This window comes from Saccopteryx bilineata, chromosome 4 (assembly GCF_036850765.1).
Source record: "Saccopteryx bilineata isolate mSacBil1 chromosome 4, mSacBil1_pri_phased_curated, whole genome shotgun sequence".
NCBI classification, from domain to species: Eukaryota; Metazoa; Chordata; class Mammalia; order Chiroptera; family Emballonuridae; genus Saccopteryx; species Saccopteryx bilineata.
This window is the reverse complement of record NC_089493.1, coordinates 256,014,560-256,086,648: the sequence shown is the minus strand read 5'-3', so window position 1 is coordinate 256,086,648 and position 72,089 is coordinate 256,014,560. Positions and strand designations below refer to the sequence as shown.

At 39.8% G+C, this 72,089-nt stretch overlaps 1 long non-coding RNA gene and 1 pseudogene across 1 annotated transcript; both read right to left on the bottom strand.

Moving 5' to 3' along the window:
• Window positions 1-10,873: 10,873 nt before the first annotated feature.
• Window positions 10,874-12,765, bottom strand: LOC136336361 (importin subunit alpha-8-like; annotated as a pseudogene).
• A 12,854-nt stretch (window positions 12,766-25,619) lies between these two features.
• LOC136335183 (uncharacterized) lies at window positions 25,620-44,545 on the bottom strand. The gene is made up of 3 exons (XR_010731278.1): window positions 44,434-44,545; window positions 27,481-27,617; window positions 25,620-25,730 (listed from the first exon to the last, which is right to left on the bottom strand). It is a non-coding gene; the product is annotated as an uncharacterized lncRNA (long non-coding RNA).
• Between the last annotated feature and the right edge of the window lie 27,544 nt (window positions 44,546-72,089).

The window sequence follows — 72,089 nt, the reverse complement described above, 5'->3', positions numbered from 1 at the left end:
CACAAGCCTGTATCCAATCTAAGAGTAAATTTTTTAGGCTCTTTGAAAACATACCTAAAATTTAACTGCTTCTCTCCTTCTTTGATGCCAACACTGTCGTCCAAAACACTCTCATCTCTTCTCTAGGTAATTGCAATAGTCCCCTCACTATTCTTTCTGTTTCCACTCCTTTTCCCTTAGTCTGTTCAGCACACTGCAGACAAGGTCATTTTCTAAAAGTCTTTGTACTTTTAGAAAATCACAGTACTACTCTGTTCATTGCGCTCAAAGTACTTACAGTGGCCTTCAAGGTACTGCATGATGTGCCCCAAGCACACCCACAGATCATCCTCAGCCCACCACCACCTTTCTGCCTTCATCCCTTCCACCTTTCCCCTAACCCAGCCACACTGGCATGCCTTCTCTTTGAGCACTCACCCCAGGGCCTTTTTTTAAATAAATATTTATTAATTTTAATGGGGTGACATCAATAAATCAGGGTACATATATTCAAAGAAAACATGTCCAGGTTATTTTATCATTCAATTATGTTGCATACCCATCACCCAAAGTCAGATTGTCCTCCATCACCTTCTTTCTAGTTTTCTTTGTGCCCCTCCCCCTCCCCCTTCCCCTCTCCCTCCTTCCCTCCCCCCGCCTCATAACCACCACACTCTTGTCCATGTCTCTTAGTCTCGTTTTTATGTCCCACCAATGTATGGAATCATGCAGTTCTTGTTTTTTTCTGATTTACTTATTTAACTCTGTATAATGTTATCAAGATCCCACCATTTTGTTGTAAATGATCCGATGTCATCATTTGGCTGAGTAGTATTCCATAGTGTATATGTGCCACATCTTCTTTATCCAGTCTTCTATATATATATTTTTTACAGTGATTAAAGCCTTTAAGCAAACTCTTGGCCAATACAACAAGAATCCATAAAAGAGTAGTGTCCTTAGTATGTTCACCAAGTCCAAGTTGGCACCAACACCATTCCAGATCTCTGCAAATGCAACCCAACCCCAGTTCAGTCTGTTAGGAGCTATCACAGGGAGCAGGAGTCCAGGAAAAGTCCACATCCAGGAAAAGTTTGCATGGCACTGGAATTGTCACAATTCTATACTTTGCAGTTCACATCCAAGTCCCAATGACTGCTGCTTCTAGCTGGTAATGATTCAGGTAGACTGGAAAAGCCATCTGCAGCATGTGTGAATATGGAGCCTCTGTTCTCCTCTGCCTGGAGAGATGAGACCAGGGTGCTTTTCCCTGGAGCTCTGCAACTCTGGCATAGTAAAGAGAACCTTGGGATACACTAAGCTGGGTGGCAAAGGTAAATTCAGAATAGAAGTTGGCAAAAGGGGGAGAGAGAGCTCTAAATTAGGAGTAGGTCCCAGCCTGAAATATGAGTGAGGCATTGGGGTAGGAGGAATAAAGGAAACACTATATTAAACAAAGCAGCAGAAAATAGGACTATCAACACCCACAACAGAGATCTTTGAGGGAAGAATAAAAAACCTGACTATTCAGGCAAAACATAGTTAAGTGGCCCTTGTGCAAATGAGATCAGTTTACCTGCATCTTGGAAGAAATACCCTAGGCTCGTCCACAGTGTCGTAGATGGGGCCGACGGCCCTGGGCACCTTCAGCCTTCAGTGGCAAACCCCAGCATTCTGGGCAAGGTTAGGTCATAGGTGGCTGGAGCAGGGCTGGAAGAGACTGAACCCTCCCTTAGAGGAGCGAGGGGGAAGCCCACCTTCCAGTGTCCCTGTTTCCTCACAGCAGAGGCGTGTAAGCCTGGCAGGCTTTAGGTCAATGACCTTCCTTTCCACTATTGAAGCAGGACCCAGATGGCATCCTATGAGACCCCTTTGGGGCGTTGGAGCCTTTAAGGGTGTATCCTAAAAGCTGGTAGTTCCCCTGATTTATATTGGGCTTTTTCTGCCTCTATGTATCTTAAAAGCCATGCTCAGAAGATCTCGCTGAGGGATTTGAGGATTCCCTTCCACCTATATAAATCTTTTCCATAAATCTGGAGCTATTTGGAAAAAGTCAAAACAGTGTTATTAGCTGGATCAAATAAAAGAAGGTAGAAGTTTGCAGGAGAAGAAGATTTGGCATCTCCTGTTCATCAGCATTCAAAAGAAATTTAAAATTTTTTAAGTAAAAAGCATGATATGGTAGACCTGTAGGAGTTTCAGGATATAACTCCCCCCTTTTAAATTTTTTTAAATTGACCTTAAAATATTTTCTCGGTATGCTTTAATAATACCTTGACTTTAAAGATTGTAAGAAATACCCATAATTCGAAAGGTTTGACAAAATACAGTAAATGCTTTTGCTACATATGCAGGAGCATTGTCAGTTTTAACCAGTTTAGGAAATCCAATAATAGAAAAATGCATACAGACAATGAGCTATAACATGCTTAGCAGCCTCTCCTGTTCTGACAGAGGTTTCTATAAATCCAGAATAGGTATCCACTGTAACGTGGACATAGGGCTGTTTGCCAAATGAAAGTATATGAGTAACCTCCATTTGCCAAAGTTGTCCTGGTAAGAGTCCTTGAGGGTTAACTCCAAATGAAGGAACAGATTGTAGTATAGGACCAGGGCCTTTATTCTTGCTATTTTCTCTGTTTCCAGTATTCTTCCCCCATGCATCCACATGGCTTTTCCCCTCAATTTCCTTCAGCTCTCTGCTCAAATGTTACCATTTTTGAGACCTTCCCTGAGCCCCTTATACAAAACAGTGCCCTCCCGCCCTTGCCAGTTAACTCTGTGAAGAGTGTCGGACGTGCATCAAAGTTGCCGTTTTGATCACCGGTCAGGGCACACACAGGAACAGCTCATTGTTCCTGACTCTCTCTCTCTCTCTCTCTCTTTCTTCTCTATTCCCCTTCCTCCTCTCTCTCACTAAAATCAATAAATCTGGTGTGAATGAGTTAACATTAGACATAATTGTTGTCAGATCTTCAAAACAGTGCCCTTCCCTACCTCCTTTTTCTCCATAGCACTAACCAACCATCCTCAGGCGCATATATATATATATATATATATATATATATATATATATATATATATATGGCAAATGGAGGTTACTCATATACTTTCATTTGGCAAACAGCCCTATGTCTACGTTACAGTGGATACCTATTCTGGATTTATAGTAACCTCTGTCAGAACAGGAGAGGCTGCTAAGCATGTTATAACTCATTGTCTATATGCATTTTTCTATTATTGGATTTCCTAAACTGGTTAAAACTGACAATGCTCCTGCATATGTAGCAAAAGCATTTACTGTATAGCTACATGTGTATCTGTCTTCTCCCACTACAATACAAGCTCTGTGAGGACTTCAACTGTGTTAATTCATATATCCCCAGGGCCTAGAACTGTGCCTGTCACAAAGTAGCCACTTAATGTGTATTTATTGAATGAATGAGTTGATGAATTTGGTGGCTTAAACATATAATACAAAGTTTCTCTCCCCTCGTCTCCTTTCCCTTGAACTATGCAGTGGTTTGCTGGTGTGTGAGGATAGGCTAGCCTCCTCCCAGTCAGATATGTCTCTGTGATTTCCCTCCTCCTCAGCTCAGAGATTTTACTGCAAATCATTGTAGACTCCTCTTATTCTGGAAACTTGGCTTTGTTTAGCTCTTAGTCATTATGGTTGTGATTTCTCTCACTAAATGTGATAAAATCAAATATAATTTCACAGTATTTATCTATAAAGTACATTTAAATGAGTTTGGTTTAAGTGGTAAAAAAAAGTGTGTGTGTGTGTGTGTGTGATATGTTTAGTGTTTTTTGTTCATTTGTTGTTGGTTTTTTTTATCAGAAAGTCTAGCTGTCTTTGGCCTTGACTAACCCTGATGTCTGAGACAATTCTTCTGTTGAGTAAAACGAATTTATATTGGATTTGCTTTCCCGTTTTATATTTGTTAAGCAAGAAGTTGTGAAACAATGGTCTTTTCAGATGCCATACTTATTCCAAATGAACAGAAAGGGTGTCACCGATTGGTCAGTACAAGATAGTATGAAGCAGTATAACTTGAAATATTATTTTGAGAAATGTGAAGACAGTGCATCTCATTAGATTTATTTTTTTTATGCAAGAATATAGGACATCCATATCCCATGTCGATTTGAGCATCACAGTGCTAGATTGATTGAAGTTCAACCTATTTACCATTTATAATGAAATGTAATTGTGGCTTTCCTTTTCATTTTCAACTGACAAGTAGTAATCTTACCTTTGACATCAATGAAATAAAAAAAACAGGGCCTCTGCGTGTCAGGGAGCATTTATGGCCATATATAATGCAGATAAGTTTGTTTGAGAATGTAGACAGCTTTCTAGACAATCACTAGAGATAGGACCTTAATTTAACCCCAAACCTGAAGCAGTTCCTCTGGGATGTGGATGACTGATAATGCAGAGGAGGCCAGGGAAGGTATAGATTTATTGAGAAATGGATGTTACAAGCAAGGGATGTTAGATTTCTTCCTCTAAATCATTGTTTAAAAGGACAAGCTTGGATTCCTGCTTCAGGATGAAACTCTTAAGTGTTGCAAGAGAGAGAAATTTTTTAAATCACAGGTAGTTGGCATTTTTGACATCTCATTTCAAACTATAAGCAATGTATCATATTTACCTCTAGCTCATCTTGCAGTAAGATGGCACGGCTATACTTGCTTTTAATATCCTCTATCTCAGTGATTTCTAATTTAAAGAAAATGAGTGGTTTTTTTTTTTACCAACAGCTTGATAATCCTTCCCATGGGAATAACAGAAAAAGGTCTCCTGTTCTTTGACACTAATGAGCATCATATAATAATAAGCAGCTTCTTTAAATGGTGGAGTAAATAGATCTTTATCAACTTACCTTTTGTGACAGCATGGATGGACCTGGAGAGTATTATACTAAGTGAGATAAGCCAGTCAGAGAAAGACAAATACCATATGATTTCACTTATATGTGAAATCCAATGAACAAAATAACAAACAAAATAGAAACAGACTCATTGATATGGAGAACAGACTGACAGCTGTTAAGAAGGGGAGGCTGGAGACTGGGTCAAAAGGTAAAAGAATTGAGAAAAAATTCATAGACACAGACAGCAGTATGGTGATTACCAGAAAGAAAGGGGATGAGGGAAGGTATGAGAAGGTGAAGAGGGGATCAATGGTGATGTAAGGAAACGACTTGGCATGGTAAACACAATACAACATATAGATGATACATTGTAGAATTGTATACCTGAAACCTATATAATTTTATTAACCAATGTTACCCTAATATATTCAATAATTTTTTAAAAAACTTTCTGAAAAAAAAATGATTCTGTTTATATGTTTCTACTGCTCATAAAAATTAGGGGGTATTTCAAAATGAACATGAAACAATAAGAAAAATAAGCATTCAATTTTTTTTAAAAATTAAACAAGAACATCAGAAAAGCAAACGACAAGTCAAAGAAAGTTGTTCAATTATGCAAATAAGATGCAAAACCAACTTTTATTTCATTGGTGAAAATGCACTATACAAAAGTACAGGAGTATCTGCATGTTCCCTAATCCCCTAATTTTGGTGAGCAGTGTATATCACAATCTTTCAGAATAACCTTTTAACAAAATGAATACATAAACCATAATAGGTTTCTTGCCTTTTATTAAGCAAAATATCAAGAGCTTCTGTGAGGGCAGAGGTTAAGTTACTCCTTTCTTTACTAATGACAAAGTTAATTGTGTGAAACCTAATTCTATTAGGTAGGAGAGTTGTTTGTTGTTTTTTTTACTAACGCTCAACCCTCACAGCGATTTTTTTAAAATATTGTAATTCTTCAAAAGAAGCTTACCTTCATTTTCTACTATAGTTTTAACTAATTCATGACTGCAAGCATTATACTGGATATATCTCATTTAAAAATGTCTAGCTAAGAACAATATATGATATAACTGATCTTTATGGGGCTGCTCAGAGTTGTAGTTTCAAGTAGCCATTAATAGTAAATATCCCTTATTATCCCTTTCATCAGATGGAACTAACCAAGTGGCACAACTCTGCAGCTAATTATAAAATAGCCTATATTATAGAAGAATTAAAAACAGCAATTGAATCATCTGGAGAGCTGCCATGGTTTTTTGCTAAAATTCTACATACACACGTGAATTTTAATGCCATTTTAATTACGCAATTCTTCCTAGTGAACTCCTCTCATTACTTAGGCAGTGTGTGTGTGTGTGTGTGTGTGTGTGTGTGTATGTGTGTGTTTCTTTTCCCTTGATTACAAAGTCAAACCATTTTAGCTGAAATGAAAAATCCCTGTGTATTTATAGAGAAAACAGAGGGTCATGTTTTGATAAAGACCCCAGAAGAGGTGGGCAACATGTAACCCTGTACGAAAGGAAGGCTGCCAGGTCCTCAGATCAGACACCAGCTAACGAAATCCTAAGAGGGTTTGTTACATGAGCCAGTGGGCTGAGGCAACCTTTAACATGCAGGAAACTGGAGTTAATTAAACTGTTATCAGGTCCTATCTGTCATCGTAGCCATGTGCTCTATCCCCGGTCCATTTACATTTTAGAATTGAAAAAATGTTCTCAGGACTGATGATAAACCATGTTTATTGTCTCTATTGATTTGCTACTTTTGCATAACTTTATGTTTTAATTATCTTATGGTATTTCTTGAAGGCTCTTCTCTAGCAGTCCTATCTGATTAGACTCTACTGGCAATTACTAAACACTAGGTGTACATCTTTTAATGGATTAATCTGCTCCAATGTTATTAGATGACTGCAGGAGTAAAACAGTTAAGAAAAAAAAAATGTTATGTTACTGAAAGGCTATTTCCAAACCACAATTATGCTTACTGGAGAGGAGACATGCTCAGATTATTGGCCAGTTTTATTCAGTGAAATGCCTAAGGGGGATTAGTTTATAGGTAGTATGTCAGTAAAAGCAAACACCACGTGGCTATCAATTGGATAATTATGATACAGATTTAACACCTGGTGAGCTTGCATTCTGGGAAAGACCTGGAGCCAGACCTTTTTCTATATAAGTATTTTTATTGAGTGAAATTCATATTATAGCATAAGTGAACATTGCACAATGTGTGCTTATTTATTCATTTTAGCTAACATCTGAGTGCTTAAAATGTATTAGGCACTGTACTGAGAGATAATTACACAGACTGTCTCATCATCATGTAGTCATATTAGCCTAGTTTACACATGGAGAGACAGAGGCACAGAGAGGTCTAGTAATTTGCTTCAGCTCACATAGCCTGCAAGTGGATTTCCAATTTAGGGTATCTCATAACCCCGGGCACTACCCTCTGGGATGTATTTTGATAATGGATTCTGAATAGCACTAAAAGAGGGGTCAGGCCATATTATTCTTTTAACATGTTAATGTCCAAGTTCTGACCCAGAGCGTTAATTTGAAGATCCAATGATGACAACTGTTTCTAAATTTCAAAATGGCTCCAACCCAATTATAATATTAAAGTTTACCTGCACATACTCTGTTTCAAAGAACCTGCCAATCATAAACAGATTTCTATCAGGAGATAAAACAAGGAAAACAGATGAAGAATCTTGTCTATTCTTCTGAAACAAACAAAAACAACAAAACCCCCACATAATCCTGAATTTACTGATTACCACTAATGCTTTAAATACAAATGCTAATGTCAAGAGACATGCAGTATTTGTCCACACAGTGTTGTTTGTTGTTGAAAGGAACCTGGCAAGACTTTCCCCAAACACTTCAAAGGCAATCCTGAATTCAACCTTCCATTCATTTATTTTGGTTGTGAATATGGGAGGAAAGGGAATCTGAAATCTTGCTAGCACAAGTAGAGGAGTCAGAGCCACTGAGTTCTGGTTTCATATGGGAGCAGACACATGAAGCTCAGTAAGTCATATAAACTGCTATTCCACCCTCCCTCTCTCCCTCCCTCCCTCCCTCCTTCCCTCCCTCCCTTTCTCTTTCTTTCCTTCCTTCCTTCTTTCCTTCCTTCCTTCCTTCCTTCCTTCCTTCCTTCCTTCCTTCCTTCCATTTTCCCCTCCTTCCCTCCTTCCCAAATTTAGTAAGCAAAGATGAATAGCATAGTATTTCTGAACATGGACTCTGAAGCCAGGCTGCCAAGATTTTCAAAAGGCTCTGCCTCATACTAACTACATGACTTTGGGCAAATTAGCCACTCTGGGCCTAGTTTCTCCATCTGTAAAATTGAAAATAATTTATGGTGAGGATTAAATGAATTACTATTGGTAAAGAACTCAGAAGAGTAGCCTTCTATGTACTTACATGTTTAGAGACTGTAGGCACATAAACAGGGATTGTTTACCTGGCCTTTAATACTAGATTACTTAAAAAGAAAAAAGAGACGTTTTTCTTTGTTTGTTTAAATCGACAGATGCCATTCTATTGCCACAGTAATGGCAAGAAGAAAATCATCTACAGTTATTCACAAATCCAGAGGAAACTAACAGGTGTATACGGGAAGACAATAATCTATTCCTCTACTCATTTCTGTTTTAGGTTCTCTGGCTATGACCTGGAAAATTAGATTAACAAAAGACTGATTAAGAAGAGAAAAACAAGTTTATTAGCATGTACGTCATATATAGCTAGGGATAAGTAAATCAAAGGGGTGGCTGACATTTGGGCTTATGTAGCAGCTTAACAAATAATAATAGTAATAACATAGTAATAATAAAGTTTAGAGAACTGACATGACAAAGGAAAAAGACTTTAAGCTTCCAAGAACAGCAAATGTGGGAAGGAAATATACTGCACATGGAGGAAACTAAAGTTAGATGAGGGCTGCTTTTAGCTAGAGTGGTTACCTAGTTCCACCAGCTGAGCTGATAAGAATTGTCTCCGATGATAAACTTCTGTTCTTCTTGGCGGTGAGGGAAAGTAGGACACCTTTACAAATCTATGTTGTGCCTTTAGGCAAATAGGAGAGAGGGCTATTTCTTTTCTTTTTTTTTTTTTAAAGTGAGAAGTGGGGAGGCAAAGAGACAGACTCCTGCATGCACCTGACCAGGATCCACCTGGCATGCCCACGAGGGGGCAATGCTCTGCCCATCTGGGGCATTGCTCTGTTGCAACCGGAGCCATTCTAGTGCCTGAAGCAGAGGCACTGGAGCCATCCTCAGTTCCCTGGGGCGAACTTTGCTCCAATGGAGCCTTGGCTGCAGGAAGGGAAGAGAGAGATAGAGAGATAGGAGAAGGGTAGGGTGGAGAAGCAGATGGGTGCTTCTCCTATGTGCCCTGACCAGAAATCAAACCCGGGACTTCCACTCGCCGGGCCGTCACTCTACCACTTAGCCAACCAGCCAGGGCCTAGAGGCTATTCTAATATCTGCTTCTTCTCAATTGTCTTCAGCTCAAAACATTCGTTACTCAGTGGTGTGTTCTTCAGTAGGCACTTTCTGCTTCCTCCTCCGAAAGCAATTCGTTCTTTCTCTACCCCCACAACAGCCCTGGCCCAGAAGGAAGAGTAGCAAGGTCAGCCCAGGGTGCCTCAGTGTGAGCTCTGCACACAGGTGGATTCAGCAATCCACCTCTTTAGCCCCCACCTTCCCTTAAGAAGTCTGATAGAAGACCACAATTCTTTCTCTTCTGCGCCCATTTGCGGCCCCAAATCCTCATTCTTGGAACTCAGTACTCAATCTTATCCCCAGGAGTTGCTGCCACCTGCAGAATACAGGCCAACCCTCCCACCTCCTTCTTCTGTGTTTAATGCCTCTTGGCCACCATAGGACATGATGTTATCTGGTGTTACCTGTTTTCTCTGTTACAGGGGTTTCACAGGATGATTCTGGTGGCAAACAGAAAAAATTTCCTTCTAGTATTTTAATAGTTGTGTACTTACCTATTTTAATATACTTAGAAACATATCAGCATATCAAACCTATAATTCTGTAGGTACTTTTCATAGAGTAAGCTCAAGAAAACAAAAATAAAATGATAAATATGAAGGTAGTACACAGGTGATGTCCGAGTCTGTGATCCTACCCTGACTGCATGATGAACTCTAAGTTATGGCTGAGAATAAGGGTATTATTTTTCCTATTTTATAACTCAAGAAAATAATTAAAGGAAGAAGTGACTTTTAATAATGCCAATGTGTGAACATTAAATATTAGTTTCTTCATTAAGAACTTTAATGAATACTAATGAAATGGTACAGATAGATGACATGTTTTCATTGATATTTCATTATGTTTTGTTGTCACTTTTAAAGGGGAATGATTTGTTGCAATGTTGGAAAAGCTCCATTAGCCCAACAAGTGTGGGTCTGTCATACAGGCCCAGTGCGACTCGACTCTGCAGTCCCGTGTTAAGGGACCACATGGTAGAACCCAGCAGGGAAATATCCTGCTAAACAGATGTGCAAACATCAGAGCATTTGCCTCAATATTTTGCTTGCAAGGCTTGCCCTGTGCCTGTGCCTACACGGAACTAAAATCTGTTCTTTCCAGTGGGATCGGAGAGGAAGATAACCTCAGTGGATGGGGTACACTTGCATTTGCAATCAATTTGTATTTTTTACTAGTGATTTGTTTGTAACTATATTTTACATACTTGGTGGGGGGGATCCTCCCAAAGGAGATGCTAAATCTCTAGCAGTTGGGCTAGGGACAGAGATTGAAGTCACCAAGTATTTTTTTTCAGTTAATGCTTTTTTTTATTTGTTTGTTTGTTTGTTTTGTTTTTTTTTAGAGATGAAAGTGTCAAAAATTTTATTAACATTCAGTTTCAAAAGTTTTATACCCATGGCATACCGAGATATAAAAGTGCTGCTTCTTAAAAAAGTTACCCTTTGCAGTTGGTCCTTGGTTTAGAAGTTGTGGAGCTTCGGTATTTTTATGTTAAGTGCTTTAAGAAGACATGATCTTGGTCCCGGGATGGTAACATTGTGTCATTTTCTTCTTCCTCAGAAAAGTGGTTCCCGAGAACGCTCAGCGCAGTCATGGCAACCTGATGGTTCTCATGAAATTGCAAAGCCTTGATCCTATCCACCCCTCTGAGTTCCTCTATCAGCAGACACAGACTCTTTCTCAGAAGGCTTCTCCGCTACCTGGAGGAGGAAAGAGATGATGTCAAGGATGACAATGACACATTTGGTGTCTGGGACAGTGAGGAGGTTCACCAGTGGCTCCAAGACTCCAGATTGAACAAGCTGGATCAACTGGTCCAAGCTGCTCCCACTTGTGAAGTTAGCCACCACCCAGATAGCCTCTTTCTGGACTTTAAAATCTCCATTTTTTTAGCAGAGACACCAAGGGGGGCAGAACGTTGCAGGTGATCAGCTGCTGGGTGTGTTGGCAGGGCCCAGCAGCCACGTTGCTCGGGGCCCAGGCTGCTTCCTTCTGGATGGAGGACTTGTGGTGCAGCAGGACCCCGGCCAGCACACTCAGGATGCCCGCATCAATGGCCACCTGGGTCTGGCAATCCACTCCTTTGACGATGTTCCCCATGGTCCAGAGAGATGGGGTCAAGACATTGAGTTCTGAGCTGGTCATGAATTCCACCAGCCTGGGCAGCACCCCCGTGTCCACCACGTGGCCAATGTGCCCATTACAGCCCTCGGTTGAGGTAGGGCAGGGCCCAGCAGGTGTCAGAGAGCACCTCGCTGGCGTGGTGGTGGAGGAGGCGGAAGACGGTGGGCAACATTGCTTCACTGCTTTCTTGCAGGGGTACGGGTTCTTGTTCCGGCACAGGTTGGACAGGGTCCATGTGATGTTCCGCAGAAATGTAATTGGTATGGTTGATGGTATCAGGGCCAGCAGATGTGGGATGGCATTGCTTGAGATGACAAAGTCTCTGAATTCTGGGCCATCACCTGCGATATTCCCAAGGGCCCACACTGCCTGTTCGCACACAGCCATCTGGGGGGAGGACAGGAGCTCCTCCAAGGGCTGGACGGCGCCCCTTCTACTACAGCCTGAGTCTGCTCCGAAGTCCCGGAAGCAACGTTGGTCAGAGCCCAGGCTGCCTCGAACTGCAAGCAGGGGTGGGGCGATGACCTCAGGAACTCCACCAGCCTGGGAATGAGCCCCGCTTCAATAATCAGTTTCAGAGGAGGGTTCTTCTCTCAGGACAGTGTTTTCCTGGCTGCCCTGGTGGCCTGGAAACACAGGTCTGGATCCGAAGCATTCACTCCATTGATTATTTCCTGTAGGGTGAGGCTGGCCCCTTTGGTCCCTTCTTCAGAAACTGGGTCAGAGGAAAGATTGATGATGTTTCTTCTCTTTAAGACCTGCTGACCTGACCAGGTGGTGGCGCAGTGGTTAGAGCATCGGACTGGGATGCAGAAGGACCCAGGTTCGAGACCCCAAGGTCACCAGCTTGAGCATGGGCTCATCTGGTTTGAGCAAAGCTCACCAGCTTGGACCCAAGGTCACTGGCTCGAGCGGGGGTGGGGGGGTGGGGGGGGTTACTCAGTCTGCTGAAGGCCCGCGGTCATGGAACATATGAGAAAGCAATCAATGAACAACTAGGGTGTCGCAACGAAAAACTGATAATTGATGCTTCTCATCTCTCTCCGTTCCTGTCTGTCTGTCCCTATCTATCCCTCTATCTGACTCTCTCTCTGTCCCTGTAAAAAAAAAAAAAAAAAAAAAAACCTGCTCATCTTTCTTGGCCTTTCGGAGCTGTAGGTTGACTGCTATCCGCTATTATCGCCTCATAGATGCATCTTTGCCTCGGTACTTAAATTTCCTCAGCCTCTCTTCTGGAGCTTCTGAAGTCTGCATGTTGACTGGAAGAAGTAAACCACCTAGCAGAGAGCTGCAGCCCCCAACACCCTGGTCGGCCTTAAATGTCCCGTATTTTTTTTTTCTGAAGCTGGAAATGGGGAGGCAGTCAGACAGACTCCCGCATGCACCCGACCAGGATCCACCTGGCATGCCCACCAGGGGGCGATGCTCTGCCCATCTGGGACGTCACTCTGCTGCAACCAGAGCCATTCTAGCATCTAAAGGAGAGGCCAAGGAGCCATCTCCAGAGCCCGGGCAAACTTTGCTCCAATGGAGCCTTGGCTGTGGGAGGGGAAGAGAGAGACAGAGAGGAAGGAAAGGGGGAGGGGTGGAGAAGCAGATGGGCGCTTCTCCTGTGTGCCCTGGCCGGGAATCGAACCCGGGACTCCCGCATGCCAGGCCAACGCTCTACCACTGAATTGATGCTTTAAAAGTAGCATTGAAGGGCTGGAAGCAGGGGTATGCTCTCCTCATATCACTTGGCCTATTTTGAGTAATTTTGAATTAGGACTGAATAAGAAAACAACAGTGAAATCTGGGCTTTTAGCAACTTGCTTTGTAACAATTATGTCAAGAACTGGCCCCAGATCCATGTTCCTCAACTTGGACGCGGCCCACGGGCAGGCAGCCAGGCACCACCATGGAGTAAGTGTGGAGGAACCCACTTCCCAAAGCTCAGATCAGCTTCTCAGTAAGTCATTTTAAGTCATTTGTAAATCAAAACAAATATACTGGAATTGAAAATAAATTACATTTTTTTAAGATTAGCCACCAAATCCGAAAGAAATATTGAACTTGAAACATGTCTCTTTAATCTCAATGCTTCCTACTTCCCCAGGGGGACACACACCCTCTTCTTCATCTCTTCCCTAACAAGGATGTGCGTGAAAAATTTTAAGGAGTCATTTGCTGATTCTGGTGCTTCCAACCACCCTCTTGCAGGCACACCTTCCAGCCCCTGTAGCCTCGTGTACTTGGCCTTGAACTGGGGTTCACAAACCTTTCAGGGGTCCCGACATCTGCAAGGCTTTATATTTAAGAAATTTCTCCTGGGAACTTCTCTCTACCCCGGAATAAAGCTCAGATATCACTTTACAGTTTATTTCTTATCACAGAATTAAAGTCTTTGGCCCAATTAAGGTGATTTTGGCTTTTGTAGGCAAGAGAAAAGACCCACTGCTTAGTGCAGGGGTCCCCAAACTACGGCCGCGGGCCTGAGGCCATTTATCCGGCCCCCACCGCACTTCCGATAGGGGCACCTCTTTCATTGGTGGTCGGCGAGAGGAGCATAGTTCCCATTGAAATACTGGTCAGTTTGTTGATTTAAATGTACTTGTTCTTTATTTTAAATATTGTATTTGTTCTCATTTTGTTTTTTTACTTTAAAATAAGATATGTGCAGTGTGCATAGGGATTTGTTCATAGTTTTTTTATAGTCCGGCCCTCCAATGGTCTGAGGGACAGTGAACTGGCCCCCTGTGTAAAATGTTTGGGGACCCCTGGCTTAGTGTATGCGCTCATACTCAAACATCTCCCCACAGGCTCCGGAACATTATTCTGTAAGAAAGCTCACCATTTGGCAGCAGGCTTCCATTTAGAATTTTGCACTGCTTTACCTAGATAAATGCAAGCTTCTTGACTATTAAACTCTCCTCTCTGCCCATCTCTCACTCCTTGGGCTGAAGTACTATCTGAATGAATTTGACTAGCTCTAGTTGGTGCCTCGGCGCAACTCATGAGGCATAGTACCATTAAATATTCATATTTTGCTCCTGGGGCGATCATTACTATTCCAGATCAGAACTGTTCTGATGCATTTAAACATCAATATTTCTCAGCCTAATGCATCATGCATCCATTCAGGTAGGTGATCCCATAGCCAGCCTGTGTGTGTGCCGTCTGCCTTCCCCCGCCAAGAAGGATGCTTCCTTAGAAATGAGGAAACTGGGACACAGTCCTTTTTATTTTTAACTGTAAACCTGAATTAGATGTTTGGCACACATTATCAGTTTTTAAGTCCTATCTCTTTGTACTGTAATCTGTCATAGTGTCTTCATCACCATGCCAACTGGAAGGCCTTTAATGTTCCCTCTGATAGGAAAGTTGAAAACAAGACTAAAAAGAAGCCATATTTATTTACATCTTGTTTCCATAACGGTGAGGAACAGGAAACGCTTTTGGGTATAGTACCTAGCAAGCTGTGAATGCAAAGATGTCAGACCTCATTATATATTTGTCTGCTCTGGTGGAGGAGTGATTACACAGAATGCTGTCCCCTTGTCTGTCTGGTACCCGAGCTCAGAGGACGCAGTGCCACACACACAACCACGTCCGTGTTCAGCATGGCCAGGAGATGCTGGTGGAGCTTGGTCACAGGTCAGCTCACCCAGGACGGAATTTAACCTATTCCTCTTCTAGGAGTTTGTCTTCTTCTTTATCCTGTTGTCACTCTTTTCCTTTGGATTGTTTTACTCTTGTCCTCTCCTTCCTGAAGAAAGTCTATCATCAGTCCCTGTCAAGTTCAGCCTTATTACAGGAACCTGACACCAGTGAGCTCTACTCCCCTCCCCCTAATAGCAGTCCTCACCCTCCCCGCTTGGAAGTCTCACTGCTGCTGCTTTTGTCACACACAGGCCGGCGGATGGAATGTCCTGCTTCTGCGTGCACGTCTGCACATCTGAGAGCGGGTGGTGTCATTCTGAGCTCTGCGACTTGGAATGCGGGAGAGCAGCCCACGGTCTGCCCTGGTCTTGATCTTCCTCCCAGCTTCGTCTTCCCCCCACCTCTCCCCTGTTCCCTAACAGAGTGCAGTGCTGGGTCTGCTGGACCTACCCCAGCCAGTGACTAAGTCAGGTTTTCGAATCCAAATGCATTACCGTTGTCAGGCAAAGGACAGGACACAGAGAAGGATGAGACCCCCGAACATTTATGCATCACCTTCAGTTTCCCACCCCTTAAAAGGCACTGCATTTTCTAACAAAGGTGATTTCTGAGAACCGGACTAGGATGGCTTTTTACATACCAATTATAGAACACAACAGATAAAATTTACATGGAGCATTTGTGTCTGTAAGTCTTGAAAAATTGGGGACATTAAGAAGGTTTTCCCCCCTCATTTCTTTCAGAAAGCATGTGAAAGCATTCTTTTCCTACTAAATGGATTTAGTCTAACTGCCTAATTCATTATGCTAAAACCATGAAGCAATTTCCTGTTCAAAGCCCAGCTCACAGGCTCTCTGTTGTCAAGTATTTGAATTTCAGATTAGAAATGTGTTCATTTGGATAGCTTGAAAGGAAAGCTTTGTTGTCAGCTTGGCTTTCTGTTCTGCTAGAAGCCAAATCCCTCCTCTTTAGCTGTCTCCAGCCACAGCCCAGACTGCAGCTCTGGACCCAGTGTCATGAAACAAACTCCCACCTCTGGCCTCTGTGCTCAAAGCAATGGTGAGTGGTTTATTCTAGTAACAGCATTCTCTTAGCCGACCATTTCTGACAGATAGAAACAAATATTTGGGGTCTCCGATCTGCCTACCCCCTTTATATCAAAAATTAAAAAAAAGAAAGAAAGAAAGAAAGATAAAGGTTCTGCCAGAATATCCCCTGGGGTAGCTTGGCTCTCTGAGTACCTGAGCCATTTGTTACTGAGCAGTGAACTAAACTGGCGGCTGCATTTTTGTCAACCATTGACTTGTCATTCACCGTCATGTACATGGCGCAGAACTGTCCCATCCACTTGCCATTACTCGTAGCGTTTTCCCATTATTGATCGTAGAAAAATACACACAGCTGCTCAGAAAGTCAGAGGTCATGCTTTTGAGCTGCAGAAATGAAGTGTAGGAAAGAAACCCTGATACACCTAGAAAGGAAAAACAAAACATACACTTGATTGGCTAATCATCATGGCAGTCCTGATAATGGGTAAGGATTCAAGCAACCATTTCTTGCACAGATTTTTGTATTTCTGAAGCTACAAGAGTCTACAACATCAAGGAGCTTTTACCCTATTTCTTTCTAGGAGTATTATGGTTTCAGGTCATACATTTTGGTCTTTTAGGAAATTTCAAGTTAATTTCTGTGAGTGGTGTAAGACAGGATTCCAGTGTTCTCAGCATCATTTATTGAAGAGACTATGTTCTCTCAATTAAGTATCAAATGTCAAATGTTACTTTTACCATGGAGGTGAGGGTTTATTTCTGGGTGCTCAATTGTGTTCCAATGGTCTATATCAGTGGTTCTCAAACGTTTTGAAGTTGGGCCACATTTAAAATCCTACAAATAATTGTAGGTGCACTATATACAAATTCCTGAGAAATATGTTATAATAATTAAGTCAAATATTAAAATTAGTAAGATTTAGTAAATTCGGCAGGTCCTGGCGCAAATGTGTTGTTTTTTTCATTCTTGTGTTTATGAGAAACATGAACCTGATGTGTCCTAGTGATTTCTTCAATGTTTGGGCATATATTTGAAAGGCAAACTCTCATTTCCTCATCAACACATTAAAGAATTCCTCTCTTTTTACTCTTAATTGTGTTGAGTGCAGAAAACCCCCACCATACATATCATCTGAACTTTACACCAAACAAAGGATAGAAGAAACTTGCCTCCAGTCTTTCTGGGGAACATGGAGGGTAGTGTAAACAATCCAGCACCACAGCTTAACAGCCTTTTACAACCTAATCGGGCAAGTGAGGTATGGGGTTGGGCAGACTGTCTGCTTACAACCAATTCCCCACACCTCTGTCCCTGAAAAATCTTAACTCCAAAAACCCTGTTGGTTTTTTGATTCCCAACAGGCACATATTTCTCTGGAATACCATAGGGTGCACCTGGAAATCTTCTAGGGTGTGCCAGTGTGCCCTGGCGCACACTTTGAGAACCACTGGTCTATATGTCTGTTTTTGTGTCATTACCATGCTGTTTTCATTATTATAGCTTTGTAATATCATTTGAAATGAGGACATATAATGACTCCAGATTTCTTCCTCCTTCACAGTATAGCTTTTTGGTTATGTGACATATTTATGGTTTCATATCAATTTTAGGATTGTGTTTTTCTAGTTCTGTAAAAAATGCAGTGGAATTTTGACAGGAATTTTAATGAATTTATAAATTGCTTGGGTTAGTATGAACATCTTAATATTAATTTTTTTTAATTCATGAACATGAGCTATATTTTTATTTATTGTGCTTGCTTCAATTCCTTTAATCAATGTGTTATAGTTTGTGTGCAGGCTTTTTAAAATCCTAGGTTAAATTTATTATTAGGCATTTTATTGGTTTTGCTATTACTGTAGTGGGGTTTTCTTTATTTCTTTTTCTGGTAGTTCACTGTTAATGTTTAGAAACACAACTTAGGCCTGACCTGTGGTGGCGCAGTGGATAAAGCGTCAACCTGAAAACACTGAGGTTGCCGGTTCAAAACCCTGGCTTGCCTGGTCAAGGCATATATGGGAGTTGATGCTTCCTGCTCCTCCCCCTTCTCTCTCTCTTTCTCTCTCTCTCTCTCTCTGTCTCTATCCCCCCTCCTCTCTAAAATGAATAAATAAATAAATAATAAATTAGAAACACACTTATTTTTGTATGTTGATTTGTATCTTGTAAATTTACTGAATTTGTTTATTAGCTCTAAGAGGTATTGGTGGAGTCTTTAAGGTTTTCTGTATGTAGAATCATGCCATCTGGAAACAGACAATTTTATTTCTTCCTTCCTAATTTGAATGACTTTAAAAAAAAAATTCTGGCCTGATTGCTCTGGCTAGGACTTCTAGTATTATCTTTAATAAGAGTGATGAAAGTGGCCATCCCTGTCTTGTTAGTAATTTTAAGAAAAATGCTTGTAGTGTGAGAGCAGGCTTTCTTATTTTGATCCTTGAAGAAAGGCTTCCAACCTTTCACCACTGAGTATTCTGTTAGCTGTGGGCTTGTCATGTATGAGGTTTATTATGTTGAGGTACATTCGTTCTATACCCAATTTGTTAAGAATTGTTATCATGGATGACTGAGATGATCATATGATTTTTACCCTTCATTTTGTTAATATGATGTATCATATTTACTGATTTACTTATGTTGAACTATTCTTGCATTCCTGGAATAAATCACACTTGAGCGTGGTGTATGATTCTTTTACTGTATTGTTGAATTTCATTTGCTGAATTTTAAAACTTCCTAGAGAAGTTTTACATCTATGTTTTATCAGGGATATTGGTAATTTTCTTTTCTTATGGCAGCCTATAGGTTTTTGGTCAGGATAATACTGGCCTCATAAAATTAGTTTGGGAATTGTTTCTCCTCTTCTATTTTTGTGGAAGAGTTTGAGGTTTGGTATTGATTTTCTAAATATTTGATAACATACAGTAAAGCCTTCTAGTCATGGACTTCTGTACATTGTGACATTTTTGATTACTGATTTGATCTTACTCTGGTCGAATTTTCTGTTTCTTCATGAATCAGTCTTGGTAGGATATATGTTTCTAGAAATTTATTTTTCTAGGTTGTCAAATTTATTGACATATTGCTAATAGTAATCTCCTATGAGCCTTTGTATTTCTGTGGTATCAGTTGTAACATCTTCTCTTTCACAATTTTTTTAGGTCTTTCTTTTTTTCTTGGTGTGTCTAGCTGAAGGTGTGTCAATTTTGTTTATCTGTTCAAAAAACCTGTTCTTAATTTCACTGATCTTTTTCATTTTTATTTCATTTATTTCCACTTATTGGGCAGATAAAATATATTATGCTCACTTTGTTAAGGATGGCACTGCCCACATGGAAGGCGGTTGCCCAGGTGATAGGCATGATTATATTAATGTGTGTTGGGGGCGGGCTGTGGACAGGCAGGATCCTTGTAGCCTGGGGCTTGGTTTTAGGTCTAAGCCTTTCCCACCCTTTTTGATGTGGGGTGGTGCAATCCCATCATGCCTCAGCTAAGTGACTTTGTATTAGAGATTTCCCTATTTTGTATATTGGATTAAAGGTTTTGATTTCTGCACTATAAAGTGGGGCAGACCGGGAGCTTGCTCTCTCTCGGTTCCTGAGATTAGCATTAGAGGAGAGAGCAGAGAGGAGAGCAGAGAGAGACCACATGGAGGAGGCCAGGAGAAGCAGCCAAGATGGCAGAGTGTTGAAGGAGAAGCCAGTTTGTGCAGAGAGGAGATGAGGAACAGAGGAGAATGAGACTGGTAAGGTTAGAAACCTTTGATTCCAGGAAACTCAGATAAGTCAGTGGCTTTGTGAGCGTTGAATGAGTGAGTTTTGGAGCCCAGTGTGTGTTTTTACTTGCCCGCCGGGTGCAACCTAGGATTAAAGGTAATAGCCCACCAGTTCTTGGCTCCGTTGTTTCATTACCATCTGTCCGAATCCAATGCGAACCTGCATGGGCCAGGCAGCTGTGATGGTGGCTGTGGATACTGGCCACACACCACTCTGATTGTTATTTCCTTTCCTTTACTACCTTTGCTTCATTTGTTCTTTTGTGGGGTTTTGAAGTATAAAGTTAGTTTATATTTAAGATTTACCTTATTTCTTGATGTAAACATTTAATGCTGTGAACTTCTCGCATAGGTCTGCTTTTGCTGTATTTCATACATTTTAGTATGTTATATTTTTATTTGTGTCAAGGCAATTTTTACTTTTGAATTCTTTTTTATCCCATTGATTGTTCAGTTGCATGGTTTTTTTTCCCATGTATTTGTGAACTTTTAAGTTGATTTCTTGTTCATTGTTTTGATGTTGGAAAAGAAACTTTATATAAGTTAATTCTTATATTAAGTTTATTAAGATTTATTTTCTAGCCTGCAATATGATCTATTCTGGGGAAAAAAATGTTCCATGTGTTCTTGAGAAGAGTTTATATTCTATTGCTTTCGGATGGAATATTCTATATATGTCTAAGACTATTCTGTCTACTGTGTCATTTGAAGGCAATGTTTCTTCATTGATTTTCTGTCTAGATGAGCTATCCCTTGGTGAAAGTGGGGTATTAAAGCTCCCTATCATTATTTTATTGCTATTTATTTTTCCCCTTAGGTCTGTTAATATTTTCTTCATATATTTAGGTACTCCTATGTTGAGGGCATAAATATGAACATATTTTATATTCTCTTTTATGATTAGTCCCATTATCATTATGTGATGTCTTTCCTTATCTCTTTTTATAGACTTTGTCTTAAAATCTATTTTGTCTGATAAAAGTATAACTATTCCAGCCTTCTTTTGGTTTTTATTTGCATGAAATACGTTTTTATGCTTTCACTTGGAGGCTCTGTGTATCCTTATTTCTGAAATGACTTTCTTGTAGTCAGTATGTAGATGGATCTCATTTTTTAAATGCATTTAGTTACTCTATCTTTTGATTGGAGAAATAGCCCCTTTACATATGAAGTAATTATTGACAGGTATGTACTTATGCCATTTTGTTAATTGTTTTATGGCTATAATTTCTTTGTTTTTTCTTCTCTTGCACTCTCCTTTGTGATTTGATGATTTTCTTTAGTGGAATACTTAGATCCTTTTATATTTGTATTTTACGTATCTACTATAGATTTTTTATTTGTGGCTTTTCTGAGGCATGTATAAAACATGTTGATAAGTCTGTTTATAGTTGATTGATAACTTAATTTTGAACACATTTTAAAATTCTACTTTTTTATTCCCTCATTTTATGTTTCTGATGTCACAATTTACATTTTTGTCTTGTGTATCCCTTAACAAATTATTGTAGTTATATATAATTACTACTTCTGCCTCTTTATCTTCATCTTAGCTTTAAATGTGATTAACCCACTACTTTTACAATATTAGGTTATTTCTAAGTTTAATGTACATTTGCCTGTACCAGTGTGTTTTATACTGGCATATATTTTCCATTTACTAATTCGTACCCTTTAATTTCAGCTTAAAGAACTTCTTTTAATATTTCCTGTGTGGCCAGTCGACTGGCGGTGAACTCCTTTAGCTTTTGCTTCTCTGAAGAACTTTCTCTCTCTCTCCTTCAATTATGAATAACATCTTTGCTGGATAGAGTATTTTCTACTTTCCCCTACAAAGTTTCTGTTGGAAAAATCTACTTATGGAGGTTCCTTTGTACATAACAAGTTGATTTTCACCTGCTTTCTTTTAAGATTTCTTCCTTATCTTTAAATTTTTACATTTAAAAAAAAGGAATCATAGACCTGACCTGTGGTGGCACAGTGGATGAAGCATTGACCTGGAAATGCTGAGATCGCCGGTTCGAAACCCTGGGCTTGCCTGGTCAAGGCACATATGGGAGTTGATGCTTCCAGCTCCTCCCCCCTTCTCTCTCCCTGTCTCTCTCTCCTCTCTCTCCCTCTCTCTCTCTCCCTCTCTCTCTCCTCTCTAAAATGAATAAATAAATTAAAAAAATTATAAAAAAAAAAAGTATCATAGTATGGGTGTCTTTGGGATATCTTACTGGAAACTCTCTGAGCTTCCAGGATGTGGATTTCTATTTCTTTCCCTAGGTTAGGGAAGTATTAATCAATTATTTCTTTCAAATATATTTTCTTTCCCTTTTGCTTTCTTCTCCTTCTGGGACCCTTATAATGTGAATATTGGTCCACTTGATGTTGTCCCCTAAGTCCCTTAAGCCACCTTCACTTGTTTTCATTCTTTATTTTCTTTTGATGCTCTAATTGCATAAGTTCTACTGTCTCTGAGTTCATTGATTTTTTTCTTCTGCTTCATTTAGTCTGATGCTGAATCCCTCTAATATATTTTTCAGCACAGTATTATATTCTTCAGCTCACTAACTTCTATTTGGTACATTTTATATTTTCTCTGCTGAAGTTCTCGCTGCATTCACCCATTCTTCCCTTGACTTTAATGAGCTACTTAAAAACCATTATTTGGAACCCTTTATTGGGTAAATCACTCATTTCCATTTCATTAAGGAATTTCTCTGAGGTTTAATTCCTTTCTTTCAGACATATTTCATAGTTTCTTCATTTTGATTGACACTCTGTTGGTTTCTACACATTAGAAGAAACCAGCCACCTCTTCCAGTCTTGAAGGAGTGCCCTTGTGTGGAAGATAAACCTTACCATTCAACGCTGCCCTAGCTCTTTGTTGTCTCTCAAACATTTGTGCACATCCACACAGCCAGTTTTATTTTTAGTAGCTTCCAGTAGTTGAGGGTGTGCCAAGATCTGTCAGTGTCCCAGCAGGGAGGATCTCAGTCAACACCTAGATACGGGCTGATCGGAAACCAGATCCTCAGGGAGAAGCTTTTAAAGTATGCAAATATGTACAGACCTGAGAGACTGCAAGTGTCAGCCCTGTGGGCCACCAGAGCCAACTGATCTAAACGTATTCCCTAGGTGACAGCCACAAAAATCGAGGTGCCCAACAAGTATAAAAGCTCCTTTCCAGGAGATATCAGTTCCCTGCAGCAAGGAGAGAGCAATGCAAAGATGGGGTCCACCAGCCTGCATCCCAGAGAGCAGCTCAGGAGGCCGTTTTGTGTGTGACAAACCACAAACCTACTCCTCAGGGTAAAGCTCCAGGACAAGTAGAGGGGCCTGTTTCAAAGAAGGCTGGAGTGTGTGTCTCAGTCCCCTGCCTGTTTTGTGCCCACATCTGATATCCAGTGAAGAACTGTCTCTTTATTGTTACAGTCGCACGGGACCCAGGTAGGTAAGCTTTCTGCCCACCAGAACCGGGCAATCAAATCAAGGGGTGTTCCCCTGGGCAGCAGCCACACAACGCAGAGCATCAGATGTAAAAACTGAAGTATTCAATGTGTCAAAGACCCCCACTGTGAGATATGGGTGCTCTGGAGCACAGCAGAGAGAAAGCGTGAAGACACTGCCACCCTCGGAGGTCCCTGGAGCAGATTACACTCTGCCTTCAGACATGTGTTTGTTCAGAAGCTTGCCTCTTGGCCACAGCTGTAAAGGTAAGCTAGTAGGTCTCTTTCATGGGAAAACTAGGCATTTCTGTTTGCTGCCTCTTGCTGTACCCAGTGGGTAGTAGCTGCTTAAGAACTTTCTTTCTTATAGTCCTGTGGCACCTGCAAGCATTAAGGCTCCCTGGTCTTAGAGCTAGGTATCCTGAAGGTGGCCCATAGGCAGCTGCTACAAAAATCCGGGGATCAGATAAGGGTAGAAGCTCATATCCAGGAAAATACCAGTGAGCTGGAGAAAGGCAGACAGGAAGCAAAAATAGGGTCCATACTAGCCTCTGTCACCAGCAAGTATGTCTGTGGGCCCCCAGATATGTGGTAAGCATATGCTTGCCCCTCAGGCTCACACTTTAAAAGAAGAGAATAATCTGCTCTCACAGAAAGTCTGGGTGTTTTTCCGTTGGCGGCCTCTGCACTGGACTCTGGGGTGGGTGGGTCCACGTGCCAGCTCTTTCAGTGAAGCCTTGTTGGTCTCGTGCATGCAAGCCCCATTCCTTTTCAAAGCTAGATGTTTTAGGGGCTCACATCTTAGCTGCAGGTCTTAAAAGTTGGGGTGACTGATGTGGGTTTTAAACCCTTCACTTATCAGGGAGAAGCTTGGAGTTCTACGTCACCTCTCAATTGTGGGTTGCCACGCTGTAAAGGTGGGGTTTATCATGAGATTGTGTCTTAGCCCCTCCTACTTTCTTGTCTACTGTGGTGGAGTCACTCAGCTAGTGTGTGGGGTTTTTCCAAAAGAAATTGTGCCATACGTAGCTATCGATTCGGTGTGTTCATGTGAGGAGGTGAGTCCAGTGTTTTCCTACGTCACCATCTTGAACGGAAATCCTGTCAGATGATTCTTACCCATATTTAACAAGTAAAGAAACTGGCCTTAAGAGTTATATCACACACATAGAATTAAGTTGCAGAGGGAGGAGTCTCCAACATAAAACTAGAGCTCTAAATTTCCTGAATGTTTCTTTAAACCGCCTTAACTCTGAAATTGATCTTGGCCTCTAAATAGGGATATCATCTCTGTGGTCTTATTTTGAGGCCAAATATGATGGAATTTATAGCTTTGCATCCCTTTGGTGCATCTGAGAGGACAGAGTGACAGTGCTTCTAAGTAATTTTAGAATATCCATTGCTTTCAGTTTGAAAATAGCAGTTATATTAGCTTACTAGGGCTGCCATAACGGAAACGTCTTTTCCCACATTTCTGAAGGCTACAAGTCCAAGATCAAGGTGTCAAAAGGACTAGTTTTTGCTGAGCCTTTTCTCCTTGGCTCCTAGGGTCTTTGTCTTCATATGGTCTTCCTGTTGTGTGTCTGCGTGCAAATATCTTCTTAGGAAGACACCAGTCGTTTTGGATTAGAGCCCACTGTAAGAGCTCATTTTAATTTAATTGTTATTTTAAAGATCCTATCTCCAGATACTGTCCGTCATTATCTGAGGTACTGGGGGTTTAGGTTGCAACGTGAATTTGTGGAAGTGCACAATTCTGCTCAGAACAGTAGTATCTGTGTAGATTTAAACTATAAACCAGGGATCCCCAAACTACGGCCCGCGGGCCGCATGTGGCCCCCTGAGGCCATTTATCCGGCCCCAGCCGCACTTCCAGAAGGGGCACCTCTTTCATTGGTGGTCAGTGAGAGAAGCACATTGACCATCTCATTAGCCAAAAGCAGGCCCACAGTTCCCATTGAAATACTGGTCAGTTTGTTGATTTAAATTTACTTGTTCTTTATTTTAAATATTGTATTTGTCCCTGTTTTGTTTTTTTACTTTAAAATAAGATATGTGCAGTGTGCATAGGGATTTGTTCATAGTTGTTTTTTTTATAGTCTGGCCCTCCAACGGTCTGAGGGACAGTGAACTGGCCCCTGTGTAAAAAGTTTGGGGACCCCTGCTATAAACCAAAGTGAATTAATGCCAGAGAAAATTAGAGCACTTACCATTTTTTTGCTTTGATAGAGATAATAGTATACTGCCCACTGCTCACAAAAATTAGGGGATATTTCAAAACAAATGTGAAGCTGGTTTATTGTGGAAATGATCCAGGCCTTATGACAAAGAGGAAGAGTAAAATTAGGGAGCAGTAAAAGACAACTTAAGAGTGAGGATGGTTCCTAAGGAAATGCTATTGAAGGAGAAAGGAACTGTTCTTCTCAAAGGATGGCCTATTTCATGGACTTTGATCTCATTATAATCCTTGGCCTACTTTTACTCTGCATGGTCATTTCTGGAACTTTACTGAATTAGTAATTAAACTATAGGATTTTTAATGTAATTCTGATGCAAATTATATTCTGAGCTAAAAACTGGTATTGCTGACCCAATATTACAATTTTATTCTGAGAATGAACCCACAACTTGACACATTAATCATTTAAAGGTCAAAGTCTCAAACAGGGGAACACTGCTTCTACCACAGCACACAGCTATTTTCAGGCGTATATGTTATCGTTTTAATTGAATTTTAAAATAGATTTGAAATTGGTATATATTTTTTCCATCTCTATGTTCTCGTTGTATAACCTTTGTCCTATTTTTGCTTCCTGAGTTATTCTGATCTTAGTCCTTATGATTTGTACTCCTTGTACAGCAGAATTAAATAATTTGACTAGTTTAACCGCTGCTAGCCTTAACATCTGAGGTCACACATGGTTCTCCGGCTCCCGAAGCTGACTGACAACAACAGCAGGTGCCGAGCTTAGCGCATCCCCCCCAAGGCTTTAAGGTTTTCTCATTTGCCACCCCCTCCAAAAACCTTTCACTCACAGTGCTAACCCACAGTGATTTCCCTCCTGTGTATGTGGTATTTGTGAACATCTAACTTTTATTTTCTATTTCTATTAATATTTAACCTACCATGACTTTATGTCACCCTTCTTCCACTGGATTGCTGCTTTAAAAAGCCTTAAAAGTGAGTGACTTAGGTCTATCTCTGTATTCCTCATGACCAGCACAGGGAAACCTGTGAGCGTAGCTAACTTTCCAGTGGCCACTGAAAGGCTAACTGGTCACCTATCTGCAGGGAGCTGGGTGGCAGTGGAGGGAAGAGAAGAAGCAATTAAGCATGTGCTGGAGAACTCACTTTCAAGGTCATCACTAATCAGTCATTCTGTGGCATGACCAGCGGGGGATTATAAAGTCGTGGCTATAGCCAACCCTTCTTACTTTATCTTCCTCTGTTCTGTCTTCCCATAGTAGATTCTGAACCGAGCATAGGGATAAAAAATGGTGAATGACACACGGGGCCTCTGTCCTCAGAGAGCTCACTGACACCTACCTGAAGGGTCTGCCACAGAGGGTCTCTACAGAAAGTCTTTGGTGGGTTCAACTATGTCAACCTGGTTAATATGGAACATTGCCTGGTATCCTCTTCCCTATATGATCCCAGGCTAAGAACTGACATGAGTATGGGAAGACAGAATGGAAACAGCAACCGTTATTTCTGCAGGCGGTTGTGGTTAAATGTGGAGAACAACTCAGAGGGGTCAGTGGATACCAACTTGTCCTGACTTTCCCCAGCTTCCTGTCCAGTTCTTCCTCATGACTGTCATTGCTGCTGACCAGCAGCAGCCCCGGGCTCCCAGACAGCTACCTGGACAGCTGCACGAACAGTTGCCACCGTAGGTGATAGCTTTCCATGGGCTCTTCCCCAGCTTGCCTCCATGGCCCTGCCCTGGCCACTGAACACCCTTGCTTCCGAGGTTCCCCTGCAAGTTCCTGCCCACCAGCCCCAGTGCCTTAGGAACGCTGACTGGTGACCTCTCTCTGATCCTTCATTTCTCCCTTCTGGATACTTACTTCCTTAGCTACTCTGACGATTGCAGGAGGTCTCATTGCCATAAGGAACCTTTATTCCGTAACGCACTGCTTCAGCTTCCCCAGCTGAATGCCGATGGATTCGGTAACACATCTAACACTTGCGCCTTCGTGATGAGCTGTGGCAGAGAAGGTTGTGCTGTCTTAGTGAGTGACAGAGGCAGCAAAGACAGATCATTTTTATGCAGCTCTCTTACTTATGATCAGATATACTAATTTGGGATAAAACTAATAGAAGTCATGGGTGTGTTGGTGGCCAGTAAAAAAGTAGCTTACTATTAAGATTATATCAAGAATCAAAGAAGTAACTACTTTCAACTTCCTCAGTCCACTAAGATAATGGCTCTACAGAAGAATAATGACAAAATATTCCCGTTTGTAACAGTTTGGAATGATAAAGGATGGTCCTTTACATCATTAGCAATATAAGTTCTTAGCCTATGCATTAAAAAACAATACATTTTAGCTTGAAACCTTGTCCGCTTTTAGAATTTGGATGTACTCCACTATCCCTAGGGGAGTTTTTTCATCAATACAATATGTAATCTTTTAGTGAATTTTTCCTCACAAGTTTTCTGTGATACTCTGGGTATTAAGGTAGGTACGTAATAGTCAAAAACAGTATAGACTCCAAAAGTGAAATCTGAGGCATGGAAAACAGGAATGGGGTTTTGGAAACCACTAGTCCTAGGTAATGAACAACATTATAGCATACTCTGAGAATGGATGGAGCTCCAAGTAGTGGGCTGGGCATCGAGCATAATCCACAGCTGACCTTGATCTCTATAAGTATATAAAAAGAATAGCTGATACTGATGGGCATGTGGCCTGGGTGTGACAGGGAGAACATCTCTCTCCAGGTATAGGCTCTAGTAGATCACAAAGTATCCACCCCAAACAGAAAGATCAACGGCTCTGACTTTCTCACATTTATACCCTGCAGAAACTAACACATTGATATAGTCCATAAAAGTTCTGTAGGTGTAGAGAGATGTCTTAGGAAGAGATAAAAGTAAGGGATGTGAGATGCCAAGGTTAGGCTCAGACTCATTTAAGAGACATCATTCAAACACACTTGAGACCTAGTTATAGTATTGTGTATCACTTACTCCCCAACAACTTATTTATTGACATCCAACAGTCTTACACACTCCTGAAGGGACATCAAATGAACAAACCGTTAGGATTTTAAGTACTTTCTGAGCTCAATATATAAAGTACCTATACATCTTGACAACAAAAGGGGATTAATACAGATACAAGTCTAATCTTTAGTTTCTACAGGTAGAGTTGCCAGGCAACCATCATACTACGACACACAAGACTGTCATTATGGATCAGCTGCCTTCTCCTGAAACGCCTTTGCTGCCAAAGTGAAAAGCAATGCAGGCAGCAATGTCACTTGAAAGGAGCCATCCCCCAGGTACTATTACTTGCTGCAATCTTCTCTTACAGAAATTGCACAATACTCTGGAGCTGGCTAAAATGATTTCATGTTATTAGAATATTTTATTTCAGAATAGAAAATACACTTACATTAAGAAGAGATTGTGACTGAAAAGATAACACAGATTATTAAACTTTGAAATTAGCAAAGTAAATTATTTATCATTAATATAAGACACCAGGGGTCCCAAGTACAGCAGAAAAGGTGCTGCGTTATTCATACTCTGGTTACTGCTGAGTTTTCCTCCATGGCAATTTCATCCATACCACTCACAGGATGACAATTTTATATTGTAAGAGGTCCCCTGGTAGTGGATATTAATTTATAATAGAGGAGAACAGCAGGGGGAATTTTTTTTGTGTGCTCCTTGCCAGTAAAGCACACAAACTGCTCCCTTGAGGCACATACAGTTATATATTAAAACATTAGTGATGGCACTAGAGTTAATAAGAGATATAATATACAATACAGCCATGTATAGTATATATTAACAATCCACAAAAAAGATATTGCAGATCCTAAAGGAAATTTCCCAGGATAAATTGTGTTCCATACTTTCTTGTGGTTTAAAAGTACACAGTCTGAAAATACGTAATGCATCCTCAGTGGGATTCACAATTATCTGAGGTCAAATATCTGAAATTCTGTTTCCTAATGAAGCATAAACCATAAAATTTCTTACTGTTGTCTCTAAACTATAATAGAACTGCCAGTAACCAACGGATAAAATAAATGTTTTCAAAGTAATGGGAAGCATTAAGCTACATTAGTGGTTTCCATTGTTCCTTAAATGATTCCTTCTCCACATGAAAAATGTTTTCAACTTGATTCCTCAAAATGAAAAATAGGTAATATGTCTACTTCAAGCTATTAAGAAACACTAATTTAGGATCTAGTTAATGTTATGAACTTTGCATTTTGATTAAGATCTAGCCATAATCCTGGGTAAAACTAATTTAAAAAATGTATGCATTATGTTTTAAGGACTTTAAAATATTTTGATAAAATAATCTTCTAATATGAAATTTTCATTCTCTGTTTAGGAGCTAAAAAGCACAAATCCTCAGGTAGAAGTTCAATAGTATATAAAAGGTCACAAAGCAAAATAGTTGTGGAGTCCAACCAGGAGACTTCATTCAAGTCAAACTAAACCTTCAGTGAGGAGCTAGAGTTATTGTCCTGTCTTACAGAAAATATCTTGTTTGTCATAGTAGTTATTTTTCTTATTTTAATTGAGGTATAACTGACATACAACATGATATTAGTTTCAGGTTTACATCATAATGATTCAACATTTGTACATATTGAGAAATGCCCACAATAAGTCTAGTTCCGAAATTTTTTTCTTGTGATAAGAACTTTTAAGATCTAATCTATTAACAACTTTAGCCTGACCTGTGGTGGCGCAGTGGATAAAGTGTCGACCTGGAAATGCTGAGGTCGCCGGTTCGAAACCCTGGGCTTGCCTGGTCAAAGCACATATGGGAGTTGATGCTTCCAGCTCCTCCCCCCTTCTCTGTCTCTCTCTCCTCTCTCTTTCCTCTTTAAAAATGAATAAATAGCCTGACCTGTGGTGGCGCAGTGGATAAAGCGTCGACCTGGAAATGCTGAGGTTGCCGGTTTGAAACCCTGGGCTTGCCTGGTCAAGGCACATATGGGAGTTGATGCTTCCTGCTCCTCCCCTCTTCTCTCTCTCTGTCTCTCTCTCGTCTCTCTCCTCTCTAAAAATGAATAAATAAATAAATAAAAATTTAAAAAAAAAAAAAAAAAAAAAAAAGAATAAATAAACTAAAAAATAAAAAAAATAAAAAATAAAAAAAAACAACTTTAAAATATGTAATTAGGTATTATCAACTATAGTCACCATGCTGAACATTACCTTTCCATGACTTATTTTACAACTAGAAGTTTGAAACTTTTGACTCTTTCACCCATTTTTCCCACCTTCAACCCACTGCCCCCATCTCTGATAACTCGCAGTCTATTCTGTGTCTATGAGCTCAGTTTTTGTTGTTCTTGTTTGGATTCCAGATATAAGTGAGCTCATACAGTATTTGCCTTTCTCTAACTTATTTCACTTAGTATAATGCCTTCAAGGTCCATCCATGTTGTCATATATGGCAACATTTTCTTATTTTTATGCCCAAATAATATTTCATTGTGATGTATTATGTATATATATGTACATGTACATATATGTGTGTATGTGTATATATATTCATTTGTCAAAGGCACTTAGGTTGTTTCTATATCTTGGCTATCTGTAAATGCTGCCAAGATATTTTTTTGAATTAGTGTTTTCACCAGATAAAACCCAAAATTGGAATTGTTGGATCATATGTTCTATTTTTAATTTTTTGAGAAGCTTCTGTGCTGTTTTCCATGGTGGCTGTGCTAATTACAGTCTCATTAACAGTGCACAAGGGTTTGATTTTCTCCACATCCTCACCAATGCTTGTTATTTCTTGTTTATGTTTTTTTTGTTTATTTTATAATAATAATTCTAACAGTTATGAGGGGATATCTCATTGAGGTTTTGATTTGCATGTCCCTGATGATTAGTGATACTAAGCCTCTTTTCATGTACTTGTTGGCCATCTGTATGTCTTCTTTGGGAAAATGTCTACTCAGATCTTCTGTTCATTTTCAGTCCTTTTAAATGTATTTTGGAATTTAACCCTTTATCAGATATTTGATTTGCAGATATTTCCTCCCATTCAGTAGGTTGCCTTTTGTTTGGTTGGTTGTTTCTTACTGTGCAGAGCATTTTAATTTTATGGAGCCCTTATGTTGTCTCTGCTTTTTATTTTTTTATGTGTATGTTGCTTTTGCTGTCAAATCCAGAACCACTGCCAAGACCACTGTCAAGGATCTTACTGCCTGTGTTCTCTTCTAGCAGTTTTATGGTTTTAGGTCTCATCTTCAAGTCTTTTATCTATTTTGAGTTAATTCACATGTATGGTATAAGAGAGTGATCCATTTTTATTCTTTTGCAGGTGGGTGTCCAGTTTTCCCAGCATCATTTATTGAAGAGTCTTTATTTTACCCATTGTACATCTTGGCTTCTTTGTCATAAATTAATTGACCTTAATGTGTGTGTTTATTTCTGGTCTCTCTGTTCTGTTCCATTAATCTATGTGTATGTTCTTGTTTGTGGTTTTTTTGTTTATTTTATAATAATAATTATCACAGTTATGAGGGGATATCTCATTGAGGTTTTGATTTGCATGTCCCTGATGATTAGTGATACTAAGCCTCTTTTCATGTACTTGTTGGCCATCTGTATGTCTTCTTTGGGAAAATGTCTACTCAGATCTTCTGTTCATTTTCAGTCCTTTTAAATGTATTTTGGAATTTAACCCTTTTTTATTTTTTTATGTGTATGTTGCTTTTGCTGTCAAATCCAGAACATCACTGCCAAGACCACTGTCAAGGATCTTACAATACATACTTTTTAAATTACTATCACTTTATAATATAGTTTAAATTCAGAAAGCATGATACCTTTAGTTTTGTTCTTTCTCAAGATTCTTTGGCTGTTTAAAGTCTTCTGTCGTTCTATACAAATTTTTGAATTGTTTATTCTATTTCTGTGAAAAATACTTTTGGAATTTTGATAGGAATTACAATGAATCTCTAGATTGCTTAGGGTACTATGGACATTTTAACATTATTAATTCTTCCAGTCCATGAGCACACAATATCTTTCCATTTATTTGTGTCTTCTTCAATTTACTTCATCGTCTTATAGTTTTCAGTCTACATGTTTTTCACCTCAGTTAAATTTATTCCTATGTATTTTCTCTCTGATGCAATTGTAAGTGGGATTTTTTCTTTATTCCTCTTTCTGATATTTCTTATAAGTGTATAAATATACAATATATTTTGGTATATTGATAGTGTATCCTGCAACTTACTATATTCATTTATTCTAACAGTATTTTTGTGGTCTTTGGGGATTTTTTAAATTGAATTTATTGGGGTGACATAGTTAACAAAACTATACATACTTCAGGTGCACAGTTCTACAACACATCTTCTGTACACTATATTGTGTGTTTACCAACCCCAAGTAAATACATCATGCCACGCTCTTCTGTCTAGCAACATTTCTGCTGAAAATGAATGCAAATACTCTTATGGGAGTTCCCTTATCCACAATAAGTTCTTTTTCTCTTGCTGCTTTTAAGATTCTCTCATTGTCTTTAACTTTTGATGTTTTAATTATAATGGGTCTTAGTGTGTCTTTGGGTTTATCTTATTTGGAACTCTATGGGTTTCCTAGATGGATGTCTATTAACAAGTTAGGAAAGTGCTCAGCCATTAGTTCAAATAAGTTTTCTGCTCTTTTCTCCCTCTCTCTTCTTTTTCTGGGACCTCTCTAATGCAAATGTTCATTCACTCATTTTTCCATAAGCCATTTCATCTGTCTCTACTCTTTTTGCTGCTCTAATTGGGTGAGTCCCACTGCCCTGTCTATAATTCCCCAGGTCCTCCCTTCTGCTTCATCGAGTCTGCTGCTAAACCTTCGCCGTGTGTTTTTCACGTCAGTTATTGTATTCCTTAGCTCTGTGACGTCTATTTGGTACTTTCTTATCCTTTTCTCCTTGTTGAAGTTTTCATGTCTTTATTCATTTTTCCACGAGTTAGTTACTTTAGAAAGTAAATCAGTCATCTCCATTTCATGAAGGTTTTTTTTTTCTGAGGTTTTTACCTTAATATTTAGTTGGAACATATTCATCATCATTTTGTGTGACATTCTATGTTGGTTTCTATGCACTAGATAAAACCACCACCTCTTCCTGTCTGGAAGGAGTGCCCTTGCAGAGGAGATGGGCCTTATTGTTCAGCCTTGCCTTTTCTTGTCTCTCAAACCTATGTGATTGTCTAAGCCAATTTTGTTTTCAGTCACTCCCAGTTGTTGAAGGTGTTACACAATACCTGTCAGTGTCTTGATTAGGTGGATGGAGCTCAGTCAGCACCTACATTCAGGCCAATTGGAAGACAGACCCTCAAGTAATAGCTTTTAAAGTACATTAGTCCCCTTTATCTGTGGTTCCACTCTCTCAATTTCCTGAGGTCAACAGCAGTCTGATTACAAATGGAAAATTCCAAAAATAATTAAGTTTTAAATTGCACACCGTTCTGAATAGCGTGATGAAATCACATTCCAACCTGCCCAGGACACAAGCATCATTTTGTCTATCGGTACCTGTCATATCGGTGTATGCCCTTAGCCCATGAGTCACTTAGTAGCCAGGTTGGTTCTCAGATTGACCATCGTATTATCACGGTATTTATGTTCAAGTAACCCCCATTCCCCTTACGGTGCCTAATTTATAAATTAGACTGTATCACAGGTATGTAGGCATAAGCAAAAACATAGTGCCCTGACTGAGTAGCATCATGCTGATACACCAAGGTTGTGGGTTTGATCCCTAGTCAGGGCACATAAGTGCAACAACAAATCGATGTTCCTCTTCCCCTTCCTCTTAAAAATCAATCAATAAATATATATTTTAAAACATAGTATATATAGGGTTCAGGACTGTTATGGTTTCTGACAGCCACTAGGGTTCTTAGAACGTATGTCCTGCAAATATGGGTTAAGTACTTCATGCAAATATATCCAGTCCTATGGGGGTCACAGCCCTGAGCCCCACTGACCGTCACAGCCAGGCTGTGTAGAGGTGTCCCTTGAGTGGCAGTTGCAAGTGTACGGTTCCTTTCTGGGAGATAGTAGGGAACTGGAACAGGCGAAGGGAGTGCCCAAAGGTGGGGTCCGCCAGCCTACGTTCTGTGAGAGCATCTCTGTAGGCCTCTAGATTTATGCTCAACCTGAATCCTGCCCCTCAGACAAAAGCTGCAGGACACACAAACCTCCTTCACAGAAAGAATGAGGGTGTGCGTTAGTCTGTATGCAGTGACTTGGTAGGGGAGGTTAGGGGGGGGTAGCTTACCAACAACTCTCTAACTCAGTCCTGTGGAACCCAGAAACGCAAGCCAGCCTGTGGAACCCCTGGCCATCAGAGCCAGCCTATCCAGGAGAGTCCCCTGGGTGACAGCTGGGCCCCAGACACATGCAGAAGTTCCCCTCTGGGGGACTCTGGCCCGCAGGAGTGCCACACAGGGAGAGGACAAAGACGATGGTTGCTCTCTCAAGCCTCTCAACAGGATTACAGGCAGTCCTTACACGTGTTCCCAGTAAGAAGCCTGCCCTGGGGTGGCAGCGGGTTTAGAACCCTTTCCCCGTTACCATCCTGTGGGACCTGGGAAGATGAGCCACATAACATGGCGTTGTCCCTGGTAGCAACTATAAAAAGCAGGGCTCCAGACTAGGATTTAACTTCCTTCCGGGAGGTGCCAGTGAGCGAGAGCAGGGCCAAGAGGGAGCACAGAGACTGTCCACCAGCCTCTGCCCGCTGAGGGGTCACCCGAGGCCCCCTGATGTCTGCCAAACCGGGCACCTGCCCCTCAGGCCAAAACTGTTGGACAAGCAAACTAGATCTCCTTTGCAGTAAGGCTAGGAGTGGGTGTCAGGCTCTCGGTGCGGTATCCCAGTAGTGACAGCCAGCCAGAAACTGTCCCTGTTACTGTAACAGTCCTGTGGGATTCAGGAACACAAGCCCCCCTGACCAGCAGAGCCAGGTATCCCCTGGGAAGCCAGGAAAACCAGGGAACCAGATTCATGTGCTCTGGGGCATGGGGCCTATAGCCTCTGTCCCCTGAGCGCACCCCAACAAGGTCCCTAATGTCTGTCAAATTAGATGCCTGCCCTTCAGGCCACTGCTTTCAGGTAAGTGAGCCTCTTGTACATAAAGCCCGGGCACCTCTCAATAGGCGGTTCTGTGCTGGGTGAGCCCTTTAAGAGCTGTTTCTCATTTGCTGTAGCCTTGTGTATGTCATGGCAGCAAGCCGCATTTTTTTCCAAAGCTTGATGTTTTGGGGGCTTGTCTCTCAGGTGCAGGTCTAACAAGTTAGGGTGCCCGATATGGGGTTCATACCCACTGCTCATCTGGAAGAAGCTCCAGGTTTGACTTCCCTCCTGACTGCGAGTCACAGGGCAAGAGCATGTCCCAGCCTCTCCCACTTGCTTCAACCTGTAATTTTTGAAGGAAATTGTTCCATATGTGATGGTAGATTCTATGTGTTCATAGGAGGTAAGTTCAGGACCTTACATTGCTATGTGGAAGCAACACTTCTGTTTTCAAAGTAGTAAACTGTGTGTCCCTTACAAGTCTAGGCCAGCTGGCACACTGATTAGACCAATGTTGGAGGGCCAATTCTATCAACAACAAAAATCTCTCCATGTAGTATTTCCTTTTTCCCACCACACACCTGACAGTTTCTAGCTTTTCTTAAAATACTCCTTATCACATGGCAGTTTCTTCTTGTTCAGTATTTATCCTGGTTGGTCTCCTAGATTCTATAGTTGAACTCTTACCTCAGCTGTGCGATGTTGCCCATGTTCCCAGCCCCCATTTAAATCTGTCCACACAGGGCCGAGTCCCACTGTCCACCAGCTTACTGGTGAGGACTCACTGTATGTCCCACTGGTGACTTCAAACATTCTATCTCCATTCATGGTAGTATCCCCCACCCAAACATTTTTATTTCTTACACAATCATGCATCAGTTAACAACAGGGATACATTCTGAGAAATGCACTCACTGTTCAGTGGTTTTGTCATTGTGTTAACATCACAGACTGCATGTACACAAACCTAGAAAGTATAACCTACTGCACACGTAGGCCCTATGGTATGACTTATAGCTCTCAGGCTGCAAACCTGCACAGCCTGTTCCTCTGCTGAGTAGTACTGTGGTCAATTATATCATCAGGTTAATATTTCTGTCTAAATATAGAAAATGTACAGGGAGAACACAGTATAAAACATTTTCTTAACTAGTACACCTACCTATACTGTATAGGGCACTCACTATGAATGAAGCTTGCAGGACTGCAAGTTGCTCTGGGTGCGTTGGTGAGTGTATCGGCAGACTTGGGATATTATGGACATTACTACAGACTTTATAAATACTGTAGTCCATCACTATCACAAACGCATGCATAATGAATGCATTGTGCTACAACGTCATGATGGCTACCGCATCCCTAGGCAATGGAATTTTTCAGCTTCATTTTTCCCACCACACACCTGACAGTCCCATAATCTTATGGGACCTCTGTAATATATGCAGTCAGTCCATCATTGACCAAAAAGTTGTTATGCAACACATGACTATAATTAAAACTGATTACAACACCTGTCTCCCGGCGTTTCTCTGAAGATTAATGAGATCTCTAATCTAGTGTCAAATTGTTGGTGCCCACTACCTGTTAGCTGCCATTATTAATAATGCTAATCATTAGTTAAGCCTCAAGCATTTTTTACCTGTTCCTCGTTCTAATATTTCAATGTTCCCAAATGACTCCTGTGCTCTTTTCTCCGCACGCTGTCTTCCTTCATCTCTGCCCTGAACTGTTGCAGCAACTCCTTTTCATCTCTTTGCAGCTCTGATCCATTGCTACTGTGGCTATTTTGTCTGAAATGCTAATCTGTTTAAGTGACTCCCCCACTTAAAACTCTTTGTCAGCAGGAGCAAGAAGGAAGTCCTTAGCTTGATGTGGGGCAGCTGTGTTAGGCTTGCTTGCGGGTTTAGCAGCTGCAAGCGCTTTGCTTGATTGGTGGCAGAGGCACGTGCGCATAGTCTGTACAAGGCTCTGGGTGCTTCCCCCGGGCGGCGGTTCTCCCAGATCGCTCTTCCGCCACCGTGAGGGGCAGTTTTCCTTGCTCTCTTGCCCTTACTGCAAATAGCAGGTTTTCCTTTGCTAGCTCTTTCGCTTTTGTTGTTTATTTGCTCGCCTGTCTTTATGAGCCTCCAATAAACGGGTATGGCCCGAGGCTTTCCGGATCTGCAGTTTCTCGATCGTCAGCCCAAACCCAATGTGAACCTGGCTGGCCTCGGCCACCGGCAATACACTTGATATGTGATGATTTTACAAAATGGGCCCAGCCTCTTAACCTCCTTGAGTACATTCCAGAATGTTCCTCAACACATTTTGGCATTTCATACCTCATTCCTTTTGCACATGCTGCTCCCTCTGCTTGGAGTGTTCTCCCCAGTTTCTTTACTTGGTGTGGTAGGGATATTTTGTTTTCCCTAATCTCGCTGAGGTCTATTCTCGGTACCATTCTCCCTGTTCCAGGATGCTCCCTGTTACCTGGATCGCCTTGCTTGTCCATGTCTTGTTGAGTTGAGTCAAAAGGAGCAGCTATAGAAGATCCAGGGTAAAAAGAGAGCAAGCTCAGAGTATTTACTCCTCTCGCTCTCCCTCCCTTGTTGCCATGGCTCTGGGTGTGCGGCATCCCTGAATAACGACAGCTTCTCTCAGGTGCCCCTTCTATTGTCCGCAGCGAGAGCTCCCAAGTTGGACCTGACCACTTCGCTCCTGCCCCCGCCCGCAGGCCTGGGAGGAGTGGTGGTTACTGCTGTTACTAGGTCCTTCATTAACAGTTATCTCTCAAAATCCTAGCTGACCTGCCAAAATATATAACCTGATTCTAATCATGAGGAAACACCAGATAAACCCAAGGTGAGGGAGATAGTCTACTAAGTAAGCTGTTCTAAAAATGTCAAGGTCCTTTACACATCTACCCCTTTGCCCTCCAGAGAAAGTCTGAGGAACTGTTCCAGATTTCAGAGATAGGAGAACTAAATGTGGTATGTAATCCTTATTGAATTGTGAACTGAAAAGGGAAAAAAGAAAAGTCGTACAATTGGAAACATTTGAATATGGTCTTTGGATTAGAAAAATGTGTTATGTTTTAAAGTTCCTAATTTGATAATTATGTCCTATTTATATAACAATGGTTTTGTTCTCAGGAAATATGTACTGACATATTTAGGGATATGTAATGCCGTGGCCGAGGCCAGGCAGGTTCCCGTTGGATTTGGGCTGACGGTAGAAAAACTGTGGAGCCAGAAAGCATGGGGCCATTCCCGTTTATTGGAGGTTACAAAGACAGGCAAGCAAATAAACAACAAAAGGGAAAGAAACAGAGGAAAATCTGCTATTCACAGTAAAGGCAAAGGAGTAAAGAAAATTGCACCTCCTGGTAGGGGGGAGTGATCTGGGAGAATCCCTGCCCAGGAGAAGCACCCACAGCCTTAGATAGGCCGTGCACTCATGCCTCTGCACGTGCTCCTGCCCTAATCAAGTACAGTGCTTGCAGCCAGTAAACCCACGAGCAAGCCTAACACAGCTGCCCCACAGGATACATGAACTTGATGTGTACAAGTTACTCTTCGACGGTTTAGGAACAGTATAGATGTGTGTGTGTGTGTGTGTGTGTATAAAATTAAAAAATGGTACACCTGTATAGGGCATATATATGGGTATAAACACACACACACATCTATATCCATCTATAGAGAAAGAAGGCAAATGTTCAACTGATGAACTCTAACTGAAAACACCTATGAAACTCCATTCATTAATAAATGCTCAACTTTACCCTTACCTTCCTATTAATAGTAACTGTTAATCAATAGAGCAAACTATGACTTAGATACTTTATATCCAATTATGTCATCTTTATAACAACCATGAGAAGGTTTTGTCATAAGCTTCTTTTGAGAGCCCAGAGTTGCCGAGGTGAGTCCTTGAGCAGGGCTCAGCGTATCTGCAGCATGTGGGTCATTAAGCCTGCTGCTGTCTTCCAGCTCTGGGCACTCTTCCATGCTTTCTCTACCATGTTTCCAAAGCATTTGACACCCATCTCTTCTTCTGCACTTATCATGTGGACTGTTACTATTTTTAAAACTATGTGTCTTTCTCACTCTTTCTTCCCTCCAATCTAATACAAAGTCTGACACATAGTAGGCATCTAATAGTAAATAAATAGGCAGGGAGTGTATGCATAGTTTCCTCCACCTTTTACCACCACAGGGAAGGGCAATTCAAGGCACCCTGGAGTTGGATGATAGAAACATCATCATCCTCAATTGCTCTGTCAGTATGACAGCTACTTACCATGTGTGTCTGCTGAACACTTGAAATGTGGCTAGTCCAAACTGAGAAGTTTTGATATTATGAAAGAAGTTGAATATCTCATAGTATTTTTCCTTGTTTACATAAATGATATTTTAGATGCATTGGTTTAAAGAAAATGCATTAAAATTAATTTTTTTAACCTGAGGTTAAATACATAGTTGCCAGGCTGGTGCTGGTCTACACAGATGAGCAAGTTACTAATTCAGCTGCTTTGCTGATTCTGATTTTTCTATGACAAGAACAGCAAATAATTGTTGCCTTCTTCATCCCTTTTTAAAACTTAAATGTGAAGTCTACTGGGGCAGTGTTCTTGAACTTTAATGTACCACCAGCAGACGTCTTATTAAAATGTGGATTCTGATCACAGGAGGTCTGGGGTGGGCCTGTTATTCTGCACTCCAAACAGCTCCGTGCTGGTGCTGTCGTTCTGGGCCACACTCTGAGTAGAGAGGGACTAAGGCATGCCAGCTGTAATTTGATGCAGGTGTTAGCATATAAATATTTCATTAACCTAAGGAAAGTCAGTATTTTAGGAAGTCTAATTACTGCTAACCACCTCTAGTTATATCAGATAGGCATCAGAATGTGAGTTCCACAAACCAACAATATGAGTTACCACACTATTAATAAACTGCTAACAAATGCAAACAAACTTAGTTTCTTCTAAGATCATCTAAGAAATAGAACTATGCTAGTGCTTGTCTATAAATACAAACTGTTTTAACGATGCCAGTTGTGCTTCAGGGGATATTGTAGGAAGTCAGCTGGACCTAAGATGACCCCGGAATTCTGGATGTACTTAAAAAGTATAGCTAGACTGAAAAAAGAGACTATGCTCTTCCTATGTGCGTGGAATTCCACCTAAATATTTCTGTATCTCAATATATATATTTTGTATTTTTCTGAAGTGATTAGTGGGGGTGGGGGGCAGACAGACAGACTCCTCATGCCTCTGACCCAGATCCACCCCTCATGCCCACCAGGGGGCGATGCTTCGCCCCTCTGGGGTATTTCTCCATTGCAATCAGAGCCATTCTGGCGCCTGAGGTAGAAGCCATGGAGCCATCCTCAGCACCTGGGGCCAACTCTGCTCCAATGGAGCCTTGGCTGCAGGAGGAGAAGAGAGAGAGAGAGAGAAAGGAGAGGAGGAAGGGTGGAGAAGCAGATGGGCGCTTCTCCTGTGTGCCCTGGCTAGGAATCAAACCCGGGACTTCCATATACTGGGCCGACACTCTACTGCTGAGCCAACCAGCCAGGGCCTCTCAATATGTTTTTTAAGTGAAAAAATATCTTATTCATAACACAAGTTAATGCAGCCAGGAACTATGCTATAAGACATGACAAACAACAACGACAGCTGGGCTGTCAAACAGCAAACCAGGTGTGTCTAAACACTGCTATCAGAGTGGTGGGAGCTTATAATGTGCCCTGAGGAACAAGGAATTGTCGATAGTGTTGTGCCAAAAAACACCATTTCCAAGAGAAAATTTGAATAACGGAACATTTTTGATAACTTATTAATAATAGTATTAATAGTAGTACCTTTCATCTTCTCATTTTATAGAAGAGAAAACATCAGATTAGATGGGAGCTAAGACTTGAAAACTAAATCCCCTTCCATTTGCAACCAGTGCGTGAACCGTTAGTAAGAAACAAAGGCAGCCGGTTGGAATGAGAGGCCATGTGAATGGAGGGGCAGTCTCAGTGGCAGGCAGAAATTTGCTCGCATCTTCACTTGTCCTGAGATATACCCAATACCTATACTCTGCTTTCCCCTCTTTCTCCTCGAAAATGCTTTCCTCAAAGAAATAGCTAATCAGCACATTTACACTAAAGGGGGAATGTAATTGCTAAATCTCAAGTAGCCGCTATTAGGATGGGGGCAGCCCCAGGCCATCAGCAGGGGAGGAAGCCTGACCTTCGCCCTGAAATCATGTCCTTAGGCAATGTGATGTAAGACCTGATTCATTTATTCAGACACCCAAAAAAACTTCTACCATGACTTACCAACAGAGAAATAAATCATTTATCTACAGCAGTCATGAAAATAAACTCACAAATAGATAATGGAGTTACCTCAAAAAATAAAAAATGGAACTGCCTTATGACCCAGCGGTTTCACTTCTGGGAATACATCCAAATAAACCCGAAACACTAATTCAAATGAATACATACCCCTATTTTCACTGCAACACTATTTACAATAGCCAAGATGTAGAAGCAACCTAAGTGCTCACAGGTAAATGAATGGATAAAAAAAGGCTATAGTAGCTCTGCACGATGTAATACTACTCAGCCATAAAAAAGAAGGAACTCTTACCCTTTGCAACAGCATGGATGGACGTGGAGTGTATTTATGCTAAATAAACTAAGCCAGTAGGACATGTACCATATGATTTCACTCATATATGGACTCTAATGAAAAAATGAACTAACAAACAAAATAGAAACAGACTCAGATACAGTGAGCAAACCTCTGTCAGAGAGGAGGTTGGTAGATGGGGTAAAAAAAGATAAAGAGATAAAGCAAAATAAAATAAAACCACTTCAACAATAGTATGGTGAATAGAAGAGGGAAAGGGGGTGGGGAGAAGAGGGGGTAATAAATGGTGATGTGGACTTGACCTGTGGTGAACACACAATACAATATGCAGATGATATATTATACACCTGAGTTGTACACCTGAAACCTACATAATTTTATTAGCCAATGTCATCCTAATAAATTTAATAAAAGAAAAGTGAGACCCAGAATGCTTAAGCTCTTGTGCTAGGGCACACAGCTGACAGAGAGGTGGGATATATGGACTCTGGCAGGCTGTGTCTGCTTACCTCCCCCACTCTCCTGGCTGGTAGTGTGTGAATTTTAGACATTGGCACAGCTGGGTTGAAATGTGCCCACAATCCTAGTCATGAAAATCTGTTCACAAGAATTTGGCTTAATTAACTTAATTAAGCTGGACCACAGGCAGGTTTCTTATCTGTAAAAATTTTATGGTCCAGTTGGGAGGATAACATGAAACAATGCATGAGTCACCAGCACAGAGCCCGAGCATAGCAAGTGGTTAATAAATGTTCATTTAACATTAAAAGACAATAAAATAAAAATGAATTTGAGATGAACTTACATTGACTATCCTTTCTGCTATTTTTGGGGGGGCTGTTTTTTTAATTTGTTTTCTAGAAGTGTTTATTAATGAGCAAAGCTTTGAGAAAGCAGGTATTGGCTGAAGCAACATTGGTGCTTATTTTCATAATAGGCAAAATGAGTTATAGGTAAGGACAGCAGGGAGGCAGAAGAAACAAGTGATGTTACTATAAAAAACTAGCAGATTTCTATTTAAGCACTAAGTTCTTCAAACTAGTTATAAAATAAAGAAATATTAATTTAAATGATTTATCCCAAGACTATCAAAACAATATGCTAAATCCAGTGAGATTCATCTATCATTAAGATTTTTATCTGCCTAAGAGAACTGCTTTTCTGTTTCCAGATTTTAACAGCCCCTTGGGGATTCCTACACTGAGCAAAAGGAGAAAATTGTTTATTAGTGGAGCACTATCATTGAGAAATAAGAATGTAGCAGATTACTGAGCATATGAGTCAAACTTATCCAGCACAGATCAGATTCCAAATCATGATACATGAATTGCTTTAACCCAGTGTTCATGTAGCTGTATGGGGACCACAGTTCCACCTCTGTTGTAAAGTGAAGCTCTACTCACTGGAGCTTCTGCACAAAAAGAGAGGCCACAAATGAAATAGATGTTTATACAATTGCAATTGCAAAAGAGAGAGTTATAAGTAGTAAGAAATGGAGATAATATACTTTCAAGCTAATCAAGCTTGTTCTCAAGGTCGAGTAGCTCTATAAACATCCAGAAAACACATTTTATTCTAGCCACACAATTTTTAATTTAAAAAAAAAATGAATTTCCGCACAAACTCCTGATTATCCTTAGACAGGACCTTGCCTTACAAAATATTCATAGGGAATTTGAGAAGATGGCAGTGGAGTAGGCAGACATACAAACTGCCACCTCCCAGGACCAAACTGGATTACAAATTAATTGAGAATGATCATCGTGAAAAGCTAACTTTGAACTAAAAAAACAGGACTTGAAAACCAAGGAGCACAGAAAAAACCACACCGAGACTGGTAGTATGTGTGGGGATGTGGTGGGGGCTCCTGGGAGTGAGGGGTGGCTGAGGGTCCAGAGGGATTCTCATTGCAGGGAGAGAGATGCTGAAAGGCAGGAGTCCCCAGTCCCAGGACTGGAGCCCCATCTAGAGACCCAGAGACTGGAGAAGACAGCCTGACAGCATTGAGTGGGGAAAAGAGTGGGATTTCTGCCTGCAGGAAACAGCTTGCAAAGAAGTTGCTGCCTTAAAGGGCTAGCACAGAAAATTTCACTCACAGCCACTTACCTGGGGCTCTGGGGATGAGGAGAGCTGAGAGGACTGGTCTTGCATGAGGAGCGTGGGGGGATGGAGGCACAGGGACACAAACAGTGACAGGGAGAAGAATACCTGTGCTGAGTCATTCTCCAATACTGAGGCAGCCATAGGCAGGGGGAGGGGCACTCCCTCAGTCTAGCACAAGCCTAGTGTAAGGTCAATTGACCCACCTCCAGAAAGCTCTCCAGCTCCAATCAGCATAAAAGGATGTTCAGAAAGGAGGAAGTAAAGGGGAGGGTCAGTGACTCAGGTTTCCAGAGAGACCTGAGCTACACCTCTCCCTTCTGATATGGAGAATGCACCCCACCCCTGGAGAATAACTGGGAAGACCACACCTTCTTGTTCTCAGAGGTCACACCCACTGCATTCCTGTGGACTTACCATACAGAAAAAGAAAAAGAAAGAAAAAAAATGGCCTGAATAGAGTTTCAACTGGGGCCAAAGAGCAAGATATGCCTACTACCCCTGTCCTAAACACAGAAGCTCCCTGCTCAGCTCAGCAAACAAACAGAAGGGAAATTAAGACTTTTATGTGGCTCAACTTGTTAAGGAGAATTAAGATCTGAGCAACCAGCAGAGGCTGAGGGATGAAGCCCTGTAGGAGGGGCCACATTCCATATACTAACCTCAGCTGCCCAACCCCCAAAAGCTTGCAAATTGCACACAGAAAAAATAAGACAGAGAAATGTAATTCATATGTATCAACAAGAGAAATCCCCAGAAAAAGAATTGAATGAGATGGAAGTAATCAATTTACCAGATGCAGACTTTAAAATAATGATTGTTAGGATGCTTAAGGATATTTTTTTTTACAGAGACAGAGAGTCAGAGAGTCAGAGAGAGGGATAGATAGGGACAGACAGACAGGAACAGAGAGAGATGAGAAACATCAATCATCAGTTTTTCGTTGCAACACCTTGTTGTTCATTGATTGCTTTCTCATATATGCCTTGACCATGGGCCATCAGCAGACCGAGTAACCCCTTACTCAAGCCAGTGACCTTGGGTCCAAGCTCATGAGCTTTGCTCAAACCAGATGAGCCCGCACTTAAGCTGGCAACCTCGGGGTCTCGGATCTGAGTCCTCTGCATCCCATTCCAATGCTCTATCTGCTGCACCACCGCCTGGTCAGGCAGGATGCTTAAGGATCTTAGAGCTACAATGGATGGACTTAATGAGCACCTAAATAAAGAAATTGCAAACATCAAAAAGAACATTGAAATCATAAAAGAGAATCAATCAGAAATGAAAATTACATATCAGAAATGAAGATTACACTAGAAGGACTCACCAGCAGGCTGGATGAAGCAGAGGATTGAATCAGTGACTTAGAGTACAAGATAAATAAAAACACACAAAAAGAAAAGAGGCTCAAAAAGGTTGAGGAAACTATAAGAGAACTCTGTAACAGTATGAAGAGAAATAACATTTGCATCATAGGGGTTCCTGAAGGAGTAGAGAAAAAACAAGGGATAGAGAACCTGTTTGAAGAAATCCTAGCTGAAAACTTTCCAAAATTGATGAAGGAAAAAGTCATACAAGTTAAGAAGCACAAAGAGTCCCGATAAAGAGAAACCCAGTGAGACCTGCATCAAGACACATCATAATTAAAATACCAAAGTTAAGAGATAAAGAAAAAATACTAAAAGCAGCAAGAGATAAGAAGTCAATTACCTATAGAGGAGCCCCCATAAGGATGACATCTGACTTTTCAACAGAAACACTTGAGGCCAGAAGGGAATGGCAAGAAATATTCAAAGTAATGAGAACCAAGAGCCTACAACAAAGACTTCTTTATCCAGCAAGATTATCATTTAAAATTGAAGGAGAAATAAAAAGCTTCCCAGACAAGAAAAAAAAAACTCAAGGAATTGATTACAACCAAACCAGTACTGTAGGAAATGTTAAGGGGCTTGCTGTAAAAAGAGCAAAAGAAAAAAGAAATCAAGAAAAAGATGATTATAGATTTGAAGAAGAAAATGGCAATAAACAACTACATATCAATAATAACCTTAAATGTAAATGGATTAAATGCTCCAATCAAAAGACATAGGGTAGCTGCATGGATAAGAAAATAGGACTCGTACATTTGCTGTCTACAAGAGACATACCTCAGAACAAAATATACACATAGACTGAGAGTAAAGGGATGGAAAAAATTATTTCACACAAATGGAAAGGAAAAGAAAGCTGGGGTAGCAATACTAATATCTGACAAAATAAACTTTAAAACAAAGACTCTAGTAGGAATTAAAGAAAATCACTACATAATGATAAAAGGACCATTACAACAGGAAGATATAACCATTATAAATATATATATGCCTAATATAGGAGCACCTAAATATATAAAACAGATCTTAATGGACAAAAAGGGGGACATCAAAAGCAATACTATAATAGTAGGGGATTTTAATACCCCACTAACATCAATGGATAGAACCTCCAGGCAGAAAATGAACAAAGAAACAGTGGCCTTAAATGACACACTAGATCAACTGGATTTAATAGGTATCTTCAGAACCTTTCACCCCAAAGCAGCAGAATATACATTCTTTTAAAGTACTCATGGTACATTCTCTAGGGTAGACCACACGTTAGGACACAAAATGAGTCTTAATAAATTTAAGAAGATTGAAATCAAGCATCTTCTCTGATCACAAAGGCATGAAACTAGAAATCACTACAATAAAAGAACTGGAAAACATTCAAACACTTGGAGACTAAATAGCATTCTATTAAATAATGAATGGGTTAACAATGAGATCAAGGAAGAAATAAAAAACTTTCTTGAAATAGATGAAAATGAACATACAACAACTCAAAATTTATGGGACACAGCAAAAGCAGTCCTGAGAGGGAAGTTCATAGTATTAGAGGCATACCTTAAGAAGCAAGAAAAAGCTCAAATTAACAACTTAACCCTGCACCTAAAAGAAGTAGAAAAAGAACATCAAGTAAAGCCCAGAGGATTTAGAAGGAAGGAAATAAATACCAATGACAAACTTCAAAGATATAGAACAAATATTCTAAAACTTTATATGGAACTGAAAAAGAACACAAATAGCCTCAGCAATCTTGAAAAAGAAAAATAAAGTGGGTGGTATCACACTTCCTGATATCAACTTATACTACAAGGCCATTGTACTCAAAACAGCTTGGGAAAAAAAAAAACCAGCTTGGTACTGGCATAAGGACAGGCATACAGATCAGTGAATAGAACAAAGAACCCAGAAATAAGCCCATACCTATATGGACAATTGATATTTGACAAAGGAGGTAAGAGCATACAATGGAGTAAAAACAGCCTCTTTAACAAATGGAGCTGGGAAAATTGGACAAATACATGCAAAAAAATGAAACTAGATAACCAACTTACACCATTCACAAAAATAAACTCAAAATGGATAAATGACTTGAATGTAAGTTGTGAAACCATGATCATCTTGGAGGAAAACATAGGCAGTAAGCTCTCCGACATCTCTCTCAGCAATATATTTGCTGATTTAACTCCACAGGCAAGTGAAATAAGGGACAGGATGAACAAATGGGACTCTATCAAACTAAAAAGCTTTTGCACAGCAAAAGACAACAAGAACAAAATTAAAAGACAACCCATACACTGGAAGAACATATTCGCCAACACGTCTGAAAAGGGATTAATAATCAAAATCTATAAAGAACTTTAAAAAATTCAACATCAAGAAAGTAAACAATCCAATCAAAACTTTGGCAAAAAAACCCTGAATAGACACTTCTCCAAAGAAGACATACAGATGACCAATGGGCATATAAGAAAATGTTCAACATCACTAATCATTAGAGATATGCAAATTAAAACTACAATGAGATACCACCTCATACTTGTCAGAATGGTACTTATTAACAAAGCAACATATAACAAGTGCTGGTGAGGGTGTGGAGAAAAAGGAGCCCTCCTGCACTGCTGGTGGGAATGCAGACCGGTGCAGCCACTGTGGAAAACAGTATGGAGATTCCTCAAAAAAAATTAAAAGTGAAACTGCACTTTGACCCAGCTATCCCAATTCTAGGAATACATCCTAAAAATAACAAATCACTGATTCAAAAGAAGAAATACACCCCCATGTTTATTGCAGCATTGTTTACATAGCCAAGATCTGGAAACAGCTCAAGTGTCCATCAGTGGATGAGTGGATTAAAAAGCTGTGATACATATATACAATGGAATACTATGTGGCCTTGAAAAAAGGAAAACTTATCCTTTGCGACAACGTGGATGGACCTGGAGTCTATTATGCTAAGAGCAATAAGCCAGGCAAAGAAAGAAAATCATATGACCTCACTCATATGAGGAATCCAATGAACAATGTGATCTGAGGAATGGAAGAGAGGCAGAGAAGGGGTCAAAAAGTCCAGAGGGAAAGCGGTCAGAGGGAAAGGAGGTGAGAGGAGGGGATCAAAGAAAGGAAAGACATTAGTGAATGTATAGACACATAACACAGAGAGATAGAGGGCAGGATAGTAAATCATGGAAGGAAGGGGGGAAGGCAGTGGGAGGGAGCAAAGGGGGTATCAAGGAGAACATGGGAGAGGGAGGGAGGGAGATATATTTGGAGGAACACTTGTAACTATGTAAACACAACAAATTAAAATAAAAAATAAAAATAAAAAAAAATCATAGGTTCCATAATAATACCCACCCACAAATTGATAAATATTGAGCAGAATTTTGAAATCCCATTTCTCTACCCAATTGCATAACTCTTTCTGGTTGCTGTGGGAAAAGGCATCTCAAAAGTTATCTGGCTAAGCAGTAGTATAAAAAGCAGATAGCATGAAAAAGCCATGCATATGCATTATCCAAATTAAAGGCCCATGGCATGGACATAAAAAAAAGAAAAACCAGAGTTGACTATAAATGAACATAGATGTGCAATTTGACTGCATCATCAAGTTCTCTGATTCAACATCAAACCTTTTCCTGGGGAACATGCTAGGGCATTGTCATCTCAAATGATGTAGAAAGGTGCTAATGCAACCTTGAAGGTTTTGGAGCAGTTATTACACTGATTTTGCTTTTTTTTCAGAGAGACTACCTTCTAAAAGAAGTAACTGACCAAATTGTAGATAAAATTTTCCTTCTAATACCATGCAAACCATTCTCTCATTAAAGGAAAATTGTCCCAGAATTGTTTCACTACTAATCTTTACTATGCTTCCTTTTATTCAATAAGCCCACATTTCCCTAAGGAATTAAGCTGCAGAATCTTCCACTGGCTAAGCTCAAGAATGCTTAAAAATATCAAATTAAAATTGAAAGATTAATTAGGTGTAACTTGTACATAAAGCAACATGTTTTTTAAAATAAATACTTTTAGATAAAACATAAAAAAGATACGAAGAGAAGGAGGGCAAACAAAAAAAATGAGGAGAGAAGGGAAGAAGGAGAAAAGGAAATAATGAGAACAAGAAACAGAATATTTAGGTCAGTGCCCGTTGTAAATTAAACACACACATACCACCACCAACACCACTTCCTATTTTGTAAGAATGCCAAAATATTTTTATATACCAAGCACATAGTGAATATATGTACAATAAAGGTAAACGAATGATTTTACATTATCCATTGAAAATAAGAAAATACAAAAAGAGACACAAGTCAAACAAAGCAAACAACATGAGGATGGAAAAGGAAAGTTCAATTCTGAACAAAACTTATACTTTCTTTACTGTCAATAATGATAGTGCAAAACAAAACAAAATAATAAATACGGATCTCATTCTACAGCCTCTCTTGGATACAGAACCAAGAGTCTTATCTAATTCTTCTCAAACAGTGGCACACACCCCCATCCCCAATCTCAGGGCTTGAACAATTGCTTCATACAAAACTAGGGCATAACAGCAGGTGCCACCTATCTAAGGACACGATCAGCAGACACATTTATAAACCCAAACGGAACTGACCAGCAATAATGTGTTTCTGCTGAACAAACCTGTAAAGTCTGGAAGAGTAGCTCAATTATGAAAATGTACAGAAATCAAAGTTAAAAAATCAGTTAAATATGACACCACCAAAAGAAATTAATAAACCTCCAATAACTGACTCTAACAGAAACAGATCTGTAAACTGTCAAAGAATTCAAAATAGCCTGACCAGGTGGTGGCACAGTGGATAGATCATTGGACTGGGCTGTGGAAGACCCAGGTTCGAGACCCCGAGGTCGCCAGCTTGAGCGTGGGCTCATCTGGTCTGAGCAAAGCTCACCAGCTTGGACCCAAGGTCGCTGGCTTGAGCAAGGGGTTACTCGGTCTGCTGAAGGCCCACGGTCAAGGCACATGTGAGAAAGCAATCAATGAACAACTAAGGTGTCGCAATGAAAAACTGATGATTGATGCTTCTCATCTCTCTCCGTTCCTGTCTGTCTGTCCCTATCTATCCCTCTCTCTGACTCTCGCTCTAAAAAGAAAAAAAAAGAATTCAAAATAACCCTTAAGGAAGTTTAGCAAAGTCCAAAAACACAAACCAAAACAACTAAATGATGTTAGGAAAACAATGTATGAACAGAATGAGAAGTTTGACAAAGAAATAGAAACCATCAAAAGGGAAGAAATCCCACAAACAGAAATCCTATAATTTAAAAATACAATAACTGAACTGAAGGATTCAATAGAGAATTTCAAAGGCAGACTCACCATGAATAAAAATCAGTGACCTGGAAGATAGGCATTTGAAATGTCCTAGTCAGAAGAACAAAAAGGAAAAGAATGAAAAAGACTAAACAAATTCTAAGGGAATTATGAGACACAATTAAAAGAAGCAATAATTGCATTGTGCTAATTTCAGAAAAGAGAAAGGGATAGAAAGTATATTTAAAGCAATAATGGCTGAAAACTTCCCAAATCTAGGAAAAGAAATGGACATCCAGATCCTTGAGGCCACAGGACCTCAAATAGGTTAATTCTGAACAGGGCTGTACTGAGACACATTGTAATTAAATAATCAAAAGTCAAACACAAAGAAAGAATTATAAAGGCAGCAAAAGAATAGAGAAATTGCCTACAAAGGAACTTCCATAAGACCATTAGTGGATTTCTCAACAGAAACCTTTCAGGTGAGGAGAGAATAGAATGACATAGTCAAAGTATTGAAAGGGAAAAACCCCAAAAACTGTGAACCAAGATCTCTGTACCTGGTGAAGCTGTCCTTCAGAAATAAAGGAGGGGTAAACACTTTCCTGAACAAATAAAGGCTAAGGGAGTTCATCACCACTCCACCTGCCTTTCAAGAAATGCTAAAGAGAGGCAGCCAACCAAATGGGAGTTGATATTCACAAACAACAGCTATGACAAGGTGTTAATATCCAAAATATATAAAGAGCTCACAAAACTCAACACCAAACAATCCAATTAAAAATGGGCAGTGAAACTGAACAGGGACCTCTCCGAAGGAGGCAACCAGCAGATATATAAAAGGTATTCAACTTTTTAACTATTAGAGAAATATGAATCAAAACTATGAGATACCACCTCACACTTGTGAAGTGACTTATCAATAAGACAAGTAATAAGTGTTGGTGAGGATGTGGAGGAAAAGGAACCCTCATTCACTGCTAGTGGGAATGTAGACTGGTGATCTGAAAAACAGTCTCGCAGTTCCTCAAAAAATTAAGAACAGGATAACCATATGACACAGCAATCCCTCTTCTGGGTATCTGCCTGAAAAACTCAAAATCATTTAATCGCAAAGATATATGCATCCTTATGTTCATTGTATTGAATAGCATTATTCACAGTGGCCAAGACATGGAGAAAACCAAAGTGTCCTTCAATAGAGGACTGGATATAGAAGTTGTGGTACATGTATACTATGAAATACTACTCAGCCATAAGGAAAGATGAAATTCTGCCATTTGTAACAACATGGATGGACTTTGAGAATATTATCAAAGCAAAATAAGTCAGAACAAACTAGGAAATACATGGTTTCCCTCATATGTGGGATGTAAAACTGAAACTCAAAGACACAGACAACAGTGCAGTGATTACCGGAGGGGAGAGGAGTGGGGCGTGAGGGATAAAAGGTGCCAAATATGTGGTGATGGAAGACGGTTGACTTTGGACAATGGGCACACAATGCAATGTATGATCATGTATCCTGGAAATGTACAGTGGAACCCTATATGATCCTATTAACCAATGTCACCCCAATACATTTAATTTTATATCTATTTGGACAAAAGAAAAAGATCAGATTAGATGTAGCAGATGTGGGGGAGAGGGACTTGGAATAAAGTGGTCAAAAAATACAAGCTTCTAGTTATAAGACAAATAACTACTAGGTATTTAATGTAAAGCATGATAATTACAGTTAACACTGTTGTATGATATATAGTAAAGTTGTTAGGAGAATAAATCCTAAGAGTTCTTATCAGAAGGAAAAACTTTTTCTTTTCATTGTATATGTATGAGATGATGGATGTTAATCTATTATGGTAAACATTTTACAATATATGTAAATTAAACCACCATAATATACACCTTAAATGTCTATATACAGTGATATATCTCAATTATTTCTCAATAAAACAGAAAAAAATCACTAAATTAAAAGTGTAATGAGTTAAAACTTGAATGCATCAGAATGACAACATTTGGAAAGTGAATAATATCAAGTATTGGTAAAGACACAGAGAAGTGGAAACAGATAAACTGCTCATGAGAGTTCAAATAGATAGAGAATTTCTGGAAAATAATGCAGTGAAATTTAATGAAATAAATATGCTTATGCCCTATCAGCAATACCACTCCTAGGTAAATACTTTGGAGAGTTTCTCACACAGGTTGGCAAGGATCAAATGTGATATGTTCATTATGGTCATAATTTATGATAATAAAGAGTTGGAAGCTACCTAGATGCCCATACTTAGTGAAGTACATAAGTAAAATATGTATGTTCTATGGATACAATGCAGCAACTAGAAGCAATAAACTCAGTCCATATAGCAGTGTGAACAGACCTTAAAAACATTAAGTAAAGAAAAAACAAGAAAAAAATAAGGATGTAAAGCTTAATGCACTTTGTGCTGGCGAGGGTGTGGAGAAAAGGGAACCCTCCTGCACTGCTGGTGGGAATGCAGACTTGTGCAGCCACTGTGGAGAACTATATGGGGTTTCCTCAAAAAATTATAAATGGAACTGTCTTTTGACCCAGCTATCCCTCTTAGGAATATAACCTAAGAATACCAAATTACTGATTCAAAAGAAGATATGCATTCCCATGTTTATTGCAGCATTGTTTACAATACCTAAGATATGGAAACAGCCCAAGTATCCATCAGTGGATGAGTGGATGAAAAGCTGTGGTACATATACACAATGGATTACTACACAGCCGTGAAAAAGAAGGAACTCTTACCTTTTGTGATGGCATGGATGGACCTGGAGATTATTATGCTCAGTGAAATAAGCCAGGCAGAGAAAGACAAATATCATATGATCTCATTTATATGTAGAATCTCATGAACAAAATGAACTGAGGAATGGATTAGAGGCAGAAGTGAGGTCACAGGGACCAGAGGGATATATATATATCCCAGCTGTCAGAGGGAAGGGGGATGAGGGGACAGAATCAGAGAAGGTAAAGAGATTAGTGAAATTATATACACATAACACAGAGATATAGGTAACAAGACAGCAAATCCTAGAGGGAAGGAGAGAGGGAGTTGGGGGAGGGGGAAAAGGAGGTATAAAAAGGGTCACAGGAGTGGGGGATGAGGGAGTTATATTCAGTGGGACACTTGAACTCATGTAAAAAGAATAAATTAAAATTAATAAAAATTTAAAAATAACAGCAACAAAGCTTAATGCATTTTGTGTAAATTAAAAAAGTACATCTAGAAAACAACACTACATACTTTATAAGAGTACAGATTGCAGGTCATATGACAAGTAGTTAGAGGGACAGCCTGTGAGGGAAATAGGTGCTGGAAATAGGAGTCTCCGTTTGGAATGAACCTTTTGTAAATTAATGAATCAAATTACTGTTATGTATATTTTTTCCATTCAAAATGGAGCAATTTGAATACTTATAGTGTATACTATATTTATCTTCATAACTATTAGTGGAACTCTGATAAACAAGGTCATGACTCAGTTTATCACTCAGGTCAGCCCAACCTGCCGCAAGATGATTTTAACCAGTATCAGTTTATAATTGTTTTTATTCTCAGTTATATATTATTTAATTTCTATCTATAATATTAATTAAAGAGAAAATACATTTAAAATTACTAATATTAAAATACAAATTAATGAGATGCATTAGTCATCGTCAAACCCAGTCCTAACATTTATCAAGACTAGAGCGAGAGTACAAATAAAGGCCCACACACCAAATGTCTAAATATTAAAAAGTTACAAATCAGCCTAACCATCTGAAATAAAATGCTCTAATCTCCTACCGTCACAACTACACCTTCAGTAACCTAGGAGGCAAGGGTTGAGTGTAGACTCCTGTACTTTTCAGGATTCAGTGCTGGAACATGGTGACAAGGGGCAGCCAGCTCTTCTCTCTCCCTTCTCTTCCCATCCTTAATTCTATCTTGTATCCACATCGATGAACTCCCAGCCAGCACTTAAAAAGTTCTAACCATTTCTCTCCAGAATCCAAAGCGCCACCCCTTGGTCATCTCTGGGTAAGTAGAAGAGTTTTGTAGTGGCAGTGCAGTTCACAGGGGGAGGGGAGGGGTGGTCTGGGAAAGGGCCTTGCAGGGGTGGAAATTTGGGGCTCCTGGGCAGGCACTCGGTCATCAGGAAGGGATGGTGTGGACTCTGACTGGGCCTATTCTCTTGGCCCTCTAGATCCCTCACTCGAATAAAAAGGCCAGAGCAGGTCCCAAAGACTGACGTAGGGCCCTTCTTGTCTGTGCCAAAGCATTTCTACAAATGCGGTGTGATAAACTGAAGGTGTATGTCTCCCCAAAATGCATATGCTGAGGCCTTGACTCAGTGTGATGATATTTGGAGATGGAGTCCTTGGGTGGCATTTAGGTTTAGATAAGGTCCTGAGTTTGGGAGCCCCATAATTAAATCAGTGCTGTTAGAAGAAGATGAAGAAGAGAGATCAGAGCTCTTTTCCTCTTCACCATGTGAGGACACAGGGAGAAGGCAGTCTTCTGTAAACTGGGAAGGGGCTCTTACCTGGAAACCAAAACAGCTGGCACCTTGATCTTGGAATTCCAGCCTCCAGAACTGTAAGAAAGAAATGTCTATGCTTACGCCACCCGGCCTGTGTTATTTTGTTATATTCGCCTGAGCTAAATAAGACATGTGCCCAAAGATGCTAATGCTTCCTATCAGAGGTGTATATCAGATGCATATGCTCATATGGCTGGGAAGGTGTCTCTGCTAATAAAGAAAATACTGAAAAGAGAAAGCACTGTGACAATATGACTGATTTAGCTTTTCCTTTACTGGGAATAAAGACTACCAACATCTGGAATGTCTTTTTTATGGAAAATGATTGCAAATAGCAGACTAATATCTTTTATCCTATTCTGGAACTAAAACCTAAAAGTTATCAAAAATTAACTGACTGATTTTTAAATGTAAAATTCAAAACTTCCAAACATTAAATGAAGATATTTTGGGGCCACTGTTTACCCATAATCCATAGTTAAACTAAATCTATATTTTATGAAATGGTTTTAATTTCTAAATTAAAGATGATCCAATACCAATATATTTAATTATGACCAAATCATGATTTTTTTATTTTTTAGAAAATTAAACAGGGTGAAGTACTTACTATATAATAATATTAATTATATAAATATAATCAAAGTTTGTAAAAATTACATTTAAAGTAAACACTATAGCCATTAATAATACACTCACAGAAACTATCAACAAAATAAAAAAACAACCTACTGAATGGGAAAATATACTTTTCAATGATGCACCTGTAAAAGAGTTAATATCCAAAATTTATAAAGAATTCAGACAACTCAATACCAAAAAAAACCCCAATTTAAAAGTGGGCAGAGGACTTGGATAGGCACTTCCCCAAAGAGGACATACAGATGGCCAAGACATATGAGAAGATGCTTAACATCATTAATCAGAAAAATGCAAATTAAAATCACAATCTCATACCTGTCAGAAATGCTATTATCAAATTAATAAACAACAAGTGTTGGTGAGGATGTGGAGAAAAGGAAACCCTTGTGCACTGTTGGTGGGAATGCAGGTTGGTACAGCCACTATGAAAACAGTATGGAATCTCCTCAAAATATTAAAACTGGAACTCCCTTATGACCCAGCAATTCCATTTCTGGGAATACACCCAAAGAAATCTAAAACACTAATTTGAAAGACTATATGCATCCATGTGTTCATTGTAATGTTACTTACAATAGTCAAGATATGTAAGCAACCCAAGTGCCCCTCAATGGATGAGTGGATAAAAAATTTGTGGTACATATATACAATGGAATATTATTCAGTCATAAAAAAGAAGGAAATCTTACCATTTACAACAACATGGATGGTCCTAAAGGGACCATCCTAGCCTAAGTGAAATAAGCTAAACAAAGAAAGATGAATGCCATATGCGATCACTTATATATAAAATCTAAAGGACAAAATTACCAAGCAAAATTAAAACAAATTGATAGAGGCCGGGGGGGGGGGGCTGTTGGGGACAGAATGAAATAAGGTGATGGGATTAAGAGGTCCTAATTGGTAGTCACAAAATAGGCATGGTGATGTAAGGTAGAGCATAGGGAATACAGTTACAATATTGTAACTATCTTGTGCCAGGTGAGCACTTAAATTATTTGTAACTTATATTAATGTCTATCTGTTGTGCTATAGATCTGAAACAAATACAAAATATATATGTTTGAATGCAAACTGTAACTGAAAAATTTTAAAAATACACTTACGTAAAGATATTTTAGAATTTTAAAAATAATTTATGTGCAAAAAAAATGAAAGAATGATTAAAATAACTCTTAATAGGTTCATAAGTATTTAATCTAATGAAAAGGATAGATCAAAGACAAAAAAAATTGCCAAATATATAGTTGAAAGAGTATGGATTTCAGAGTACCTAGTCTCACAAAGCTGAAGTATATAATCTATGAAATAGGAACAATTGTTTCATACAGGATGTTTGAAAGAATTAAATAAATTTGGTTAATTCACCGATCCTTAAGATTCTTCTTGGACACTGTTAGTTTCCTGACACCACCACCCAGCTCTCATAGGTGCTATCAAGCCCTCAATATACTTTATCTCCTCTTATCTACTAATACTTCTGGTATCTCTTATTCATACCTCTCTAATATATTTATACATCATTCATACCATGGAAGACTTTTGAAACAGCTGTCTATAAATGAACTAGAATACATTCAGCAAAATTACAATGTAAGCAGAGCTTAGTGAATTTCTGTCTATGTCATTTTCTTTCCTTCTGGAGACAGGTGCAAAAAAAAGGTGTTCAAAGGATTTGTTCTTGCTGCTTGACATCTTTAAAAGACCACATGTAAGTTTGTCACTTAAGGTGCTTTTTAATTAAGACAATGATCTCTAGATAGGTATGTTAATTAGTGGACTATAGTATCTGGGAGTTCTCTGCCCATTCTCTCCCCCTCCTTTCTGTCATTAAATGCTACTGGCCCTTTGAACTCACCATCAGAATCTCTTAGGTTACTTAGGGGTAAATTTAGTATACTTGGCTAAGCATTTGCCTGATACAAATTACTTTAGAATAAACGGAGAGAAAGCTGGTTTTGCAGTTTTCTAAATATACAACAGGCATCAGTTCAGTGTAGCACATACGTTTGTTCAGCAGACTGCTGAGCCCTGGGGGGCATGGCACAGCAATGAACAAGAGGGAACCGGTCTCTGCCCTCATCTGTAATAAATATTTAATTTTTCATTGAACTATTTAAAAAATTATATGGTCATCCTTTCCAATTTTCCTACTTTCAGGTAATGTATTTCCTTTTCCCAAAGAATCACCAGAATTTTAGTACTGAGCCTGTTGGGAAAGTTACCTTGCAGCTTTAGAAATAGCATATTTCCCTGCACAGACTCATTCAAACTCTGTACAGGTCTTGCTGAAACCTTCAAGGACCTTTTATCCCCTTTTACCCTTGGTTAGAGTTTTAAATTTTGCTTCCTCTTAAGCTCTTCATTTCCAGCCCTATCGTCTTCCCCTGCAGCCTGAGATTCTTTGTTCTGTTACGCATTTGTGACAACCAGGGAGGCTACAATTTCCTGGCTGGCAGCCATCAAATTTGCAACACTTTTTGGAAAAGACTCTTGCAATTTTTACTCTTGTCATTTTCTTTACATCTGCGGCTGATGTGGAAAGAACAAAGCTGAGGCAATTTGCTCCTGCTATCTGGCTTATGGCAATGCCATCTAAATTTCCACTTCCCCTATCCACCCTCCAGAATGTTGCTAAGTTGCTGTCTAGCCTGTCTAGTGCACCACTGCACTAATTTGAGGACTGATTTCCCATGCTGTGAAGGCTCTTTAACCCAGCCAATTTACCTTTATTTAGCTCAGGTATTTAGAATGTTTTCCAAGCAGGAAATCCCATGCATTTTATATAGTTTACTGGCTATGAGTTAAGTGTTCCCTGTGAGAGGAACATGAGTTAGAGTCCTCACTGTGCCACTTACTGGCTGTGCAGTGGTGGAATTCAGCCGGTTCTCACCGGTTTGGCAGAACCTCTACTTAATTTTTTGTTGAGTTTGGCAAACCAGTTATTAAAATGGCACTGGTAATCAGAGTTCTCTCTAAGGACCGGGCAGCCACGCAATTTGGAAATTCCATTCATTACCTTTTTTTTAACGTTCATCTGCACAACAGTGTATTCTAAGCACCCATAGTAATGTTCACTCCCTCCATAGGTGAAAAAAATTTAAAAACTGCAAGTGATGATGCCAATCAAGAAGTAATATGTAAATATCTTAAATAACAGTTTTATTGTTTTTTGTTAGGTATTATTTAATATTTTTTCATTAATATTTTAAAACTCTTATAACATGATCTAGTTTTGTATACCTCTTTTATCGTTCTTATTTAAGTATTAAATGCATGAAATAACACACTACCTTTTAGTATATCTATTTTTTATACCATAAATGGTCATTAGGGCAGAGAACCAGTTGTTAAATTATTTGAATCCCACCACTGTGGCTATGACACTATGGACAATATTTTTAACTCTCCAAGCTTTAATTTGCTGAGTTTTATCCCACCTACACAAAAGGAAGAAGAACATTACTATCTCCTCATGTTATTGTGTGAATTGAGATAGTATTTATGTCTGGTATCTAATTGTTGCATAAAGAGTATCAAGTATATAGAGATGCTGATTGATTTATATATTATTCAACAAATATAAACAAAACCCATGCTCAGTGGTAAGGCATCGGCCCAGTGTGTGAATATTTTGGGTTCAATTCCCAGTCAGGGCACACAGGAAAAGTGACCATCTGCACACAAGAGAAGCAACCATCTGCTTCTCCACTCTTCACCCTCTTCTATCTCTCTATCTCTCTCTTCCCCTCCCACAGCCAAGGCTCCACTGGAGCAACTTGGCCTGGGTGCTGAGGATAGCTCCATGGTCTCCACCTCAGATGCTAGAATGGCTCCAGTTGAAATGGAGCAACAGTCCTAGAGGGGCAGAGCATCGCCCCCTAGTGGACTTGCCCAGTGGGTCCTTGTTGGGGCGCATGCTGGAGTCTGTCTCTCTGCCTCCCCATTTCTTACTTAAGAAAAATACAAAAAAAAAGACCCATGCTAGCTGCAATGTGAAAAAAGAAGGAATAATATCTACTAAGTCCATATTATATGTCTGCACTTTCATACATGCATTCTTATGTAATAAGATAGAATGAATTTTCCTATCTTTGCAAAGCTTATAATGACATGCAGACAGCTAATTAATTATACTGCAGAATGTGGGAAGTGCTGTAACTAGATGGCTTCAGGAGGACCTCCACTGAAAGAATGGTAGAGATAGCGGATAAAGTTAAGCCTCATGGACCCTGTCTTACAAAATGTTCATGCCTCAACTCCAAATACAGAACCACATTGGCAACAGGCATTCAGGAATTGTCATATTGGTTGGGAAGATTTGGTCTGCACTATACTGGGCTCTATAGTTATAAGAGATAGAAAACTAACTCAATCTGGCTTTTAGCCAAAAAAGGGAATTACTTGGCTCATAAAACTAAGAAGTCATGGGTGGAGGGAGGATCAGGCTTCAGGCATGGCTAAATCCAGATGCTCCAATGATGCTCTGAGAAATCTGACACTTGGCTCTGGTTTTTCCTGGGTTGGCTTCATTCTCAGATAGGCTTTCACTCTGGGTTGGCCACTGGCAGCCTTCAGCTGACAACCTCATGGTTCATCAGGCACTATTGAAAGAATTTTCTGGGAAAAGTCCAGGATGCAGTCTCATTGGACCAACTCAGGGCATGTGCTCACTCTAGAACTAATCACACTGGTGAGAAAGACAAAATATGCCAACTGGCTAAGTCTCGCCCCCTTGCCCACCTTAGACTAGAAACTAAAGTAAACCCTACCTCAAGCCTCTAGGTAGGATGTAAAAAAGAGATGGTTTCTCCCACAGAAAAAATAGGCTGCTGGCACTGACCAGAGGTCTTAGATATGGCAAAAACAAGACAACAGATGTATATTGCATGAACTAAATTATGGACCTTGAAGAATGGGCTGGATTTCAATGAGCATAGATGGAACAAAACATATTACTAGGCTCCGTATCTAGAGAGGCATAAAGAAAAATTGCCCAAATTGGTTGTATGAGTAAACAGGGTATCATAGATCAGTCTATGGAGGTAGGTTAAAGCCAGGTGTCAGTGAGTGCTGAGGAATAAGGAGTGTATACTTGGTTTGGTAGAAATGCAGATGTTTTTGCAGTTTTCTCTTGCTACATGTATATGCCAACCCACACCAAAACTTAATGAGTTGCTTAAAACAGTGACATTTGTTTTGCTCATCCATCTTGTAATTTTGTCAGGACTTTTTGGACAAGTCATTTCAACTTCAGTTGGTGTCGGTAGGGACATATCAAAGGCTGGGGTTGGAATTATATAAAGGTTTACTCACCCCCATGTCTGATAGCTGATGCTAGCCATTGGCTGAACCTTAGCTGGGACTAGGGCTAGAACAGGTGGACTCTATGTTTGCATGGTTTCCTTGTGACAGGATGTCTGGTTTCCAAAAGTGTGTGTCTCAGGGTACCAAGTGGAGTCTATATCACTTACTATGACTTAGCTTAAGGGTATTTGTTCTTGCTGGTGTACTACAGTACTGATTGATATTGACTACAGTGGTCATTTTAACATTGTAGTTGGCCTAAATTTCCTGCAGTTCCAGTGACAAAATATAGTTCTACCTGGTATATCGAACAAGTGCTGAACTCAGAAACCAATGAAGAAAAGGTTTAAAATACTTTCGGAAAGAATAGTAAAGGTATTTGTGAGAAAGATGTTATGAATTGAAAATAGAGAAAAATGCAAGAAAATTTTAAATGACATCTGCTCTCTGATTTTAAATGCAACATGTAGAAAGTTAAGATATGATTGCAAATGTTGAGGTCTTTACTCTTTATGTGCACTAGTGACTTTTCTTTTATATATATATATATATATATATATATATATATATTTTTTTTTTTTTTTTTTTTTTTTTTTTTTTCTGAAGCTGGAAACGGGGAGAGACAGTCAGACTCCTGCATGCGCCGACCGGGATCCACCCGGCACGCCCACCAGGGGCAATGCTCTGCCCACCAAGGGGCGATGCTCGGCCCCTCTGGGGCGTCGCTCTGCGGCGGGAGACAGAGAGAAAGGAGAGGGGGAGGGGTGGAGAAGCAAATGGGCGCTTCTCCTATGTGCCCTGGCCGGGAATCGAACCAGGGTCCCATGCAAGCCAGGCCGACGCTCTACCGCTGAGCCAACCGGCCAGGGCCACTAGTGACTTTTCTACCTCCCTTTCCCATTTATAAGAACACCTAAGATTACATTGAACCACCCAGATAATCTCCTCATACCAAGATCCATAACTCAATCATTTCTGCAAAGTCCCTTTTACCATAAAAAGTAACATATTCACAGGATCTGAGGGTTAGGATGTTATCTTTGGAGGGGATATTTTTCTGCATATCACACTTGATTCTATGCTTATAGAGAAATACAATTCTTGGTAATTGCTAAGGACCAAATTGTGCCCCCCACAACCCACACTTACATATGCCCATATTGAAGCTTTAACCCCCAGTGTGTTGGTATTTGGCAATGGAGCCTTTGGAAGGTAACTAGGTCAAGATTAGGCCATGAGCATGGAACACTCATGAAGGGAATACAGTGCCCTTAGGAGAAGAGACACCTCTCTCCCTTTCCTTTCTCTTCCTTCTCTCCCTCTCTTCCATTGTGGTGCAGCCACAATGGAAAACAGTGTGAATGATCTTTTAAAAGTAAAAATAAAACTACTATATGACCTAGCAATTCCATTTCTGGGTATTTATCTGAGAAAACTAAAACACTGAATCTAAAGGTATATTCATCCCCATGTTCATGAAGCATTATTTACAATAGCAAAGGCATGGAAACAGACTAAGTGTCCACTGATGGATGAATGAATAAGGAAATATGAAATATATACATACAATGTAATATTCAGCTATGTAAAAGAAGGAAGTCCTTCCATTTGCAACAGCATGGATGGATCATGAAAGCATTATGCTAAGTGAAATAAGACAGAGAAAGACAAATATATGATCTCTCTTAAATCGTATTAAAAAAAAAGTTCATAGATACAGAGAACAGATCGGTGGTTGCCAGAAGGGGTGAGGGTGTCATGGGGTGGTGAGATTGATGAAGATGGCCAAAGGTGCAAGCTTTCAGTCATAGAAAAGGAACATACAAAAAGAAGGGCTTAGGATGTCATGTAAGCATGGCCACTATACAGATAATAAATAGTACTGTAGTGTGTATGTATTGCTAAGAGAGTAAATCTTAAAAGTTCTCATCATGAGAAAAATATTATAATTATGTGTGATATGAATACGAACTAGACTTATTTTGGTGATCATTTTGCATTATATGCGTATATTGAATCATTATGTGGTACACCCACAACTAATATGTCAACTATATCTTAATATAAAATAAAATAAAATGTAAATTCCCTGGCAAATTGTTCTAAATTTGATTCCAAATTTTATTCTGATTCCATATTGAAATCATCTAGAGGGAGTTTCTAAAAATACCAATGCCTGTGTCCTGCCCACAGCGTTTATGTAAATCATGACTCTTTCCTTTGGTTTCTCAACTGGAGGTAATCTTGTTCCCTAGAGGAGACATTTGGCAAGATTGGAAGATATTTTTATTATCACAGTTGAGGAGGAGGCAGCTAGTAAGTAGAAGCCAGGGATACTGCTAATCATCTTATAATGCACATAGCCGCTACCAATAACAAAGATTATCCAACCCAAAGTTTCACCGGTGCTGAGTTGAGCTGCTCTGCCTTTGGCGATTCTAGTGTACAACCAGAATCGAGAACTACTCCTCTGGCTTTCTTTCCTTCAATTTTTTTTAAATTTTATTATTGTTTTAATGAAATACAGTGTTAAGCAAAACTCTGACCAAAACCAAGACCAAAGACCAAGAAAAAAAAAAAAAAGTAGGATGATTTGATAGCTGATGTTCACATTTAGAATTTTCATTCCTTTGAAGTTTTATAATTGGGCCTACTCACCCTCATTCTATTGAACCTAAAAGGTTAACAATAATAGCAACTATTTGTGGATCTGTGTACCAAGTGATTTATGTACACAATCTCATTTCATCCTAACAACCATCTTGTGAAAAGTATTATCACCCCCTAGTTTTTAGCTGGGTGTAATAGAGGCTAATTACTAACTTCTCAAGGTCACACTGTTAAAACTGGGCCTGATACCTACTGTGGTCTGGAGCATTATAATAAACTGAAACACACTCTTTCCATCTTGGTGCGGTTCATAGGGTTTAATAGACTTATTTTCTCAACACAAGGAAATGTGGCACACCATGTGGCTATTAAATGGGAAAGGGAACGGAAAGTAGGTGGCAGGGAGTGAGAAGTTCCGCCTCTTTCACCTCTGGGCCTCCTAATGAGTCAGGAGCACTCAGGAAGTCTTTTCCTCTCATCCCTTTAACCTACCCCGGCAGAAACAAAGTCACATTGCTTGCTTGTCATGTCGGTATTTAAAAATTGCTATTGAAGTGTATGCTGGAAATGCATATTTTCTTGAAAATCTGTCTAAATTTAGGCAAAATACATGTGATAGGGATAACGAGATTGACAACTGTTAAAATTCAATATTAAGTTCGGTTTTTGCTATGTAGTCTTTTTTTTTTCTCTTGTTTTGTTTTAAGGGGTCTTTATTCTTACTTCTTTAATCTTCAACCTACTGAGTGATTTTTTTAAATCTCTGAGGAAAGAGTTCCATTTAATTTTTTTTCTTTCTCTTTTATCCTGACCTTCAATGCATGTAACATTCCGATCTATCAAGGCTCCTAAGCCAGACTTGCATATTTCATATGAGAGTTCATCGTTCAATACCCATTCCTTTGCTTCTTATCCTTTGCAGTTAAATTTTTGCAGCCATGCTGAAATGTGGCATTCTATTATTTACCCTATGCTATATAACAGAGTCTGACTTTATTTTGTGATCATTTATTACTTTCTTTTTTACACTATTTCGCTGGCATCTTAACATATGTGCCACTAAGGTGGCCTAGAAATCATTATAAAAGGGCATCATTTTTATGCAAAGACTTAATTCCTCAAGGAAATCCCAAGATTCTCCCCAGAATAGCAAGAAGTGTGAAATTCTAGAAATTAACCAGCTTTTCTAGCAAAAGGTAACAGAGCTTCCCTGACCATAACCAAACCCCATGACTCAATTTTATCATAGATAGAAAGTGAAGAAAACAAGGAAAGAAAACCATCATCTGAAGGGGAAAACATGGGTCTAAGAGTAAATCTGGGGTCACACTCCAAAGACTGTCCAATTTGTAGAACATGGGGAGGAGGAATTTGAATCTTCTCTCTGTTCAGTCTATATCATCCCCCATCTTGGTTTTGACATATGATTGTTAAACCTCTTTATCATGCTTTTGTGACTTTCACCAAAGTAAATAAATAATAAGATTTTAAGAAATTCCAAAAATCCATTCAGAGGATTTTAGTTCCCATATCTCCTGACGAGAGTTTTCACTGTCTCTGTTCCTTCAACATCTCTGAGATAGTCCAGCGCACGATAGGTTTGTCGTCCCTAAAAGCCCACCCCTTGATTCTAGTCCCAGGCTTCCCTACAGAGAGCTTTTCTCATATCAGGTGGCTGATGATGCACATCGTACACAGCCTTTCTGATCTTTGCCCCAAACTAGCATCCTGCTGACCAGTTACAGTCTCCCCACACCGCCTGTAAGCTCCGTGACCAGTGTGTGCCTGCTCCGGAACCCTGTTTTCCTCTGTGCCTGCTGAGAAAGGTAGAAGAGCCAGGACTGAGCTCAAGGAAGAGGCTCCATGGAAACCTGGATGCGTTTCCTAGGTCTTCCATAACAAACGCCACAACTGAATAATTTAAACAACAGAAATTCATTGTATCACGACTCTGGAGGCCAAAGTCCAAGAGCAAGATGTCAGCAGGGCCATGCTACCTCTGAAGCCTGTAGAGAAAGGACTTCCCCAGGCTTCTCTCCCAGCGTCCGGAGGCTCCTCAGCTATGGCCGCATGACTCCAGTCTTCACATGGCAGTCTTCTTGTGTCACATCCCTGTGTCCAAAGTTTCCCTTTACAAGGACACCAGTCAAGTAAGATTGAGATCTACCCTACTCCAGTCTGACCTCATCTGAACTAACTGCATCCTCCACAACACTATTTCAATTACAGTCATATTCTGAGGCCCTGGAGGTCAGGACTTCAACCTCTAAGTTTTAGAAGACATGATTCACCTGATAGAAGAACCAAAGTTCAGAAAACTATCAGTGCTATTCAACGCATTTGACCTAGCTAGAGGTGGTCAGTCCCTTTGCTTTCACACATCCCAGAAACCCCTTTGGTCCTCTGGCCTGATATCCTGTCCTGTCCATCCCCCACACCACTTCCCACTCCCTGCACCCATCTGCCCCTGACCAGCCACTGGAGTGGCCTGGAGGAAATGTTTGCTATTGCTTCAACTTGGCTCTCACGTGTCATTCTATGCACTTCGTTTCTCCAAGTCAGCCTTTCTCAGCAGAAAAATAACAGTTTTCAAGAAAAACATTGAGCAATTTGGCTTATTTCAGTTAAGTCCAGTTTGCTTTCAATTATTTGACAACTGGCCATCTCATAGTTGGCCTTTACAGTGTAAGCCCCTTGTCAAACCTTGTGATGGAAAGAGGCTTCTCAGCCAGATCCTGCTCCGCATTACCCTTCACAGCCCCCTCTCACTGGGCTTCTATTCTCAGCACAGGTCACTCATTGCCCCTCTCCTGTCACGGTCCTTCTGCTTTCTTATTGTTTCCTTCCCTTGTTCTGACTCTAGGTTATTGGAGACATTATAAGCCAAGATCAGTCCTAGCTCTGTGACTGACATGATTACATACCCCAAGAACTCAATTTCTTTCTTCCAGGGCTCTTGTAACAAACTAAATCTAGCCAACCCAATGATTCACGCGATTCTGCCTCTCTTTCGTCACACATTTAGGAGAGTCTGGAAAGTCTCAACATTCATCTTTCTGTATTTTTGGGTTCATGTGTGAAGTCAAAGAGTTTAGATGGTATGCTTGGTGATTTGTCCCGTTTGGCTCCCTGTTATCCCCAAATACTCCCCAAATACAGTTCACATGCATTTCTGGATTTTATTTTTTAGATGTTTTCTTAGCCTAGTGCTGGTTTCATAAACTGTTGTTATAGTGAATGCCTCAGAGCCTGAAATTCAGAATGTACTTTGTAATACATGAAATAGAAATTCATGGATGCCTTCATAACCTTTTTCTTTTCTTCCATAATGTTCAGGTTCAAATTAGGTCCTGTGTTGACATTATTCTTCCAGACCAGTCTATGTTTTTTGCAATAACATAGTGTATTAAAAACCCATGTTTTCCACTGTGGCTTGCCTTTATGCTCCAGATTTTGATTAAAGATAACCCTTAGCATCATTTAAAAACCAAAAATTTCTCCTAAGAATATATTTTAGTTCTCAATCAACTCGGTGGGTATCTTGGCTCAGAAGTAAATAATAAGATGGTAGTAAATAGGATGTCAAACACATTTGATCAGAAGTAAAATGCAGTAGAATTGAAATTGATGGTAGATACATATGACATATTTCTGAAAATCAAAATAATTTCATAAAGTTGTATTACATTAATGTCCAAATCAGGTCAGGTGACTAAGAACTTATAAGAAAAGGAGAATTTGATGTATACTATACCAACGAAAGTTATAATGTTGCAATATAAATCTCAGATATATAACATCCCAGAGTTATAACTGTTTGAGCTTGTCCTGGGCAAGGTGGCTATTAGTTGCTAATCCAGTCAATAGCGACTTTAGGAAAGTAAGGAACAAAAGCAAAAATTCTCTTGACCTAGGAGTGACTGGGAGCTATATAAGACAGGTTGCACAGACCAGGGGTCCCAAAACTTTTTACACAGGGAACCAGTTCACTGTCCCTCAGACTGTTGGAGGGCCAGACTATAAAAAAAACTATAAACAAATCCCTATGCACACTGCACATATCTTATTTTAAAGTTAAAAAACAAAACGGGAACAGATACAATATTTAAAATAAAGAACAAGTACATTTAAATCAACAAACTGACCAGTATTTCAATGGGAACTATGGGCCTGCTTTTGGCTAATAAGATGGTCAATGTCTGGTTTCATATTTGTCACTGCTAGCCATAACAAGTGATATGACGCACTTCCGGAGCCATGATGCATGCGTCTGCATCACCGGAAGTAATACTGTACCTGAGCCACGCCTGTGCTTTGCGGCGCTGCCACATACAGTATACTCCAGGAGCACAGGATGCATCACTGACCACCAATGAAAGAGGTGCCCCTTCTGGAAGTGCAAGTGCGGCGGGGGCTGGATAAATGGCCTCAGGGGCCGCATGCAGCCTGCGGGCCATAGTTTGGGGACCCCTGGCATAGACTGAGCTTTGGAGACTTGGGCTGGAAGGGGAAATAAGAGGCATGGAAGCTAAAAGGAAACAAAGTTAAGTAGGATTTGAGATAATCATGTTGATAAAGACACTGACTTCAGCTTTCTAACTGGTCACTCTTGTTAGAGGGGTAAAAATTCTTTAAGAACCAGGGTTCAATAGATCTCCAAGTTACTAAAGACCTAGTCCTCCTTGTCTGTCTGTTCTCAATCCTGATTGTGCATTAGAATCACTTGAAGAGTCTCTAAAAAAATACCAGTGCTCTTCCCACCACCAAGATTGCAACTTATTGATTTGGTTCAAGGCTCAGGAATCAGTAGGTATAAAGGCTCCCCAGGTAAATCCAAATACAAATCAGTCTTATAAGGTAACATTTCCCACATTCACTCTGCACTCTACTGGTCCTATAAAATCCTCAGAAAAGTCCTGTGTCCAATACAGTTAGGGAGCTCCTCATGGTATCTCACAAAGCACATTAGCCTTCTAAATGCTCTCAGCAGTCCTGATAAAGAGAAATCACCTTTCCTGTGTTGGTCTGTGATGATCATACCTAGTAACATCACGTTGAAAAAAGCTGCCCCAAGTCAAGATTTTACAGATGTTATCTTTTACTTTCTGGTTTCTCCCTACCCTCTATGTTCCCCAAAAGTCATCATGAGCAACTTTCAAGATACTGAAATTTAATATACGTGGGTGTATGGTCTTATAATAATGGTTATCTAGCAGAAATGTATAAGGCGTACCGTATCTCTGTCACAAGGCCCCACTTTGCCAGATGTGCCTTTTTAGAGGCATAGTGGGTCCAGTATTGGGAAGGAAAAGGACAAAAGTGATCAAGTTCTTATGGTCCCAACCATGCTGCTTTTAGGGTCATTTCCCTCAACCACCAAACACTTGGGAAACAGGAGCAGAATGTTTATAAGTAAAGAAATGGACATTGGAATAAAAACACCTAAACTCAATGTCAGTTGCTTTTTTACTAGGTGACCTTTAGCAAATTATCTCTTATTTTCATCTCAGTTTACTCTTCTATAAAGTGGGAATAATAAAATATAACTTCAAGAAATATTGTTAAGATAAAATTAAATACAGCACTGCATTTAAAATCTCTATAATCCATGTATCTGTTGGGGAGACTAATGTTGAATATACTATCCCCTCATATTTATCAAAATTTTATCTGAGAAATATGTTATTTCTGTTTGCAAAGGAAATTTTGTCTATCTGTTCTGATCTGCCCATTCTATTAAAAACTCCTGCATTAAGCTAGAAAATCAGAGGGTTCTGTGCCTGTGTGCAGTATAGTGGCCTTGCCCGGATATATTTGTTTCCTGAATTACATTTTGGTGCAATGCCATCAGCTCACATTGAGAACCATTATCAGAGAGAGCCCTGCAAAAACCTCACAGCAACTTTGCTCTAAGGATGCTATTGAGAATTCTGCTTGTTATTCTACAAAGTGTTCTCTTCAAGGGGACCCAGAGGAGAAATCTTTCTTAGTGGCAGGAAGAGCTTTGCTTTTGCTGAGCAATCGGTTTGTCTTACTTTTACGGCCATTCTAAGACATGGAGCCAATCATGTTTTGTCTTTAGTGCTGGTTACAGGAGAGCTCAGAGTTTAATGTGTGCTCCATCGCCAATGAACAGGTACTAAACTGAGTCTCGCTAATGTTCCTCACCCTTACTGCTCTCATTGACTCATTTCATCTTTACTACCTTAAATGTGTTATATCTTGTATTTCTTAACTTTCTTAAAACCTTCCTCAAAGTAAGCCAATGAAAATAAGTAATGGGGTATGTGAATATATTCAGATACTTAAAGCAGTGCTTGGTTTCCATTTGCTTCTTTTTTTTTTTTTAAAGATTTTATTTATTGATTATTTAGAGAGAGGAGAGAGAGAGAGAGATTGAGAGAAATAAAGAGGGGGGAGAAGCTGGAAGCAACAACTCATAGTATTTGCTTCCTATATGTGCCTTGACCAGGCAAGCCCAGGGTTTTGAACCAGCGACCTCAGCATCACAGGTTGACACTTTATCCACTGTGCCACCACAGGTCAGGCTCTATTTGCTTCAATCACATATTTCTGCCATCATCTTCTAAATTTGAAAGAATTGCATATGGCTTCATGGCAGGCAGAAATAACTGGTGGTTATCAATTTGACACCACCTTCTCTCCAGCACTAGAGACTTCTTAGGTTACAAAATGTCAGAGAACTTTGATTACTTCCAGGCCACTCTAAGGACACATATGATGGTGAAATCAAAGAAAAACATGAGTATTCCCGTTTCCAATGCTCCAGGAGCCTCCAGTAACAATTATTGTGTGTCTACTGACTCAATTTACAAGCAAGTTATTCGTTATCTATTCATTTTGGGGGGTACATTGGTAAACCAGCTACTTTTTGTTTCTTCTTCCAAAATAAGATACCTAATTCATAAGCCTCCACTCAGCAAAATGCTGCCACACACCATAGACTAAATGCCTCTCGCAAGTGTCATTGTAGATACACATATTGTTCCACAACTGATTTCACTTCTCATAAACAGAGGATGCTATTTTCTTCTGTACATCAAATACATGAGGTTTCTCACTGAATGAAAACACTAGAGTTATTCTGGGTCCTAAAGACTTTCTCTAAAAAAGTTAAACATTTCTTTTCTCATCCATGTGAATCTTTCCTTTACAAGTGGCAGGGATTTTTTTTTTCAATATTTAATTGACATTATAGAAACCTGCTTAATAGCTGTGTGCAGAATCAGTATATATATTTGGGTTTGAGGTCCAGAAAAAAATCTGATCAGTGTCAAATTGCATTTCATCAAACTCATATGGAATTTTTCAAGCTCTGAGTTTTTTAAAGATCTCTGAAACTCAGAAATAATCCTCTGAGAGGCTAGTGTAAGGTCGACTAGCAACCACAGACTTCTTGGCATGCAATGTAACCCAGGCAGGGTAACAACATTGTTTTTCTCCAACCTTCTCACCCCCAGATAAACAATCTGGCAGTTTAGAAGCAGTAAAATGCCCAACGCAGTAAGTTTATGATGGGGTTATTTTGGAATTTGAGCATTTCCCTACAGCAGAAATGCCTGAGTCGGGCTCAAAATCGAATACTGGCTGTGGTAGTCTAATGAGACAGACCTCCTTCAGTCATTCTGCAGTAAGGTCATACCTCTCTCTCTGTCAAAAAGCAAGTTGACAGTTGGCTAAGAGCTCACTAGAAAGAAGACACAAGTCAACATGTGAATTTCCAATCTCTGTTACCAAAAAACTAGGACCCAATGACATGCTCATAAATATTGCAAATCCAGTTCTCTGGAAGAGTTTTTTAAAAAGCAGGCTCTGATTGACATCATTTGCATATTTCTGTGGGATAAAAACTAAATGGATCT